At 38.7% G+C, this 66,400-nt stretch overlaps 1 protein-coding gene across 2 annotated transcripts; it reads right to left on the bottom strand.

Annotated features, from left to right (window-relative positions):
- Nucleotides 1-2,358: 2,358 nt before the first annotated feature.
- Nucleotides 2,359-51,578, bottom strand: LOC100066417 (fatty acid desaturase 2-like protein FADS2B). Of its 2 annotated transcripts, XM_070228668.1 has the most exons (6): nt 50,959-51,578; nt 10,975-11,100; nt 9,686-9,807; nt 8,279-8,339; nt 5,223-5,320; nt 2,359-4,461 (listed from the first exon to the last, which is right to left on the bottom strand). In XM_070228668.1, the coding sequence occupies exons 1-6, from the start codon at nt 51,376-51,378 to the stop codon at nt 4,317-4,319; spliced, it is 972 nt and encodes a 323-aa protein (XP_070084769.1). In that variant the 5' UTR covers nt 51,379-51,578; the 3' UTR covers nt 2,359-4,316. The 2 variants fall into 2 exon arrangements, 1 of the variants encoding a protein (XP_070084769.1); XR_011423642.1 differs by lacking the exons at nt 2,359-4,461; nt 5,223-5,320; nt 8,279-8,339; nt 9,686-9,807; nt 10,975-11,100 and adding exons at nt 16,906-17,037; nt 27,127-27,186 and having other exon boundaries at nt 50,959-51,079.
- Nucleotides 51,579-66,400: the final 14,822 nt, after the last annotated feature.

Consider the following 66,400-nt stretch of genomic DNA (forward strand, 5'->3'; position numbering starts at 1 on the left):
TTCTCTAGGGAACTGTGACTGCTTCAGGATGACAATGGGTTTTCAGTTTCCCCAGGTCTCAGCACTCTTGGTTGGTCACCCCTGGGGTTAGGATATAGCTGATCAGTCACCCCTTCCTGATTCGCACACTTATGTCTCATCACACCCTGCAGGCATCTAACTTTGCAACCCTGGACGAGAGGATTTGACCATCCCTTCCACCACTTAAATCTAAAGCAGGTAGAGTTTCAGCAGGGGATACAAAGACAAATAATATGCAGCCCTGATTTTAAGAAGCTTGAAGTTTAGTAGGGCAGCAGGGTATTTTCACCAAGAAGTACCTAGAAGGCAGTAGGTAACAGTAATTATTATTATTATCATTACTGTTGTTGATGTGCTCTGTAGAGTCTCGTGTCTATAGTGGGCATACACAGGTGTTCCTTAATGAATGGCTGTTGGGTGAATGAATTCCAAGTGAAGGAGTATTATGGGGACTGGCAGTGAAGGAAATGAGAACTTTGAGTTGAGAGAGACTATTTTATTACCTGACAATATCTCCAAATGCTTTCAACAAGGGCTTGTTCACATACTGCAGTCCATGCTTGGCACACAGTGACCTCACCAGAGGTGCCACCTTGTGATAATTATGGCACAGCATTGTGGGGAATAGACTAGGGAAAAAGAGATGAGAGATATAAAACTTGGACCTAAAGAGAGACTCGAAGGAGTGGCGTCTTTCCCCTATTATTCAATAAAATTATATCAGCAGTGCAGACCCACCCTTGACCTTGCACAATACTTCTGTTCTGGGATGTTCAAACACTCTTGGCAAAACACTGTCATTTTCTCTCTTAACCCTCTGTGAGCCATGCAGGTGGCAAATGTTTAGGAAGAGGTAAGAGAATAAATATTAGCTCCACTGAAAGTGCATACATTTGGCAAGGTCAAATGGAAGTATATTCTTTATCAACACCTCTTCTGATTTTTTACATTTTTTTATCACTTACCCCCACAACACAACTAGCAATAAACCAGGTTTTCTTTTTCACCAGTTTGAATGACCTGAGAGTTAGAGATAACCACACTCCACCTCCATCTCTGTTTCTCTCCATCCATCTAACTACTGTATCATGAAAATGATCTAGTCATGGTATGTGGGGAGAAGTCCTAAGACAGGAATAAGAATTGAGGAGAGCTGGGATTTTACCCAAGGTTTTCACTAATTGCCAGATGATCTTCAAGGGTTTTAACTAACGGCCAGATGGCCTTCTAGGGTTTTAATCTGTTCCTTAGTAAAATAAGAATAATAACACTTTCTTTCATTGCTGAGATTTTAAAAAACTAACATGAGAGCAAGGATGAGCACATATCATGCATAGACATAAGATCTCTTTCCCTCTCTGACTATCACAGAAATGGCTTAGACGGAGAAGATCTGTAAAATTCCTCCCCTGAATATTCTAGACTGACTGACTCTCAAAGTATTGTCATTTTCTCTTTCTTTGGGGCATGTCTACCTAACTGACCCGTTGGTAAATTATTTCCAGGTACATTTCGGAAATTGCAGGAGGGATTGCATTCTCTCATGGAGTATATTGTGACCTTGACTCTAAAGATATAGATATAGATAGATAATTAAATTGTAATTAAGTTCAATGTAACTTGTTATCCAAGTGATCTAATTTTTCTTGGGTTTTCCAAACAAACCAAATGCAAAGACAATAACCACTAATTCCTAAGTTCATAGAATCAGGAAATTCAGGCACTGGCACTTTTCCAGGATTTCACTCCATTTACTCAAAAGTATTACATATCCTTCTTTTCTTTCTTCCCTTCCTTACCATTGATGTGAATAGAAAGATAGCAGGCTTTAGACAATTCTGGTTCATATTTTCCTTCTGATATCTCTAGCATAGTGCTCTGCTCTGGACTGTAGAGGTGATTTTTTTTTTCTTTTGAATAATATTAGCCCTGAGCTAACTACTGCCAATCCTCCTATTTTTGCTGAGGAAGACTAGCGCTGAGACTACATCCATGCCCATCTTCCTCTCTTTTATACATGGGACGCCTACCACAGCATGGCTTTTTCCAAGTGGTGCCATGGCAGCACCAGGGATCTGAAATGGTGAACCCTGGGCTGCTGAGAAGCGGAACATGCAAACTTAACTGCCATGCCACCCAGCCAGCCCCAGGAGGTGATGTTATAAGTGACAGCCCTGGCCCCTCTGATCACTGCTCTCACTGTTTCTATCACTGGTGCTCGATTTGGAAGTTCAGGTGCCTAGTGAACCAGTCATTGAAAAAGGACTGTTCAACATTACAGGTGGCCAAGACCTGCAAAGAAAAAGCTTACGTTAGATGTAAATGAGCCCAAGGTTCAAACAAAAAAAATTGTATTTATTCTTTTACTCAGTCAACAAGTGCTTATTGAGTACCTATTTTGTGTAAGAAACAATGAGGTATAAAAAATATACACAGTCCTAGGTTTCAAGAAACTTACAATTTAAAAAAGCAACAACACATTTTGCAAGGCAATACATATCAAAACATATGTAGGATGTGAAGGGGCTATGTCCCTATCAGCCCTTGAATACAGAAGTCAGAGGTGTCATGAATGCAGATTTTAGAAGTTGGAAGTGGGATTGTAAGGTCCTAGTAAAGACTGTAGGGGTTAGAATCCATTTCCATTGAGAGGACTCCTAAATGGGAAGTAAGGCATTCAATAGTTCGGTGCATAGGAGTGCAGTCAAATATAAGTGGCTTCCTTTGCAATTTTACTTTGTGAATTTAGAAAACATTATTCTGAAAAGGAGTTCATTGGCTTCTCCAGACTGCCAACATTAAGAACCCTCATGAATGTCATTTGATTCCATGCCTTTTTAAGGTTTAATTCCAGTTGGGGTTGTTGTCATTTCGAATGAAATTTTTCTATTTGTTCTATGTCAATGTTTCTCAAAGTGTACGTCACAAAAACTTGGGGTTCCCTAGGATTCTTTCAGGGGATCTGCAGTTTCAAAACTGTTCCTGTAATTCTTATAAGACATTATTTACCCTTTTCATTCTCATTCTTTCATCCATGAATGGTGGATTTTTCCAGAGTTTACTAAACATGGGATGGCATCATTAATCTGATGTTTATGTACATTGGTTTTATTCTTGCTATTTTAAACTCAATATTTAAACATATCTCCTTTTTATTTTCAAATACCGTAAATATCAATGGATATGACCTATGCAAACAATAGCTCTTTGAGCTTCTCAGTAACTTTCAAAAATGTCAATTTGTTCTGTGACCAAAAGGTTTGAGAACCACTATTCTTTACTTCATGAAAGGTCCCTTGAGTTTGGAAATGAGCTAGGAGAAGCAAGCAGCATATTGGCTGGGTTCTGGAGTTAATCATCCCATGCTACTGGAAGGCTTAGGAAACAGGGGTGTGCCGCCTTGATCACAACTCTGTTAATCATTCCTGGCATGCTTGGAGAGCATGTCATGTATTCTCTCTGGGCCTCTCTCCCTATACAATGAAAGGAGGTGAATTCTAGGGTCTTTCAAGGAGAAAAATTCATTCTGTAATTCTAGGAGTCTCAGATTCACTTGAAAGGCCATGTCATGTGGAAGTTTAAAGCAGGAGTCAGTAAACTTTTTCTACAATGTGCCAGACAGGAAATATTTTAATCCTTTGCCACAGCTACTCAATTCTGCTGTCATAGCATGAAAGCAGTCATAGATAATATGTAAATGAATGAGCATGGCTGTGTTCCAATAAAACAGTACTTATGAAAACAGGCAGTGAGCTGGATTTGCCCTTGGACTGAAATTTATTGACCTTTGCTTGAGTGCAAGAGCTCTGAAATCCAACTGCTAAGGTTTAAGACCTGCTTCTACCACTTATTAACTGTGTTACTTTAGGTAAGTTACTCAACTTCTTCATGCCTCAATTTTCTCATCTATAAAATGATAATGATCATAGCACCTCCCGTATGTAGTTGCATGCAAAGAAGTAGACAGTGCGAGGCCACAGGCAAGCATTTGGTAAGTATGAATTATTATTATTTATTTTTTCAGTGGAGTTGAGGAAGATTGATCCTGAGTTAACATCTGTTACCAATCTGTCTCTCTTACTTTGAGGAATATTCTCCCCGAGCTAACATCTGTGTTAGTCCTCCTCTATATGTTATGTCACAGGCCTTAACATCATGGCTTTATGAGTGCTGTGTAGGTCTGCACACGGCATCTGAACCCAAGAAATCCAGACTGCTAAAGCGGAGCATGCAAACCCAACCACTATGCCGCCTGGCCAGCCTCTTAATTATTATCACTTGAGGTAACCAGACTCTTAATCAGTATGGTCTGAAGTATCTTCTTCCCGGATCTTCATTATTACCTGAGTGCTGAGCCAGTCCCGATTCTCTTCTCTGCTCATTTTCATTGGTACGTGGCTCATCTGGGTGACATATACTATCCAGCGACTCTCAAGAGACCTTTCAGAGAATAAAAGGGGAAGTGGTGACTCCATGGGGTGCTATGGTTCCAATCACCAGCCTGCAAGACCTAGCTAAGAATTGGAGGAAATGGAAAAGACTCAACAATTTTTCAAAACTGGTAATCGTTTGTTGCTATTTTTATCTAGAGATGACACTTTAAACATTTGTTTTCATAACTTGTCATACTGCCTATTGTATGAGAGCAGTGGCCCAATAATTTGCTGTAAACATTGGTGCAGGATCAAAAGATATCTAGGGAAATTAACTGCATATGCAAAAGGATTGACAGCCTGAGATTTTTCATCAGGTAGAGCTGGTTCCAATCTCTGGTTTGGTACTGCCAGTGGCACTTACTGGCTTTAGAAACTTGGGAAAGTGATTCAATCTCTCTGACTTTGGTTTTTGGGAAATCTCTAGTCATAAAGTAACTTTAAAATATTCCTCTCATTCTATTATCTTTGGGAAAGATTATGGATGTCAAACTGGATTGTAATTTTAAATAGTTTGAGATTAGATGGAATACTGCAATTCGGAATGAAGAAAGTGGGGAAAAAAGAGAAGATTGGCTAATGTTTTTCCAAGTAGCTCTTTGTATTAAACCATTTCTACCAGTTTTTTTCACACTTTTTTGATAATGTTGCAGTTATAGAGAAGGGGGCATAGTGTCATAATCTTCTGCCCATCACAAATTGATTAGACAAGGAAGGTAAGAGGATCATCCAGGTTATTGGAATAAGAGGATATTCTTGTTTTCTTACTTGACTAAATAGATAAGCCCTAGGGTTCCAAGGATTCCATAGAAATGGCCAAATATGATGAAATAGCGGATGTAAAAACTGCTGATCCAGGCAAATTCCTGCAGAGACAAATGCTCAAAAGTTAGATGCCCTGAACACAATTTCAATTCCCCTTTTCTAGGCTAGGGTCCCTTCACATACTTGCTAAATCTTATGTCCTGTTACTCAAGGAAGTTACATCTGGAAGGGACAAAGCATTTTCATTTCCCATTTTCAACCTGATCTAGCTTCAGAGAATGATTCAAGTTACACCCCAATACCTTCGGAAGTACCACTGTTGTATGGATTGCACGTTCACATATATCGGCATGAAGAAGGGAAGAGCAATTGAAGAAGTACAAAAGAAAAGATGGTGAATAAATGAGCAGATTGTGATTGCAAGTGAGCAGGAGTCTATCTTTTCCCCATACCACACCTGGAATTTTGAACCTGAGAAAGAATGCAAGGTGGAGATGCATAACCACATCCTAGACTCCACCAGGCTTTTTCAGTCTCTTAGGATGAACCAGGAATTTGGTTCAAACTCCCACAAGGAGACTAGAGAAGCTTTGAAGATTTGAGCCATTCTTGATGGAAGCATCCTGGAAGAGCTTCTTCTGTGAGCTTTCAAGTTTTCTCAAGGTCTATGGAATCCATCAGTCCTTCACATTCTTTAGGATTCATCACTGTCACAGTATGTCAAGGTGGCAGAAATAAAGAAGGTGTACTCATCGCCTGGGTAAAGGGTTATGTACCTGCTTCTCTTCTAAGACTAATGAGGATGCCTGGAGCACAAAGGCATTTATGGAGACCCTTTTGGTTTTGACAGACTCTCTCCTTGACAAAACTTTAGTCAAGTCCTCTGAATCCTCTTCTTCACTAGGCCTCAGCATTGGTCTACAAGCTCTCAAACTGCAAACTCTGAGCAAGAAAGATTTCATCCACCCTCCACAATAAGAGACTGGAACAAACACCAGCATAGCTTCTAACAGGTCAAAGCCACATCTCTGGGATGAGCCCTGCCCCCTTAAAGTCCCTCCAGAGGAAAGTCAAGACTGTCACAGAAGGTACTGCTTGTTTAAGCCAAAACGTGACTATGGGCCTCTGACCTCCCTTTTCATTTCTGCTAGAAAACTTACAACTATAAACCTTTTCTATGTCCCTTTGAGATGTATCTTCTACATGCAGAAATATCTTTCTCAAGGTCCTGGGAGTCATCCTTTGGAAAGATAATCATCAGGAAGGATAGGGCCCTGCATCCATGTCTCTGTGGGAGGGTAGGAGCCTAACACAGATTTCCTAATCACATTGAGGAGCTTCCCCTCCCCTCAACGTCTTTCAGTAATTTCCTTTTCATGTGCCAGGCTTTAAGGTCTCCCACTTCTTGATTCACCAGAGTTGAGCTCCACTTATACTGAATTTTCCATTTCCTACAGCAGTACCTTGAATAAAATCTGTCTTGCCACGTTTAAGAAAAGACTAACTCAGTTTCTCTTTGACAAATTGAGGATGACTCATTTGTACCCATGTTACTAAGTTGTCATTTGAAGGGAAAGGATATAGTGAAATAGCTGCTGAGAGTAGTATAGTTTGTGAGGTGGGCATTCTGCAGTCAATCCACACCCTTTATTCATTCTTCATAAGCTAAGGGCGTATTGCAGCACTACAGACATGGGAGATGAGTTCAGAAATGAAACTTCAACTGCTTTTTTATTACATGAACACACATCTAGTTAGGCTGGGGGTCATATTCTGGTCAAAATGGGGCACCATTGTCCTCATTCCTCTTTTTGATCATGCAAGAAAAGGAGAAGGTGACTACCACAGGAAGGGGCTGCAAAATTCCAGCATGCACAGCAGAGGAAGTTGCCCCCATATCTCAAAATATGAGCTTACATGCCACTCTTTTCAGGCATGTTACCGATGACCACTGGCAACCAACATCTGGGCAAATCAGGCATCCACAACAGAGTTTCCCAGTCTTACCACTGTGAACGTTTTGGGCCAGATAATTCTTTATTGTTAGGCATTGTCCTATGTACTGTAGGATGTTTAACAGCGTCCCTGGCTTTCTACAAACCTGGAAGCTATTACCATATTTTCTTCTCTGTTATGATAACCAAAAATGTCTCCAGACATTGTCAGATGTCCCATTGGCAGCAATGTTACTCCTGGTGAAGAACCACTAATCTACAGGAGATGTTTGGGACATTCCCTGATTTGGGCTTATTTCCTGAATGTTTAGATGAGCATATTTTGAGGTTCCATGAACTTTTACTTGTGAGCTGTTATGTGTTTGATTTTGATTAAGAGCAAAGCATTTTTGCCGCTGATGTTTTTCATTACTGCCAGTGTTAATAGTTACCCTAGTTTCTTTTCAGCCTCGACCACATTCAGACCTAATATATAAATATATATATATATGTGTGTGTGTGTGTGTGTGTATCAATCTTACTCATTGATCAATAGATAGATATAGATACATAGCAGGTACACATGTATATCCAAATTATGTATATATATTATTGTCCACAAAGATATCTTCTACAGTAATGTGTAAGCCCTGGGAACAGCCAACTTTCTTTCACACAGAAGCTCTATAGCTGTCTTTTATTCCCAGAGCTCTACATTTCCTGGCATCATACTGTCCATGCTTTGGCATTCTTTTGCTATCTGTCTTTTCTCCTGATCCAATACCGCTATTCTTTTCTTCTTGACAGGTCTTTAGTCTACCCAGGATGAGAGTCCCAGATGCAAATCCCCTTGATTGACATCCTGCCTTCCATCCTTCTTGGAGCATCTCCTTCCCTGCCTCATACCCAGAGTGATGAGATGACTATTAAAAATTCCTATTTGCTTTTCCATTTTCCTTTCCAGATTTTCACCCCAGGAAGTCTGAAAGAAGACATGCTGCTTTTCTCAGTCACAATAAGACAGTGGCTTGTCTCTGTTGGCGGGTTCCAGTCTGCCTTCTGGCTTGACAACTGCTTGCCTCAAGGAAATGGAATGAGAAGAAATGTGGCTGCAAGGAGACTCACCCGTGTAGAATAACAGGTGCTGCTTCTCACAGTTGATGTATTTGATTTTCTTCTTGCCATACTGCATGGAGAGAGAAGAAAACTTAGATGAAAGACAATACCTCTGGCTACTACAGTGAAGGACATCTGTGTGTATGAATGAAAGGGTCTATGAGTGTCTAGAATATCTATGGAAACAGTGATCTGATCAAAGTTCACTTGTGGTCACATTTGAGGCACTAGAAGAACCAGAAGTGGGATGGGAGGAAATCCTGTGGCATCTTTTTGCTTTAATTAAATGTGGGTAATTCTTGCATGCATGGTGTATTACGTTTGACCATGGGCATTGCGATCATTTTTTCAATCCCATGGAAACCATTTTGAAATTTTTTGTCCTTATGTTGAGTGGAGTGGTGATTCAGAAGAAAATTTCTTATGAGTTTTCCCAAATCTTCTTTAACTGCAGTGTATAGAATTCTGCTGGAAGCTCAGTCTCCATCTATATTTATTCACTCAAGAGATGTTTATTGAATGGTCATGTAGGAAAAATATAGGCATGGCTCCTCCTATCTGTTTCATCATTCCTCCTTTGTGTTCTCATCATGAATGTCATGCTGTGGTTTTTGTTGAGAAGACATGATAATATTATATATAATCCCATGACTGGGAATTTCATTCATTTTCTTGGGGTCTCTCTCAGTTAATTTAGTCTTTCAGTGCACAAAGACAGCAAATACCCTGAGAGAAGACATAGAAGTAATGGTTGTATATCCAGTAACTAGCAGACTCTCAATGTTTAATCTAAGGAATGAATAAATAAATGATAATTCACATTCACTCTGTATTTTTGCTGTATGTTCAATTACTTATCACTCCAGGCAGTGGTTGACTCTTGCTTTCCTCATTCCCTTGATAAGTTCACTCTTACATATAGTTTTCCTCTCTTGTGGATAGTAGAGTTTTTACATCCTTCTCTTATTGTCAAAAATAAGAAGTAAATATCATGGTGATGAAGTAATAATAGCTATTTGCAGTTACTCTCAAACTTCCAAATATTTAAGTAATGGGAAGCATGGAAGAAAGAATAGCTAGAAAATGCTTGGGAGTTAGCGAACCAAGGTGAAGGGGTGATTTTGAAAATGTCTCCACAGGAGGACTCTGAACCTCCCAGGTGCACGGGACCTGGCACATTGAGGATTCAATTAATGACTGCTGAAGGACGGAATATTTGAAGAAAGTGGTAGAAAGATTCACAGTAAAATGAGAAGAAAGGAAAACTTCAAGACTCATCAGAACTATTTTTTGATGCCAAACAACTGAATTTAAAAATGTAAATAATTTTAAGTAATGTCTTCTATGGTAGCTTAGAAGCTATATTGTACAGAAGTTGAGGTTTCAAGTGAGAAGTCCCAAGAGCAGCTGTAAAACCTGCGAGGTGGCGTCCACCATTTGTGAAGAGGCAACACGCATATTGAATATGACTCTAAAGAAGGCACTTCTGGAGAGGGTTGTGCTGCTTCGCGAACTTCAGTGAGACAAATCTTCTTTCCCTGGGGGGATAATTAGAGAAATTTAAAATGTCACAGTTTTCGTGATGAGCATAGGAGTTCACAGACATCACAGTGGCCCAAACTGTTTGCAGAACCATGGTCAAAAGCAAGTGACTTGTGATCAAAGCTAACGATTTTCTTTACAACTCTAGGCAGCATATTTCATTTCCTAATCAGCTGGGGAAGAAGATGAGTTGCCAAAAGCTGGGAAAACCTATTTTCAAAACATTGTACATAATTTTTGTTTTTTGTACCACAGGGCTTGGGCAGTGACTGACAAATCTGTGCTCTTTTATTTTATAAAACTCCTAAATTCTTCTAGAAAGAGACAGCACCCTCTTCCTAAGTACCTGATTCTCACGATTCATCATTTCCCCCTGAGAAGACAGACTTCTGTGGCTGTCCCTAAACCTGATTTGTTGACAGAAGATCACCCCCTAAGAAACTTAGCAATTATTCTTGACTTTATGTCTTTAAGTTGAGGTTTAAAAAATGATCAACATGTGAGAATTTCTGGAATTGATATTTTGCTTTGTTTTCTGTGGTTTATGAAGTCCAAATTAGAGCTGGTGTCTCTAAGTATCTTCAAGACACTTGGGCAGCGGTTCATGTGTAAATGAACCAAAATGAATGTTAGCTGAAAATAACAACATAGTATCTTCTAGATGAGCTGGAATTACTTGAGATAATTAGCTATTTTGTTGTTTGTGATTTAGTGATTATTGAATATACTGACATGCCTTCTCTAAGTGAATATCTCTATATGCTTCTTAAACTTTGAAGAGTCATTGTCAACCTCAGTCATCTAGTTTCATTGTCTAACATTAGCTTGGGTTGTCTCAGAGGTAGTGACAGGTGCTGCGGAGGGATCCCTCTGCCACCAGGATTGCTGAAGCACAGTGTTAGGGGTTATCACATTTCCTACTGCAGGAAGTTGGATTGGATGACCTTTATGGTCATAGAGTCACACACTCCACATCTCCTCCTGTTCTTATAACCCAAGATTCTGTCATTTCAAATTTGTAACCTGGACATAAAAGGAGAGTTGCCCTCAGAATATGCTTGAAGCTGGAACCTTCAGCTTGATTTTTACAAAGCAAACCTGTAGACCTTTCCAAGAACCACTTCCAGTAACATTTCTCTGGTGCCCCTGATTTCTAAATGTACCTCAACAGGTTGAATGTCTCCAAACAGAATAATTGAGCCCAGGTTAATATCTTGGTCTTTGGAACAGATGTTTGGTTTTACATGACGCTGGAAGTGTCCATGATTCCACCAGTTTCTTGATATGCCCTGAGGAGAAGAGAGAGTTGATTAGCTGCAAGATTTCTCTCCTGAAATATCCTTTGCTATCAGAGTTTCCTGCATACATCTCCAAAGTCAAAATAAGATACTTGAGCTTCTCAAACTTGTCCCCACAGCCAGGTCACAGAATAATTCACTGGACAGAGGCTCTCAAAGTCTATGAACAAATAGTTATCTGATTCAGGAACATAATCCTGGATAAAACTACTCTTGATAATGAAAAAATCATAAAAACCTGTTGAAATAGAATGCTTTTCCATCATTATGTTTCATGATTCAGATTGAAGAAAAAGTCTAAAGATAGATGGGGCAGAGAGTATGCTTCCTTGTTGTAAAACAAGTAAAGAAATCTCAGTTCCAAGACTTGAATTAATTCTGTGGAAAAAAATTGGCCCTTCATTTTGAAGAATCCTATTTCAATGAAAATTTCAAAAAAATTATGGATCTGAAATGATCTTGTAAGGGTCTTGACTCAGATCTTTGCATGAACAGGCTTCAATGCTCTGGTATAAAAATAAATGTGAGTAAAAATATTTCAGCTGAAGCCAAGCTTGAATCATGTCTGATGAGGTTGCTTGTGGTTTTATCTCTCTGAAAGAAAGTCTGAATGTGTTAATAAAACAAAGGATTCAGAAACACATCAACCTGATTCATAAACTAAATAAATACTGCTGTGTGGTGTGGACAAATTACTCATCCCCTTTGAGGGTCAATTTCGTCTCCAATAAATAGAGTATAATGACATTTATATCCATGGGACATTTGGGGAGACATGAGATGCTGTACATAAAATGTTGGCACATTGAAATATTTAGTTTCCCCTCGTTTCTCCTATTATGTTAATCATTTATAGAAGAATAAGCAGTAGACGTAGTTTTTCCTCAGTATTTGACATCTATCCATAACTGTCTGATGCATGTTTTAGATTTACACTGTTCAATTACGTAGTCCCTAGTGGCTATTGAGCACTTGAAATGTGACCAAATTAAGATGGGCTGAAAGAGTATAATGCATACTAGATGTTGAAGACTCTGAATGAAAAGGGGATGTATGTATCTTATTAATAACTTTTATGCTGATTACAGGTTGAAATGATAATATTTGAATACATATATTGTGATAAAGTTACCTTCTAAAATGTGACTATCAGAAAATTTAAAATGACATGCATTTTAAATGTGGTTGGTATTATTTTTTTATGTTGGACTACGTTGATTGATTCATCTATAGTAGAGAGAGATGAGTATGTTTGAAAATCTGTAAGTGTTGCCTTTCCAGAGTATTCACTGAGTTTTCTCATAGCCACCCACCCCCTTACCCCAATCCATCAGGAGAGGCATCCTCTTCTCAATTCTAACACTTGCTAATACCCTTACACTGGAATCTCTCTCTCAAGTCTAGATCTCTCTTGAATTTTATGCTTGAATGAGCAGTCACTTTCCAAACATTTCCTTTTGGATGTCTCATGATATTTCAAACTCAATGTGTGCCACTCAATTTCTATTCCCCCTTCTGGTGCCCCACCACACTCCAAGCTTCTCTCAAAGTGCACACTACTCACTCACTCTTAAAATTGTGTATTCACTCATTTATTCACCTATTCATTATTTATTCTGAAGTATGTGCCATATGTCAGATACTGAGCTAGGCATTTGGAATATACAGATAGACAGGATAAAGTGGTGTTCTCACACTTATGAAACATAGAATCTAGTGGGAGCAGTAGACAGTTTAACAAGAACAGTACCATAAGCAATGATACTGTTTTTCAATTAAAACCTCTGAGAACCATCATTCGCCCTCAACCAGTATCTGATTGCATCCTTTTAGCTAATGGCTAACTGTGGAAATTGCTAATGTGAGTGACAGGTTTTGATTCATGATAGATCGGGAGTAGACCTTGACAGCTCAAGATCTGGGAGCTTAGAATACTGGTCAGAGGAATTATTGGTGTGATCAAAAGCTGCTGCCTCCAGCCTGGTCCCTGTGTCTGGAAGCCACTATTACTGGAGACCAGGGTGAGAGTGATCCATAAGGAAGTACCATTACCAGCTTCATGCAAAACAGGCTGTTCCTGAACCAAATTCCATGCAGAAATTGCCCTAAATCATTCTTTATAGCCAAGGTACATCTAGGTGCAGTATAGAGAATCCAGACTCTGGACTGAAACCATCCTGATTTTAAATCCCTGCTACTAGGTGTGTGGCATCATGCAATTTCCTTATCTGTAAAATGGATGAGATTACTGGGAGGATTACAGGAAATAGCATACTTGACCCCCTCCCAAAAAAGTGTTTCAGGATGGAGTCATGGAAAGAGCATGGGCCAGATTTTCAAGGAAGGTCTTAATTTCAAATGTTCTGACTCTTTATCCCTATGATAACACGTGATTCTTGTAGGTTTTGAAATATACATGCTGGGGGTGGGGTTGAAAGATATACTACAAGGAGTCCATTTTGACTTAAGCATTGCACAGAAGTCCATAATGTGTGACATTTCTTCCCCTATTTCAGAAGGGCCCTTTTATTGTGCAAAAACTGCAATCAACAGAACATACATATTTTTGCACAGCTAGTGCTGAATATTCCAAAGAATTAATATAATCTGTGTGTTTTTCAGGGGGAAGGTAAATTGATACAAAATCAAGTTTTAAATTTAAAATTGGGATGCTTATATAAGGCAAAGATGATGTTTATATCTTAATTTTCCATGTTACCTCCCACCAGCTCACTTTTCCTTCCCACAAGTGATTTTCTCACCTCACATAGCTCAAGCCTTTATTCATATTCCTCACAAAGCATTGTTTTTTCTATGAAAAGGAGAGTATACATGATTTGCTTTCAGAGCTATTTCCCATTACTCTGTTCATGAGTCATCAAAGTTGTATTTATTTCAACCAGTACAAAATTATTTCTGGAAATAAAATTTATAGAGAGAGCTGTGTACGAATTTAGGACAATGGGAAAGGTGTGATTTTTTAAAAAGCATCAGCAAGGGTCGGGCTGATGTGTAATATTCTATACAGTGTCACCAAATCCACTGTCAATTACTTCCAGGGCACATGAGTCTCACTTTTCCTCTGACTTTCTCAGAACAAGGGAAGGAGGGTCAAAGGGTGCATTACCTGAATCTCACAATAACATGAGAAACCATCTCTGTTTTATTTCTGTGATAGGGATTTCTGAGTGAATCAAGATATACTTCAACTAACTAACACTGGTGGATAAAGGGCAGAATAGTCTGCCTACAGAAATTCTCTGATAAAATGAAACTTGTCACGTTTAATGACAATATACTATTCACTTTAACCATTTTGAGTGACAGATATATTTCTTATTTGAATACAGATCCAACCCTGTGTTGTTCAATCTACTTAAGCCTCAATTTGCTCAGTTAGAATGTAAGTAGATAAGAAGACGGGGTGCTTCTAAGATTCTTCCAATTTAATGATTCTGTGATTTATGGCCTACTTCTTTATCTTCTTAGTAACATCACGAGTAAACATTTTTCTTAATGATTGTGGGTCCTCATTTTGATTATGGAAAGATTGTTCCTAATTTTACCAACAGCTGACAATTATTGAGCATTTCCCATTAGTCATACTTTGCATTCTGCACAACACATGAGTATCACACATAATCCTAACAACATCCCTGTCAGGTCAAAGCCATCATCTATGTCCATTTTACAATTGAAGAAAGTGAGGTTCATGGACATTAAGTAACTTGTTCAAAGTGGCCCAGCTAACCAGTGGTTGAGTTCCTACAAAGGCGGGTCTGATGTTAGAGCAGCAGTTCTTAAATCTGGCTGCAGGTTAGAATCACCTGGGGAGCTATCAAAACAGTGCTGATGTCCAGACCTCCCCAGAAATGAATTAAATTAGAACTTCTAGAGAGGCAGCAGTGTTTTCTAAAACCTCCTCAGATGACTTAAAATGAGTCAGAATTGAGAAGCGAGAATGAATCTTCTGGAGATTGCATGATTTAATTTTGTATTATGATTTCTCGTACTCATCAGCTTATGGACTTTGGCTTAAATAGTTAATTAACCCTTTGAACATCAGTGTTGGCTTCAAAAAGTGGGTGCCATAATCCCCCAGCTCATGAGCATTATGTGAGACAATTTCCTAAAGGGGATAGTTCTGAACCTTGCCCTTGGTAGGCTCTCATCTAATATGAGTCCCCGTCTGCCTTCCTTGTCACTTGCTGTCAGTAGTTTCTGCTCACTACTCTGCGGGTCTGACTCCAGCATTTCCTTCACTCTCTTATTAGTTGGCCACTTCCAAGTCACTAGAGGCTAGGGAACCAGATAACCAGCAATAGATCTATTTTCTGGTTAAATGAAACTTCTCACATAAAATGGCAATGGATTATTCACTGTAAACATTTAGGGGCTGACATATTTCTAATATGAATCCAGATCCAGATTAGATGATTCTAAAATTCTTCCAATTCAATATAAAACCAGCACGTTAAGGAAAAACAAATAGGTTCTGAATCAGTGCTTATGAGTTTTCCTAAGTTGGTCTGGCTTGAATGCAAGGATTTGGTTTAGTGGAAGGCTCAAAGGCATTCCTTCCCACCCCCTCACCTCAGTTCAGGCCAGAGTATACAGTCACTAAATCCAAGAGTGTCATAGAAAAAGCAGAGATCCAATTTAACTCCTAAGGATAGAGATGAGAACACTGAAGGCCAGATATACCATTTTATTCACTCAAGGTACATAATGAGCATTATCAGAGGAGGGCTAGAAGCCACTCTTGGCCGTTCTCTTCTGTTATGGTTTCTTTCTTTGTTCATTCATTTAGTCATTCAACAAATACTTATTGAAGGTGTACAATGTGCTAGGCATTCTTCCAAGTGCTGCACTGCAGTGTGCATTGCATAGGACAGTGCACCTTGTTTCCTGGAGCTTATTTTAGGGGGATGAGACCAACCACCATCATCACCACCTGTTTTGTCAGTAGTCTACATTTAATAACCCTTGACTCTTGAACAGAGCCATCTGACCTTCCATGACCATTCTTTTTCTTTCTCTTCATGTTTATCTCTTTTCCTGCATTTTTTCCTTTATTTCTTCATAGCCACACTCTCCAGGAACTAATGAGGCTCACTGGATTCCCCTAGTTTCCCTGCAATAAATGTCCAGACCTCTTCTAAGAACATTCCCTCTTATGGTTTTAGAGGCACATGTTCATTTTTAAAGACACTATCCTTCTCCTGTGAGGTAGTTCCTTAATGGGGTGCCAGGGACTGGGCCAAATAGTTTACTGGTGTAATAAAAAAAATTAGAATTACTTAGAGAAAAATAAACTTTTTCCTCATAAAATTCTAACTTCAGCATATATATTACAATATTATATTACATATTAGTGTACATAATTATATAATATGTTTATATTTATAATATATGTTATATATAAATATATAATATCTACATTTTTAGGGGCTGGCCTGGTGGCGCAGCAGTTAAGTGCACATGCTCCCCTTCTCAGCGGTCTGGGGTTCGCTGGTTTGGATCCCAGGTGTGGACATGGCACTGTTTGGCATGCCATGCTGTGGTAGGCATCCCACAGATAAAGTAGAGGAAGATGGGCACAGATGTTAGCTCAGGGCCAGCCTTCCTCAGCAAAAAGAGGAGGACTGTCAGTAGTTAACTCAGGGCTAGTCTTCCTCAAAAAAAATCTACAATTTTGGTACGTTTACATTTATTTGTGTGGTTGTACAAACATTTTTACTGCTGTGAGTGCACCAAGAAATTTGGAAACCAGTGCCTTAGGAAATGACTTTCAAGAATCCCATCATAGTCCCTGAGCATCCTGTCTTTGAGATGACACATCACAAATTTTTGCATCAGGTGGTTCCACTTGGACTTCTTAAATATGGATAGGTGTCCCATGTCATGCTGCAAAAAGCAACTCTGAGCCTAGAAGAGACCAAATTGTTGTTAGAGAAATTGGGATGTCAAGAAGTAATTCATAAATTAGCCTGATAGTAGGTTCAGGAGCCAGTTTGAGAAAAGGAATGGGGATCTCGTTTGATCTCAAGCTAAGCTTACTCTCTATTTCCCACATGTCACATTCTTTCCCCCCTCCATTTGTTTGTGTAGATGGTTCTCCAGCTGAGAAAGATCTCCTTGTGACTGTGAAAATCTTCCATTGTGGAGTGAAAAAAGCATGACCTTTGGAGTCAGGCACATTTGGGTTCTAAACATTCTTCAACATTTATGAGCTGCACAACTCTTGCTAAGTTATCAGTAACTTGAACCTCAGTTCTTCATCTGATAAGCAGACATATGAACACCTTACTCATGGAGCTGTTGTGCAACTTAAATACATGTAAGTTGACTGGCTGTGCTAAGTATTAAATACATGTTTGCTTCCCTTCTTGTTTCCAAAAGTTGCTTTTCAAGGAATAAAACAAGTAAGCTTTTCAAAAAAAATTAAAGTATAAAATTCTGGAATTAACATTGGTGTTAATTCTCCATGAAACCTTCCCCCGTTGTTCCAATCAGAATCATATGCCTCTCTCTGCTCCAACAAGACATACTCATTCCTCTCTTTGGCGTCAATGTCATTCTGTCATACAGTATGTTTAGCAATTTGAATGACAACCTCCTCCAGTGGATGACTCATTTTCCAATTGCAGGGACCAAAAGCACTTGTCTTTATGTCCACAACACAATGTTGTGCTCATAGAAGGCCATGTTCAGAGATTCATACTTGATTCAACAGGGATTCATTGAATGCCCTGCTATGTTCCAGTTGCTGGTTTTCCTTTATGGTAAAATTCACACATTCTTAATCCTAATATAATAAGTTATAATCTCTGCTCTTAAAGAATTCATGGTTCGATGCATTGATAAATCTTGGTTGGTAAGTGAATGAAAGATAAAGATGAGTGTTGCCTGGTTCAGAAAAGAACTTCAGATACTGAAGTTGTAGGGATAAAATTGGGTAAAGAGTAGCAACTGTCATGAATTAAATATTTACCATATGCAAGGTTTATGGTAAATATTTAATTGTTTGGTTAACTTGTTTAGCCCTCAGAATATTTCCATAAGCATATTTGTTATCCTCATTTTACAGACAGCAGAACTCAGGCCCAGCAAGATTTGGTAATTTCCTTGTGAGACACTGATGAGCAGCTTGCCAAGAAGTATCACACAGCAGCTGACACCAATCTAAAGATCGAAGAAAAAGTTTTAAGTCTTCCCCTAAAGCTACCGCCTGTGCTTAGAATGCCTGCTTACCTCAGAAATTGTGAGGAGAAAGGAAATTAATATTGTAATAGGCCAGCCATTCCCAAAATGCCACAGTATTAACCAAGCCGTGGCTTCCAAAATCAAGATCTGGGCAAGGTGAAGGGAAAAGAATCCCAGATTGACATTGAACATATTCATAGCCTCTAATTTCCTCCACAATTCTTGGAAATATTCCACCAACTGGGACCGTGAAATAAATGTTCAAGGAATGAATTAGATTCTTTAAGGGAAAAAGGAACAATAACTAAGAATCTATTATATCAACTTACGAATGCCTTAATTTTGTGAATAGAAAATTATTACTATTAATAAATTTACTTGGGTGGAATCATAAGCAAAATACAATGAACAAACAAAACATTTTAAAAAGTTACAATAACTTTTTTTTCTCCTCTGGAGAAGTGAAAGATGAGTAGTGATTTTTAAATTGTCCTCAAACTGTTATGGAATTCAGTTAGAATAAATTCTTTTTTCTGAGTGGGGGTTGGTCAGTAAAGAGATACAAAATTCCAGTAGTTGTCTTTTACACTATCAGTACTGTTTCAGATGTTGATTGAGCTCTGGTTATGTTTGGAGAACTGGTTATGTTTTGTACATATGGATCTGTGCTCCTCTAGTTAGTGCTACAATTTACAAAGCGTTTTCAATGTCATCACCCATTTATATGTGCAAAGGGCTTTAGCCTATAAAATGATGAACAAAAACCAATATAATTCACTTAGATTAGCTCAAAGGATGACTTTCCCGTGAGCTGCTCAATGGATCTTCAGAAACAAGACACAGGGTCTCCAAGGCCATAAGTGTTTGTCTGCTCTGGAGGGGTCCTGGTCCTGTGGACAAGTAGTATGCATATGTGCATGTGTGTGTAGTATAATGCTAGCATTCGTTTACAAGCTTGCCACATTATACTGGAGAGTCAGTGCAAAGGCTGGAAAGAAGTATCTCTTAGTTTAATGACTAGAATGGGTTTAAAATCAGGATACTTAAGAAAGTGAACAGGGTATAAGAAAGAGATTAGGATTGTTCAGAGGTAAGAAAGGTGAGAAATTTGAAACAAAAAAGAAAGAGTTATGAAAAGAATTCTAGAAAGCAAAAGTTTCATTTCAAAACTCACTGGTGCAACTTTTAAGGGATCTGTTGCCTTGGAAAAGTCCTGATGGGCTTATCTCTCGAGCCTCCATAAACCTTGGAATTCTGATGGCCATCAATAATTTTAATAGGTCATGTCTGTGGTGCCTCCCAGCCTGATCACCTTTTTCAACCCATTTATTGTACAGAGTAGGGGGTTACAAAAGCCCAGATAATTAACAGGTCTGAAATCATCAGGAAGACATTGACAAATGCTGGAGTTAAACCTGTGCTTCCTGACACCCACTTTCATGCTCAACCAGTGATTCTCTCTCTCTCTCTCTCCATATATATATATATATATATGTGTGTGTGTGTGTATGTGTAAATACGTATATATCTATATAGATGTACTAAAGAAAATTTATGGTAGAATTTTACCCTCAAAGACCCATACTCTTTTAGATAATGAATGATTATCTCATAGTTGTCAGATACTACTGGGGTCTTCTTTTCCACGGAGAAAAATTTTTATTTATTTATTTATTTATTTTTTGAGGATGATTAGCTCTGAGCTAACTAATGCCAATCCTTCTCTTTTTGCTGAGGAACTCTGGCCCTGAGCTAACATCCATGCCCATCTTCCTCTACTTTATACGTGGGACTCCTACCACAGCATGGCTTTTTGCCAAGCGGTGCCATGTCCATACCTGGGATCTGAAATGGCAAACCCCAGGCCGCAGATAAGCAGAACGTGTGCATTTAACTGCTGCGCCACCAGGACACCCCCCATGGAGAAAATTTTTAGGAAAAATAATTAAGGTTTGTATCATCTTCCTTTTTTAACCTAGGGCTTCCTGCCCTAAATAATGGGGATATATCTAGAGGTTTGTCAATTACTAGTGCCACCACTGATTCATGCTATAGATAGTATCTAAAATTTGTTTAGCATTTTCTATATTCTAGACCCTGCACTTTTAATGCCTTCAACTCTTTCAATAATCTCCCAATAATATTTATAAGGTTAGCGCTATTGTGGTTGCTATTTTATAGACAGAGAAACTGAAGCACAGAGAGGTTTTGTAACTGGCCTAAACCGACACAACTTGTTGCTGTGCTAGGTTGTGAGTCCAGGCTGTCTACCCTCAGAGCCCTCTATTCTTAATACAGAGCTGTGCTCCCTGACACCCAGCCTTGTGGGATGCACACGATGGATGTCAACCTAAGGCCTGAGCCTGAGTGTTTGTTTCAGGTCTGCAATTAACCAGTTCTGTGACCTGAGATGCCTCCTGCCCCTCTGTGAGTTCGTTTTCTCATTTCTTAATGCTGAAATATAATCCTTATTCTATCTGCCTCACAGTGATATAAAAATCAGCACTTTGTGCAAATTATTTTAAAAGAATTACACAAATGTCAGCTGTTTAAAAAATACATTCCAAAAAAATGAAATGTTCAATGTTAGCTAAAATCTCTTTAATGCTAATGTAAAACCATCCCAGTGAATTTTTAGTCTTCTAGAGACTCTGTCCTTTGAAAGACAGTATTTCAGGGAACCAAAGTGGTAGAGAAAGAAAGAGTAGCGCCCTGTCTTGGGGAAACCTAAGGAACTGGGCCAGACAGAAGTGACTTGGAGACCCAGTTCTTTGACACACTTGCTGCATGACTTTCAGAAAGTAATTTATTCTCCCTGAACTATATTTCCCCAAATGTAAAACAGGCTGTTGTTAATCCAGACTTCTTAGCTCAGCACCCAAGACACTGTCTCCCTCTCCTCCTTTTCTTTTCTGTTCTCCTACCTCTCCCCTCCTCTCATCGTCTTCTCCTCCTTCTCCTCTTCTCATCCTCAGTCCATGACAGTAGGTGAAATTAATTGAGCACACATATTTGCCATTATTGTCCTAAGACAAAGGAAACAGCTAAGCTGGGATGCTCATTTTTGGTTGGCGCTTACTCATGACATGAATCATATCCATACTCTATCTCTGTACACATCCTCTTCTCACTGCCCTAGTCTTGTCTCTGTTGGCTTTGCTCATTTCTAGGCATTTGGGATTCTCTCTTTCAGAGCTGCACACAACTCTACCCTCTTTCACACTGCAGACCTCTAAATAGTTGAAATGGAGTTTGGTGTATTTCCTCTAAGTTTTTCTCATGCCTTCCCTGTTACGTTGACCTCTGACTCTCATGAGAAGGAACTTGAGTTTCTTTGTGTCCCTCCTTGAGTGTGGTGTCCAGTGATAAGGAGTGGACTGACCAGCACACAGAAAAATAAACCTACTTTCTTTGTTCCATACATGCTACTCATGGGCACACATCAAAATACTGCATTTGCTTCTTTCATTTAGCTCAGAACATTCTGTTGCCTTATATGAAACTTGTGGCTAATTTATATATGTGTTCCTTTACCCCTTTTGCCCTCCCCTCAACCCCTTCCTCTCTCGTAAGCACCTATCAGTTGAACATGACGCAGTCTACACAGAAATCAAAATATAATACATGCACCTGAAATTTACACAATGTTATAAGCCAATATTACCTCAATAAAATGACTTAAAGACAAAAGAGATATGCACCCAAATTTCTCTAACAAAAGTGCACTTGTTGTGCATATGTTATTTTATCTTATTACAGAAAAAAAACTTTGATTACAGTGAATTATTTCTGGGAAAAAACAAAGAATATCTTGTAACTATTCATATATATTTCCTGTCATCAAATGCTTTGCAATCCTCATTATAATTATTGCAAAACAGCCCATGATATGGTCCTTGAGGGGTGGAAAAGTGTCATGCTCTCCAGTGAAGGTGAGCAGGACATAAAATCAGAGGGCTTGAGGTCCAATGTTTACTCTACAACTTAGAGGTTTTTACAGGTTGCACCCTGAAAGACTAATATGGATCAAAGTATGGTGTCTGTGTGCCAGCTCTGGACCTATGGCTGCACCTGCCTGGAAGGGGCACCCTTTGGTTATTTACTTAGAAACTATTCTCCAACTCTCCCTCCTCCTCATAATAGGTGAATAATGATACATAAGTAGTCTGTCCCATAGGGTCACTAATTCATTCATTTACTTAGTCATTCTAAAACCCTTTTTAGGATTCCATCCTATTTATTGATTAAGAGTGCAGGCTTGGGAATGAAACATATCTGGTTTGCATCTGGGCCTCACCGCTTACCAGGAATGTCCTGAGGAGTTTGCGGAAGCTCTTGGAGCCTTGGTTTCCTTAACCAGAATATGGGAATAACAATACCTTCATCTCAGTATTGTTGTAAAAATCAGAAGAGCTAAAATAAAGTGCTCCCTTTGGTGCTTGGCACAGATTAAACCCTCCAAAGTATTCAACTCTCATGTTTTATTATTACTTACTTCTCCTGAGATGGGTTGTAATTTTCTCCAAAGAACTTACAGAGGAAAATAAATTCATAAAACAAAATTGGCACATCAAATCTTATTATTGAACATATGAGCCATCTGATTGTTTTCAAACTACATGATTTAAAACTAATTGCACAGTACAAATAACTAGAATCTAGGCTTGGTCTTCCCACCTGGAAGAGACCACACCAGAAAAGCCAGAAACAACCTATAAGTCCGAGAAGAACATTTCAATCTGTCTAGGTTATCCTAGACATCCAATAAATGTTACAAGATTTTTTTTCAGTTAGCCATTTTGATGGAGGAGAGTGATGAGGATAAGCAGTGAAAGAAAGTGGAAATACTAGAACTTAACAAAAATAAAGGTTTTGATTCTGAGCCCAGCTGCTAGGTGACCTTGGACCAGCCTCTTAATGTCTGTGATTTTCATTTCTTTTGTAAAAGTGGTTTGTATAACCTGTATTACTCTGAATGACCTACAGGATCCAAGAAACCTCTGCAAATTCTAAAAGCCTATGTCATCGCAGGTTTTCCTCATTGTTATTAATGACATTTGATGTGTAACAGATGAACTGCTGTCTTTGTTTTAGAATTTCCAATGAAATGGGTCTCAGAAATTTCTACTTGTGGACAGATATATTTGTTTAGGTATTACTCGCCTATTTGTAAATTTCTTCTTATCAAACAGTGACTCCATTTCAACACAAAACAAAACACTGATGACAAAACAAAACCCAGAATACACAAACATAGTATCCATCAACATCTGAGTTCATTTAAAACCCAGTCCAGAGACAGGGCAGAGATTTGATTTCCTTCCCATGGCATCTTCCCCAGCATACTGGTTGAGGATCTGGCAGCTACCTGGATGCCTGTTGGCCCAGCCAGTAACATCGTATACCTTGCAGCTGATCACTACCCACTGGTCAGCCTGCTGATTGTGTTTCTGGATCTCCTGCCAACTGTAACTGCTTAGGATTTGTCTGGGCTTCTCACAACACTTCCTATTTGCCTCCTGCTTCATAGAAACCTTGATTTTCTCATCTTCCTCTGGTTTCAAGTTCCCCTGATGATTCTCACCTAGATAGGGCTGTCTCTTTCCTAACAAGACTCCCACTGCCCTCAGGTTTTTCTTCAAACTTCATCATCAATGAATCCTTGGGATTTCTGGATTGACTCCTGAAATTTCTACTCCTCACCTCGGATTGTATCATTAAAATGTCCTCTTCCTCTCCTTTCATTCCATTGAAGTATGATGCCTACTCAGAAAACTTTTTAGCTTAGTTGTCTCATCACGAACCCAAGAGCGAACTACTTCTTAGCCTCTAACTTTATGTCTGTCCTGATTCTTTTCTTCCCTGATGGAGTCTGAGACAGCTTCCCTCCTGGGAGTTAGGACCTGTCTCTCTTCACTTCTCTCCCATGATGCTCTTCTCTTACTACATCCTCCTTCATCATTAAATATGTCTTAGGATAGAGTTGGGTCCAATGCCAGTTGGGCTGAATGTTGTGGAGTGTCACATGACTCCCCTGCTTTGTTTCATGCTGTATTGGACTCACCAGCCCTCTGACCTGCCAGTGAATGAAGACATTTAAATTTTTTAATTCGACATGTGTGGGTTTACCAAAAGACAACATCAATGATACACTACTTTATCTCTTTTGTTTCCCATTCAAAGCCCACTAAATCTGTCAATATGCCTAAAGTTAATAGTAACTGACATTTGCTAGAACACATGATGATTTACACAGCCCCTGTTGTATGCATTATCTGATTTAATTCTCACATTGATCTTTTCAGGAAAGTGCTATTAGTGTGCCATATTCCAGGTAAGAACACAAAGGCTGAAGAACTCAGGTTCCTGCCTGAGTCATTCTGTCAGTGACAAGCAAACTGGTGCATGAATTCAGATTCTCTGATTCCAAATCCCAACTCTTTCAATTCTGCTCTGCAAACCTAGGGTCTAGACATTTCCCTATGTCTACAACTTTACTGAGTCATTTAGAAGGGAAGCAGAAGGACACATTCCATTCTGGTTAGGGGGAGTAGGGACTGGGTGAAAGGTCCTAATTTTAAGAAAAGAGGCAGCATGACATAATAGAAAGAGCCCATTCTTGTATTCAAGAATCTGTGTCAAGGGATTCAGCAAGTCACTCAGGCCAAGATTTATGTACTAAATGTTTCATTCCAGTGCTATGTATAATTGCGAAAAACCGGAAATGACCTACATGTCTAACAATAAGGAAGAAGGCTGATTTATTATATCTATATATTGAATATGATGTAAATATTAAAAACAAAGCTTTATAGAATTTTTAATGGCATGTACTCATGTTTGCAATATAACAAGTGGAAAATCTGCGATAAAATTCTGTGTACTGTATAAGATGTGATTGAAAGGGAAAACACCAAGATGTCGGCATTAGCTCTCTTTGGATTATAGTATTATTGATGTTTCTTTCTTCGTTATTCTTTATGGTTTGTTCCAAATTTTCTACAAATGAATGAATATTATTTTTCTAAATTGAGAAAAACAAGAGTTCTTTTTTGCAAAATAAAATACAGTACCAAAGAAAGAAAGGAAAAGCATGGATTTTGGATCTAGATGTGTCTGGGATCCAATTTCAGCTCTACCACTTATTAACTGTAGAACATCATGCAAATTACCTACCTTCTTTGGGCTTTAGTTTTCGCATCTATAAAATGAAAGATTAAGCACAATTTTCAGGATTACAGTAAATTAACATAAATTCTATGGTATTTACACAAAAGACCTCAGTAGTTTCCATGATTTCTGTATGAGCATCTCACAAATTCAAGATCTATACATTTGGTACATTTGGTGGGTTAAATACATAAATTCAGGATAGCTCCAGAATTTCAGCATAATTGAATTTTGAGGGCAACAATCTGGTTGGAAGTTTGTTACAGGTTGTAGCCACTCCTGACACGGGAAGGGTTAATAATCACTGGAAAAGGCTTGCCAACAAACTGTGACCCAGAGGTGAGAAGGCCGGTTAGCCAATAACAGATAAGACCTCCAGGGGGAGGCAACCTAGGCCAGGCATGGTCACCTGGGGGCACAGATGGAGAAATGATATCAGGAGCAGGAGGGGCCATTGCCTAGGAGGCCTTGCATGCTCTGATCTAAAAATATATGAGCACAGCAATAACATGATAATATCAAAACAGAGGCCGAGGGAGGGCTCCTTGAGAAATCACTAAGAATTCTTGGCATTCACTAATTACATTGTCCTGAACATCTGTGTATGTTTAACAGTTGTAAGCTATGTATATATTGAAATGCTGGTTATAATAAACTCAGAGTGGCCATCAGCCATCTCTGCATCTATCTTGATGTGTACATTGGATTGCAACACCGACACAGGCATGGAAAACATTTCTTCAGAGGAGTTGGCTGGCACCTTATGTAATCATGAGATAATGTCATTTTGTCATATCACACAATGCTGACCCACTGGTGTGTGTGTGTGTATTGAGGGAGATAGCTGAAGACCTTCACATCCCTCCACTGGCTTTACCATTGACAGCACTTTGTGCATAGCAGGGACTGTGTAATTGTTAGTTTTCTGTCTGTCCCTGCTTGGATACCAAGTAGGCTATAATGATAGCTACCCATTGCTTTAAAACATTTGTACTTGTGTTATTTTGGAGGCAGCAAGACTGTTTACAATACTGTAAACTACATAAACTTTGGAGCAGAAATATCCAAGCTGGGTATTCTTGCACTGGATTCTCATTATCCTTGTACCTCAGCTTTCTTATTCTACAAAAAAAGATGAACAAAACTATACTCATAAGTTTGTAGAGATGAGTACATTATGTTATATATTGCAAGAAGCTAGGCTAGCACCAAATACCCGGAGTTACGCAGAAGAAGTGGCAGCTAATATTATTATTATTGTACATTTTTATAATTTTGCTCAACAAGGTGATTGCCTGGCCCTGTTAGTTATTCTCTCAGCTCCCTGGGCTTCACTTCATTTTGTTTATTTGGTTTTCTTAAAAGTCATTTAAAGGACCATTGTTATCAAGGCCCAGGTACCTTATCATTTCAACAAACATCATTTGAAAAACATCCCAATGAGTTAGTGGTGCTTTGACTTTGAAGCATCTCATGGTTTCATTGCAGACATTCAGGAAGGACTGCTTTAGTCGCAGAGGCTCACAGCACTCAGTTGGTCTCCTGACAGCTGGTGATTGATTGACCCTGGTCTTCCCATGAGCAGGATTTAAGGGGGGCAGCATAGCCTCATATTCTTACAGCCTCCTCAAAATCACTTACTCTTGTGCTTTCAGCTACTGCGTTGTCTCATGCAGAGAGTGAAGAAATGGAGACCTAATCCTAAAGAGGAAAACATGAACACCCAAGATTATTTTCTTTTCAACTTGTCAAGGAATATATGAGAAAGGCTAGAGAATAAAGCAATAAATTATATTATCAGGTTCAGGTGGGTAATAATTTTGCCTGATTGGTTTGTCACTGTACTCATAGAGTCTGGCCTAGGATTAGATTCTCACTAAATATTTATTAAATAACTGAATACATGCATGAATGAATGACCAGAGTTCTGGGACCTAGTTTCAGGTTTGCCAGTGACCTTTAGCTGGTCACTCAGGTACTTCATTTGTAGAAAGAAAGAGTGAGTATTATTGAAAAAAAAACCTAACAAGTATTGCAGAGGCTGTGGAGAAAAGGGGACTCTCATACAATGCTGGTGGGAATGCAAACAGGTACAGCCACTGTAGAAAACAAGATGAAGAAGTCTCAAAAAGTTAAAAATAGGAAAACCATATGATTAAGCTCTTGTACTTCGGGTATTTATACAAAGAACATGAAAACACTAATTCAAAAAGATATATCCACCCTCTCTTCATTGTAGCATTATTCACAAGGGCTATCTTCTGGATTAGGCACTCACGATGACAGATATATTCAGCTAAAATTTATGGAGTTTCTACTCTTGGCTATGTCCTTCACATCTGTTATTTTTTCTTCTTCTTCACAATAGATGCGTAGGTATTTTCACTCTCATCTTAGAGACAAGTAAATTGAAGGTCTATTTGGTACTTAAGATTTTTAACCAGGGCCTGAATTGGAAATTGATCGCTGGTCTGTATGACTCGAAGAGCCTCTGTTAATTGACCATAGGTAATTCAGTATGCATAGTGTTAAATATTCATGCTTAGTTTGTTTGAGAGGCATGGGATTTGTCAATCATTACATTTGGTTGTTGGTTGTAAGAGTCCTTATTTTTTTCCCTTTTTGGCCTTAGTAATTCTAAGCTAGTAAAAGGAGTTCCTCTCAGCAAAGATGGAACAGGTTTTTCAAGAAGACTTTTGGAAAGGCTAAAGGGAGAAATATATAGACATAATGTTCATAGTTTATTAATTCAACAAATATTTGCCAAGGTTCTTTTACAAGCTGGATGTTGAAGATACCGATAAGAACAAGACAAAATCCTAACCCTCAAGTGCCTTGGTTCAATGTGTGAGAGAACCATTTATAGGATGTTATGATATCACAGAAAAGAGAGGGGCCCAAACTGTCTTTGGGAATTCAGGGAAGCCTCGATGGAGGAGTCCTTAGGATGAGTTTTGAAGAACAATAAGACCCACCAAGAGACTTATTGGAAATGGAGATTCCTAAATGAAAGATTTGCCCTGCAAAGCAGATACTGGGACACAATCACTTGCCTAGTAGCCTAATCTATCTTCCAGGGATGGCCCCAGGTCTGGGGGTTCCTTTACACAGACATGAAGGGCAAGTGGAGAATCATTGTCTATAACAGAGTCTATTCTCTTGCTCTGTGTCTGTCTCACAGCTCATACAACATTCTCGGCATTTCCCCAACCATCAATTCTTTCTCCTTTGTCACTAGATAACCACAAGTCCATTAAAAAGTGTTTCATTCTATATCTTCAAGCTACCTTCTGTTCTTTTCCTTCACTCTGGCAACTTCTTGAAAGGACAGTCTTCGAGTACTCCTACCATTTCTAAGAACACTGTTACTTCCATGTAGACTGGCTATTACTCCCATCAACCACAGAAATCTCTCCCCTGGGTTACCATGACTGCTTAGCTGCTCAAACCAGGAGCTCCTGCTTAGTATTCCCCCTCTTAATCTCCATGTAGCATCTGGCCCAGTTAACCAGACAACTCTTTCCTCTTCTGGCTTCTGGATATTGGACTCTCTTGGCACTTTGCCTTCGCCAATCATTCATCAGCTTCTGCTCCCATCACTTGAGCATTTCCTAAGATTCTGCCTCCTTCGCATGTACCTTGTCTCCAGGTGCAAAAGTGTTGACTCTCATTACTTCACCACAAAGGTTTCTTGAGGTGTCTGCCTCTAGTTTTGAACTTTTACTCTGGCTCTAAATCATAGTTGGCAATCTGGTAAAGCCTATGGAATTCTTCTTGGAAAGGTTTTTTAAACACAAAATACATAATATTATAAAAAAGCTCAGGTATGTTAAAAGGATGATTAATGGTCTGAGGATCGATCTGCACTGTCTAATAGAACTTTCTGCCATGATGGCAATGTTCTACGTCTGGGCTTTCCCATACAGTAGGCACCAGTTTCATGTGCCTACTGGGGACTTGAAATGTGGCTAGTATTGAAATGTGGTTGCTGGGAATAACTTTTTAATTTCATTTCATGAATTCAAATTTAAATGTAAATAGCCACATATGGCTAGTAGCTAGAGCATTGGATCAGTATAGATCTAAATATTTATTTCCTCATACCTCCTAGATGGCTGTTAGCAAATTATACTCAATTTGCCTCAAAACTGATTGAACCCCATTCTAAAATAGCTCATTCTCCTGACATCTTTTTTATTATCAATGCATTATTCGTCACCAGGTATCCAAACCTCTCTCATCTTTTATTTCACCCTCTTACGTGCCATTTTTTCCTAAAAATAGAAAATATTTATTAAATATTCACTGTGTCTGAGCATTGTGTTAACTGTTTCGTATATACTATCACATTGCCCAAAAAATTATGACGTGGGAACTATTGTTTTTTACACTTTGCAATAGATTGTGGAGGTCAAATAAATTATCGTGTATGGTAACATACTCATATCATTAATCAGCAGATCTAGGTGTTTCTAGTTTTATTAAAAGTACTAATTTCTCACATAGGCTCAACCAAACTCATTAAGAAGTCAGGATGTGACTATTGAGGACTAACACATGAGACAGTTTCATTGTAGTGATGGAACAGTTTTGTGTCCTAATTTTGGTGGTAGTTACTTGAGGCTATGTGATAAAACTTTATAGAACTGTATACCAAAACAAACAAACAAAGAATAATAGGACAAGCAAATACCGATGAAATCCAAATAATATATGCACCTGAGTTAAGAGTATAGCATCATGGTCAATTTTCTGGTTTGGACTATGGGCTATGGTTATGCAACATGTCAGTACTGGGAGAAGGACAAGCTAGCTTCGGGGTACATGAGAACTCTATGCTACAATTTTTGCATCTCTTGTGAGTCTTAAACTCTTTTAAAATAAGAAGTTGTTAGAAAATCAAACTCATATTCAATTTAACTTCTCCCTCCCTGACTAAAACCTTGGCTGAGTTGGCCTAGTAACTGGAGGGGCTTTCTTCTCTATTCCCTCTGTTATTGGAGTGTGGAGGAGAGAGTAAAAGTAAGAATCTTCTATTCATAGCTGACATTAGTGAGTTCAGCTGATTTTGCTTTCTTGTGATTCCTGTTCCCTTATATCAGAGTTCCTCAACATAAGCACTATTGACATTTTGGGCCAGATAATTCTTTATTGCTGGTGGGTGATGGGACTGTCTTGAGCATTATAGGATGTTCAGCAGCATTCCTGGCCTCTAGCCTCTAGATGTTCATAGCAAACACTCCTTATTTCCCCACAAAGTCATGATATTCAAGCTGGTTCTCTAGATATTTGCCAGTTGTTCACTGGGGGACAAAATCACCCCTAGTAGGGAATCTCTGCCTTACAAGCACGTGCCCACAATGGCAAGGATGGAGGGGATGGATAAGGTTCCTATAGGCCTCATCAAGGAAAGAAGACTAAACTCTAAGGAACTCTTGAGCATTTGGCTACAACTTCTAGCTGACTCATAGCTGATGGCAAAATGCTGTCCCTACACTGTAGTGGTCTGCAGTAACTATGAGGCAGCCAACCTTTTCTCCCTGCCTGTCTTTCTCTGTGGCTTACTGGATTCCTCTGCTCAAATGAAGGGGCTGTAATTGCCCACTTTTACCCCACTATGTCACAACATTGGTTTAAGCAGAAACAAAATCTTTGTAAATATAGTGACTATGGAGGAAAATGATAAATTGTTCAGGCCCATCTTCTCCTAAAAACCTTATTCACCTGATATATCCCTTAGAGATATTCCCCCTTTAACCGACTGCTATCTATAGTTTCCTCTATTCATTCGGCATATAGTCAATGTGTCTTGGATTGCTAATTACACATTGAACTATGTAGAGCATCCTAACTGAAACAAAGATCATAGAATGTCAAATGACCTAAAGCCAATGAACCTGAGAGAGCATAGAGTTCAATGCTTTAACAGGTGAGCTATAGAGCTTGGGACTCACCACAATGTCATATATGGAATAAGTTATCAACCCAGTCTGTACTCAGGTTCAATAACCCAGGGTCAGGGACATTTTAATAAAAGTATTCCCCAAAAGCAACAGTTTTTGATAGGAAATGTAGCATGGGAGTTGAGCATCAACTGTGGAGGTAGATAGATCTGGTTTCAAATTTCAGTTCCACAATTAAACAGGGTATGTGACATTGGGAAAAATTTGTGACTTTTCCAAATGTCATCTATAAAATGGAGATTAAAGTAGAATCTAATTAATAGATAGTGTTGTGGAGTAATTGATATAATGTATTCAAACTTTTTAGCACAGTGCTTGCCCCATAGCAAACACTTCATCATCTACATCCTCATCATCACAGCATGGCGTTTTGAGGTTTAGAAAAGTCTTTCACATACATTTAATCTTCTTTCGAGTTAAGTGTTAGTTACATCTATAGCTGAGCAAACAGTTTCTGAGATACACTTGATTTAATTCACACATCTTGTTGCATGAAAACACAAGCATAAGTCTTCTGATATAATACTCATGCTTCGAGATCTTGTCAAGATGGCAGTGTGAGCAGACGTTGAACTCGCTTTCTCCTACAAATACAACCAAGTTACAATTTTTGGAAAGATTATCCCAGATTTAAAACTGAAAACTGGATAAAAAAGAACCCCCACAAAAAGGGACACTCCTGATGAAGGCAGAAGAGACAGTAATTCCTGCTAGAGAGGAAAAAAAAATCTTTGGGAGCAGCGGAGCTTCACAGCTTTCCAGGTGGGAGCCACCATAAGGTATGCTGCCCTCCCTGGAGGAGTGAGGTCCGGAGCAGGGGAGATACTGCTATAAGCACACTTCAGACTCAGCCAAACTGAGACCGGGGTCTTACTGTCTGGCTTTGCTGGCTATTAACTGCAATGAAGATACCTCCATAAAATCTATTGGCTGAAAGCCAAAAAGACCTGGGTCTTAAAGGGCCCATGCACAAACTCACTCATCACAGCAAACTAAAATCAACAGAGAGACAGCTTATAGTCCTTTGGTGAAACGAGACTCACTTGGTGGGCTTTGGGGACATCTTGGTGAGAGGAGGGACCTCTCCAGAGATTGAGACATTGGTGGGTCCATTGTTCTAAGCTGGTCAGGGCATGCGGAGGCAGACCCCTGTGGGTGCCATTGAGGTTCATCCCTTGGGCTGTTAGCCGAGGGTCTGCCACACCCACTAGAGAACAGACTAAATCCAGTTCAGTCAGGGCAGGCAACCCGCCCTAGGGGCTGACCCACCTAACAGCAATCTCTCAGGTTACATTTCAGCCTGCATTGACTGGATGACTTGATCCTCAACAGGTGGGCAAGGGTGTCTGCCTCTGTGGGGCAGGGCCTGTGGGAGGACCAGGTGAAATGTGGGGGGCATTGTTGGAGAGGTGAGGGCCCCTGCAGTGTGTTATTGGGGTACACTCCAGGGGGTTGAGAAGTGTGCATGGACCAGGACTGTGCTGACAGTGTGTGTGGTCCTGTGGGGGGTGATGTTTATCAGCAGCAGAAGACCTGTGCTTCACAAATAGCCATAAAAAGGATCAGCCCCACCTTCCAAAGCCTGAAACAATTGAGAGCCACAGTGCATAGGGTCAGCCCCACTCAGCTGTACTCCTAAGAGAACTGACAACAGCCTTGTAGGCCTGAGGCCTACCACAACTGTAAGCCCCTGAGCCTAGCAATGAGCTACACTGGGTACCAAACCAATGAAGAGGAAAATTATAATAGGAGTGTGCTGATAGACTTTGTAGCCAACAGTGCTGATGCTCCCCAAACCAGATTTACAAACAGCTGGCCAGGGAAGGAAAGATTAGACTCCCTGGGTACCTGCAGTGGGAGTAAGCCTGCCACAGCAGAAGGACACAAGGAGCTCACAAAGGGGTCACTCCTGGTTCTTATAGACTTGTAATGAGAGGGAAGCACACTGTGGGGCCTCGTAAGGCATTTCATACATAAGACGAATTCTCCAAGATCAGGAGGCATAGCCAACACACGTAATAAATAGAAATCAGCACAGCGAAACAGGCATAATGAGGAGACAAAAGAATACTTTCGAAGCAAGGGAACAGTACAAAACCCCAGAAAAAGGGCTAAATGACACAGAAACTAGTGTCCTGCTTGACAAATAGTTAAAATAAAATATCATGAGGATGCTCAGAGATATGGGGAGAAGAATGGATGAGCACAGTGAGCACATCAGCAAAGAACTGGAAGATATTTAAAAAATCAGAAATGAAGAATACAAGACTGGAAATGAGAAATTCACTAGAGGGACTCAATAGCAGAGTAGAGGAAGCAGAAGAACAGATCAGCAAGCTAGACGAAAGACTAGAGGAAATCACCCAAGCAGAACAGAAAAGAGAAAAAAGAATGAGACAGAATGAGCACAGTCTAAGAGAACTATGGGACAATCTCAAGCATGCTAACATTCAGATTATAGGGGTCCCAGAAGGAGAATAGAGAGAGAAAGGGACAGAAAATTTATTTGTAGAAATAAGATGAAAATTTTCCTAACCTGAGGAAGGAAACAGACATCCAAGTTCAGGAAGCACAAAGAGGCCCACACCAAGACATATTGTAATTAAATTGTCAAAAATTAAAGACAAAGAGAGAATCCTAAAAGCAGCAAGACAAAGGCGACACGTGACATATAAAGGGAAGCCCATAAGACAATCAGAGGACTTCTCAGCCGAGACCCTACAGGTGAGAAGAGAATGGCATGACATATTTAAAGTGCTACAAGGAAAAACCTACAGGCAAGAATAGTCTATCCATCAAGGTTGCCATTCAGAATGGAAGGAGAGATAAAGTGCTTCCCAGACAAGCCAAAATTAAAGGAGTTTATCACCAAGAAACCAGTTCTACAAGAAATGCTGAAGGGACTTTTTTAAGTGGGAAAGCAACGATGACAAATAGAGATAAAAAAATTATCAAGAAAACAAAAAAACAACAGCAACAAAACAGGCAATAAAATTGTTTGTAAGGTAAAAATAGAGTACAGGCAGCAGATCAACTACCTGTACAGATAATACGAAGGTTAAAAAACAAATGTACTAAAATCACCTATTTCAATGATAAGAGTGTAATGGCTAGACACACATTAAACAAGAGACTCTATATGTTTTGAAAAATATATAATGTGGGAGGAGGGGAGTGAAAAAGTAGAGCTTTTAGAAAGAGGACAAACTAAAGAGTCTATCAACTCAATATTGACTGTTATATGCATAGCGCATTAAATAGGATCCTCATGGTAATCACAAATCAGAAACATATAACAAGCAAGAAAAAAAGTAACACAAAAGAAAACAAACAAATTACTAAAGATAGCCATCAAACAACAAGGGAAGAGAGCAGGAGAAAAAGAAAGGAACAGAGATGAACTACTAAAACACCAAGGAAAAAAGTAACAAAATGGCAATAAATACATATTTATCCATAGCTACTTTAAATGTCAATGGACTAAATGCTCCAATCAAAAGGAATGGGGTGGGCAATTGGATAAAAAAAAACAAGACCCATATATATGCTGCATACAAGAGACACACTTCAGACCTAAAGACACTCACAAACCGAAAGTGAAAGGATGGAAAAAGATATTCCATGCAAACGACAAAGAAAAGAAAGCCTAGGTAGCAATACTCATATCAGACAAAATAGGCTTTCAAACAAAAACTGTAACAAGAGACAAAGACGGGCACTACATAATCATAAAGAGAACAATCTAGCAAGAAGATATAACACTTGTAAATATCTATGCAGCCAACATAGGAGCACCTAAATAAATAAAGCAAGTATTAACAGACATAAAAGGAGAAATAGACAGTAACACAATAATAGTAGGGGACATTACACTCCACTTACACCAATGGATACGTCATCCAAACAGAAGATCAATAAGAAAACACTGGCCTTAAATGACACATTAGACCAGATGGACTTAGTAGATATATACAGAACATTCCATCCGAAAACCACAGAATACACATTCTTTTCAAATGCCCATGGAACATTCTCCAGGACTGACCACATGCTGGTGACAAAACAAGTCTCAATAAAGTTAAGAAGATCAAAATAATACCATGCATCTTTTCTGAACCACAAAGATATGAAACTAGAAATCAACTACAGGAAGAAAACCAGAAAAGCCACAAAAATGTGTAGATTAAACAAAATGCTACTGAACAACGATTGAGTCAATGAAGAAATACAAGGGCAAATCAAAAAATTCCTGGAGACAAATGAAAATGAAAACACGACATGCCAAAATCTGTGGGATACAGCAAAAGCAGTTCTAAGAGGGAAGTTGATAGCAATTCAGGCCTACCTCAACAAAGAAGAAGAATCCCAAGTAGATAATCTAAAAGTGTATCTAAAGGTACTGGAAAAAGAGCAACAAACAAAGCCCAAAATCAGCATAAGGAAGCAAATAATACAAATCAGAGCAAAATAACCAAAATAGAGACTAAGAAAAAAAATAGAAAAATTGATGAAACTAAGAGCTGGTTCTTTGAAAAGGTAAACAAAGTTGACAAACCCTTAGGTAGACTCACCAAGAAAAAAAAGAGAGAAGGCTCCAATAAATAAAAAAAGAAATGTAAGAGGAGAGATTATAACAGACATCTCAGAAATACAAAAGATAATAAGAGAGTAGTATGAAAAGCTATATGCCAACAAATTGGATAATCTAGCAGAAATGGATAAATTCTTGGAAACATGCAACCTTTCAAAACTGGACCAAGAAGAAGTAGAGAATTTGAATAGACCAATCACCAGTAAGGAGATTGAAACAGCAATCAAAAACCTCCCGAAAAATAAAAGTCCAGGACCAGATGGCTTCCCTGGTGAATTCTACCAAACATTCAAAGAAGACTTAATACATATCCTTCTCAAAATCTTCCAAAAAATTGAAGAGGAGGGGAGGATTTCTAACTCATTTGATGAAGCCAACATTATCCTGACACCAAAAAAAAGACAAGGACAACACAAAAAAAGAAAGTTACAGGCCAATTTCACTGATGAGCATCGATGCAAAAATCCTCAAAAAAATACTAGCAAATCGAGTACAACAATAGATTAAAAAGATAATACACCATGATCAAGTGGGTTTCATTCCAGGGATGCAGGGATGGTTCAACATCCACAAATCTATCAACGTGATACACCCCAGTAAGAAAATAAAGAATAAAAATCACATGATCATCTCAATAGACGCAGAGAAAGCATTTGACAAGATACAGTATCCATTTATGATGAAAACTCTAAATAAAATGGGTATAGAAGAAAAACATCCCAACATAATACAGACCATATATGACAAACACACAGCTAATATCATTCTCCATGGAGAAAAACTGAAAGCTATCCCTCTAAGTACAAGAACCAGACAAGGATGCCCACTGTCACCACTCTTATTTAACATAGTATTGGAAGTCCTAGCCAGAGCAATCAGACAAGAAAAAGTAAAAGTGATCCACATTGGAAAAGAAGAAGTGAAACTCTCACTCTTTGCAGATGGCATGATTTTATATCTAGAAAACCCTAAAAGTTCTACTAAAAAAACTTTTGGAAACAATAAAGGAATGCAGTAAAGTGGCAGGATACAAAATCAACATACATAAATCCGTTGTGTTTCTATACACTAACGATGTAGTAACAGAAAGAGAAATTAAGAATACAATCCCATTTAACCATTGCAACAAAAAGAATTAAATACCTAGGAATAAACTTAACCAAAGTGGTGAAAGATCTATACACTGAAAACTATAAAACATTGTTGAAAGAAATCAAGGAAGACACAAAGGAATGCAAAGATAGTCCGTGCTCTTGGACTGGAAGAATTAACATTGTTAAAATGCCCATACTTCCTAAAGCAATCTATAGCTTCAACGCAATCAATATCAAAGTTCCAACAACACTTTTCACAAAAATAGAACAAAGAATCCTAAAATTTATATGGAACAACGAAAGACCCTGAATAGCCAAAGGATTCCTGAGAAAAAAGAACAAAGCAGGTGGTATCACATTCCTTATTTACAAATATACTACAAAGCCATAGTCACCAAAACAGCATGGTACTGGCACAAAAACAGATACACAGATCAACAGATCAACTAATACAGCTCAACAACAAAGAATCCAACAATCCAATTAGAAAATGGGCAAAATATCTGAACAGAGATTTCTCCAAAGAAGATATACAGATGGCCAACAGGCATATGAGAAGATGCTCAACATCATTAGCTATCACGAAAATGCAAATCAAAACTACAATGAGGTATCACCTCACTCCAGTCAGAATGGCTATAATTAACAGGACAGGAAACAACAAATTTTGGAGAGGATGTGGAGAGACAGGAACGCTTTTCACTGCTGGTGGAAGTTCAAACTGGTGCAACCACTATGGAAAGCAGTATGGAGTATAATCAGAAAATTAAGAATAGATCTACCATATAATCCAGCTGTCCCACTGCTGGGTATGTATCCAAAGAACTTGAAAACACAAAGGGAGAAAGATACTTGCACCCCTATGTTCATTACAGCATTATACACAATAGCCAAGACATGGAAGCAACCTAGGTGTCCATCAAGTGACTAATGGATAAAGAAGATGTTGTATTCATACATGATGGACTACTACTCAGCCATAAGAAATGACAAAATCCGTCCATTTGTGACAACATGGATGGACCTTGATGGTATTATGCTGAATGAAATAAGTCAGAGGGAGAAAGTCAAATGCCATATGATCTCACTCATAAGTAGAAGATTAAAACAATGACAAACACACACATAGCATTGGAGATTGGATTGGTGGTTACCATAGGGGAAGGGGGGAGGGGGAGGGCAAAAGGGGTGATTAAGCTCACATGTGAGGGGATGGACTATAATTAGTTTTGGGGTGGTGAACATGATGTAATCTACACAGAATTCGAAATATATTATGATGGACATCCTAAAATAAACAAATAAATGAAAAAATATATATAAGGGTGAAGCGTATGGCATCACAATGCTCAGCTGGATAAGGAGAGGTGGAATGAGGAGTGAAGCAAATGAAACAACCCAGCCCTCTGATGAAAAGCAAGATGAAAATCTGGAAAAGCAATTACGTATGCTGAAGGAGCTGTGCCTACTGACAAAATAAAAGAGGATGATTGAAATAGATTAATTAGATTAGAAGATCTACACTGACCCCATTTCTATACCCACCGCAAATAAAATCTTAGCAGTTCAGAAGGAGAAAATTCAGAAATTGAGCATTCTGACTCCCTAAATTTATCCATGGGATACCTTATTCCAACAGGGGATCTCTGTCAAGGAAATGGCCTGAGAAGAATACTTATGCTGTGGGCTGAGTCAAACATCAGCAGAATTTGGAGTGTCCCGAATTCCAGCTTCTCAGAGATGCATCTCACCACTATTTGTCTACCTCCTCAAGTCATATTGCCAGGAAGGTCCCTCTCTTTATGTGCAGAGTTACCCACCTTTCACCTTTAGTGTGAGGTTTCCAAGAGCTTATCTCCCAGGAGGAAAATAAGCATCTTAGTGAGGAGACTTGAATTTTAAAAGAAAGATCATAACTATCAAACTTTGAGAATTCTGAAATCATGGTTATTGTACATGTTTTATTATGTTTGTTAACTGTTTTCTCTCTCCAAAAGGATTAGCAGGGAAACTGCTTTAAAGTGTTATTACATTACTTTTGTAAAGTGAAAAAGCAGTCGACATATAACAAATACTCATTTATATAAAAAAAAAGACTCATGCTTCTCCTCCAAAGTTTCCTACCTTCCAGTTATGATTTTTGTATTTGATGGCTATTTCCTGAGGCTTAACATTTTTACAGTAGGGGTTAAATATATGCTGGGCCAAATGTTCTATTATTTCTTATATGTTGATCCCTCTTCCCCCAAAAAATCCATCTAAATATTCTTAAAAGGCAGGTTCTTATCTCAGATACCTCGATAGGCCACATACATATGGATTGAAGCTGAACTCATAACTTGTTTTCCTCAAATACTCGTTGATGCAGACAATGTTCTAGTATGCAATGGAGATGTGATGTGAGCTCTGATATCTAGACAACCTACTCTGTCTATGCAAAAGTCAGAAGGGGGATCAAATGACAGCATGGGTCATACAGGCGGAGTGGGGCAGGAAAGGATCACCAGACCAGTGCTTATTAAATGCTCTTTGTCACTTTGATTTTGGGCCAAAAAATAAACCAAACCAAAAAACAGTGGAGAAAAGACAAGAATACAAAGGAGAGAAAGTGAAGCCACCTTCAATAATTCAAAATGCCTGTAGGAGAATGTACTTTTAACATAAGATTAATAAAAATGGCATATTTCTTTGGGTTTTTTGGTGCAGCATGAGTAATAATGATAATGCCTATTTAACAACGTTTTGATATAGAGTCGAAATTCACATTTTTTTGGTTATTCTTCAAAGAAAACTTTCTCTGAAGCCTGAGCTACAGTTAAAAAAACAAAAAAAGAAAGCTTGTTGTATTGCTGGCCTGGTGGGGCAGCAGTTGGGTGCACACGTTTCGCTTTGGCTGCTCAGGGTGTGGCGGATCGGATGCCTGTTGCAGACATGGCACCACCTGCTAAGCCATGCTGTGGTAGGTGGTGCACATATAAAGTAGAGGAAAATGGGCACAGATGTTAGCTGCGGGCCGGGCTTCCTCAGTAAAAAGAGGAGGATTGGCAGCAGATGATAGCTCAGGGCTGATCTTCCTCAAAAAGAAAAAAAAAAAAGCTTATTGGAGGAACTGAAAATGAACATCTGTGTGCCTGGAGTTGTTTAATGAGTGGTACAATGGCATGGAAAGAGTTAAAGAGGTAACAGATGCAAGATCTTGCTGGAACCTTGATGAAATTTGCCTTTCATTTGAAGTGCAACTGGTCACCATTAACAGATTTGAGGTAGCTGAGGAACATGATCTGCATTGAGATACTGAAAGATCATTCATTCTGGATACTGTGTACAAAGAGGTTGGGGAAGAATTTAAGTGGAGAGACAATTAGGGAGCTGTTGCATAGTCCAGGTAAGAGGTGATGTTGGATTGGAAAAGAGTGATCATGGAAATGGAGAGATTGTACTACTGAATCATTCTTCACAATTCTTCTCTGATATATTGTCCCTTTTTGTGGAGTTTCTTTTTATCCAGTTTTCAGTTTTCTATCCAGGGTAATTTTTCCAAAAATATTTGTAACCTGGCTGTGTTCGTGGGTGGAGATGAGTTCAGAGTTTGCTTATGCCGCCATCTTGACGAGATCCCTCTGCACTATTACTTGCTGGCTTTGTGATATATGCCTCTTTGAACATTAATTTTCTCATCTGTCACATAGTGATAATATCCATCTTCCTCCTGGTGATGTGTAAGTGAGGTGATGCATTTCAGTGTATCCAGGTTATCCTAGGCATCCAATAAATGTTACAATATTTTTTTAAGTTAGCCATTTTGATGTGGGAGAGTGATGAGGATAAGCAGTGAAGAAAAGTGGAAAAACTAGAGTTTAAGAAAAATAAAGGTTTTGATTCTGAGCTCAGCTGCTAGGTGACCTTGGGCCAGACTTTCTTTTTCTTTTTTTCTTTTCTTTTTTTTTTTTTTTACTGAACTTTACTTTATTGTGCTTCACAGATACTGCATTTTCTTATCATTTTATATTTTTAATATATTTTATTTTATTTTATTATTTTTTTAATCTTTATTTTTTCGGATGTATATCATATTTCAAATTCTGGATACATTACATCATGTTCACCGCGCAAACACTAATTATAGTGCATCCCCTCACATGTGACCCTAATCACCCCTTTTGCCCCCCCTCCCCTCTTCCCCAGTGGTAACCACCAGTCCAATCTCCAATGCTATGTGTGCTATTTTTTGTCGTTTTTATCTTCTACTTATGAGTGAGATCATACGGTGTTTGACTTTCTCCCTCTGACTTATTTCACTCAGCATAATACCCTCAAGGACTGTCCATGTTGTCACAAATGGCCAGATTTCATCATTTATTATGGCAGAGTAGTATTCCATCCTGTATATATAGCACATATTCTTTATCCATTCATCCCTTGATGGGCACCTATGTTACTTCCAAGTCTTGGCTATTGTGACTAATGCCGCAGTGAACATAATGGTGCATGCATCTTTATGCATTTGTGTTTTCAAGTTCTTTGGATAAATATCCAGCACTGGGATAGCTGGATCATATGGTAGATCTATTCTTAATTTTCTGAGGATACTCCAAACTGCTTTCCATAGTGGTTGCACCAGTTTGCACTCCCACCAGCCGTGAACAAGGGTTCCCTTCTTTCCACATCCTCCCCAACCCTTGTTTCCTGTCTTGTTAATTATATCCATTCTGACTGGAGTGAGGTGATACCTCATTGTAGTTTTGATTTGCATTTCCCTGATAGCTAGTGATGTTGAGCATCTTTGCATATGCCTGTTGTCCATCCGTATATTTTCTTTGGAGAAATCTCTGCTCATATATTTTGCCTATTTTTCAATTGGGTTGTCGTTTTTTTTGTTGTTGAGCTGTATTTGTTCTTTGTATATTTTGGATATTAACTTCTGATCTGGTACATGTTTTGCAAATATCTTCTGCCAATTGTTAGGTTGTCTTTTCGTTTGTTGATGGGTTCCTTTGCTGTGCAGATTTTTAGTTTGATGTAATCCCATTTGTTCATTTTTTCTTTGGTTTCCCTTGCCCAGTCAGACATTGTACTTGAAAAGATGCTGCTAAAACCGATTCAAAGAGCGTGCTGCCTATGTTTTCTTCTAGAAGTGTCATGATTTCGGGTCTCGCATTTAAGTCTTTAACCCATTTTGAGTTGATTTTTGTGCATGGTGCAAGGGAATGGTCTACTTTCATTCTCTCCAGTTTTCCCAATATCATTTATTGAAGAGACTCTCCTATCTCCATTCTCAAAAAGCAGCTGTCCATGAATGTGTAGGTTTACTTCTGATCTCTCAATTCTGTTCCATTGATCTGTGTGTCTGTTTTTATGCTAGTACCATGATGTTTTGGTGACTATGGCTTTGTAGTATATTTGGAAATCAGGGAGTGGGATACCTCCAGCTTTGTTCTTTTTTCTCAGGGAACCATTGGCTATTTGCAGTCTTTTTTTGTTCCGTATAAATTTTAGGAATCTTTGTCCTATTTCTGTGAAAAACATTGGAACTTTGATAGGGATTGCATTGAATCTGTGGATTGCTTTAAGAAGTATGGAAATTTTAACAATGTTAATTCTTCAAATCCAAGAGCATGGAATATCTTTCCATTTCTTTGTGTCTTCTTCAGTTTCTCTCAACAATGTTTTATAGTTTTCAGTGTACAGATCTTTCACCTCTCTGGTTAAGTTTATCCCTAGGTAATTTATTCTTTTTGTTTCAATTGTAAATGGGATTGTATTTTCAATTTCTCTTTCTGCTACTTTGTTGTTAGTGTATAGAAATGCAACTGAGTTTTCTATGTTGATTTTGTAAGCTGTGACTTCACTATATTCATTTATAATTTCCAAATGATTTTTAGTGGATTCTTTCTGGTTTTCCATATATAAAATCATGTCATCTGCAAAGAGGACAGTTTCACTTCTTCTTTTCCAATATGGATACCTCTTATTTCTTTTTTGTGCCTGATTGCTCTGGCTAGGACATCCCATAATATGTTAAATAAGAGTGGAGACAGTGGGCATCCTTGTCTGGTTCCTGTTCTTACAGGGATTGCTCTCAGATTTTCTGCATTGAGAATGATGTCTGCTGTGTGTTTGTCATATATGGCCTTTATTATATTGAGGTACTTTCCTTCTTTAAACGTTTTATTTAGAGTTTTTATCATAAATGGATGCCATATCTTGTCAAATGCTTTCCCTGCATCTATTGAGATGATAATGTGATTTTTGTTCTTCGTTTTGTTAATGTGATGTATCCCATTAATAGATTTGCAAATGTTGAACCATCCTTGCATCCCTGGAATGAAACCCACTTGATCATGTGGTATGATCTTTTAAATTTATTGTTGTATTCAAGTTGCTAGTATTTTTTTGAGGATTTTTGCTTCGATCTTCATCAGCAATATTGCCCTGTAATTTTCTTTTTTGGTGTTGTCCTTGCCCCGTTTTGGTATCAGGATAATGTTGGCTTTGTAGAATGAGTTAAGAACCTTCCCCTCCTCTTCAATATTTTGGAAGAATTTTTGAAGGATAGGTATTAAGTCTTCTTTGAATGTTTGGTAGAATTCACCAGGGAAGATATCTGGTCCTGGACTTTTATTTTTGGTGAGGTTTTTGGTTGCTGTTTCAATCTCCTTACTTGTGATTAGCTTTTTCAAATTCTCTATGTGTTCTTTGTCCAGTTTTAGAAGGTTGTATGTTTCTAAGAATTTATCCATTTCTGCTAGATTAACTAATTTGTTGGTGTATAGGTTTTCATAGTATTCTCTTATTATCTTTTGTATTTCGGAGGCATCAGTTGTAATTTCTCCTATGTCATTTCTGATTTTACTTATTTGAGCCTTCTTTTTTCCTGGGTGAGTCTAGCTAAGGGTTTGTGAATTCTGTTTTTCTTTTCAAAGAACCAGCTCTTGGTTTTATTAATTTTTTCTATTATTTTTAGTGTCTTTTTCATTTCTTTCTGCTCTGATTTTTATTATTCCCTTCCTTCTGCTGATTTCAGGCTTTGTTTGTTGTTCTTTTTCCAGTACCCTTAGATGCACTGTTAGATTGTTTATTTGGAATTTTTCTTCTTTGTTGAGGTGGGCCTGAATTGCTATAAACCTCCCTCTTAGAACTACTTTTGCTGTATGCCATAGATTTTGGCATGTTGTATTTTCATTTTCATGTTTCCAGGAATTTTTTGATTTCTCCCTTGATTTCATCGTTGACCCAATCATTGTTCAGTAGCATTTTGTTCAATCTCCACATTTTTGTGGATTTTCTGGTTTTCTTCCTGTAGATGATTTCTAGTTTCATACCTTTGTGGTCAGAAAACATGCATGGTATTATTTTGATCTTCTTAAATTTATTGAGACTTGTTTGGTGGCCGAATATGTGATCAGTCCTGGAGAACGTTCCATGGTTTTTGGATGTAATGTTCTATATATATCCACTAAATCCATGTGGTCAAATTTGTCCTTTATGGTCAGTGTTTCCTTATTGATCTTCTGTTTGGATGATCTATCCATTGGTATAAGTGGAGTGTTGAAGTCCCCTACTATTATTGTGTTATTGTCTATTTCTCCTTTTGTGTCTGTTAATAATTGCTTTATATATTTAGGTGCTCCTATGTTGGGTGCATAGATATTTACAAGTGTTATATTTTCTTGTTAGATTGTTCCCTTTATCATTATGTAGTGCCCATCTTTGTCTCTTGTTACACTTTTTGTTTGAAAGTCTATGTTGTCTGATATAAGTATTGCTCCCCCTGCTTTCTTTTCTTTGCCATTTGCATTGAATATTTTTTTCCATCCTTTCACTTTCAGTTTGTGGGTGTCTTTAGGTCTAAAGTGTGTGCCTTTATGCAGCATATATATGGGTCTTGTTTTTTTTATCCAATTGGCCACACCATGCCTTTTGATTGGAGCATTTAGTCCATTAACCTTTAAAGTAGCTATTGATAAATATGTATTTATTGCCATTTTGTTCCCTTTTTTCTGGCTGTTTTAGTAGTTCTCTGCTCTATTCTTTTTCTCTTGCTCTCTTCCCTTGTGGTTTGATGGCTATCTTTAGTAATATGTTTCATTCCTTTTGTCTTACATTTTTTCTTGATTGTTATAGGTTTCTGATTCATGATTAACATGAGGATCGTATTTAATATTCTATGCATATAACAGTCTATATTCAGTTGATAGAATCTTTAGCTTAACTCTTTTTCTTAAACCTCTATTTTTAACTCCCCTCCTCCCATATTTTATGTTTTTGAAATCATATATAATCTCTTGTTTAGTGTGTGTCTATCCATTAACCTCTTATCCTTGAAATTGGTGATTTTAGTACTTTTGTCTTTTAAACTTCATCTTATTTTCATGAGTGGTTGATCTGGTACCTTTACTATATTTTTACCTTTACCAGTGATTTTGTTCTCTGTTTTTTTGGGGGGTAGGGGGCTTATTTTTTATATAATTTTTATCCCTATTTGTGGTCATTGATTTCACACTTAAATAAGTCACTTCAGCTTTTCTTGTAGAACTGGTTTCTTGGTGATAAACTCCTTCAATTTTTGCTTGTCTGGGAAGCTCTTTCTCTCTCCTTCCATTCTGAATGACAACCCTGATGGATAGGGTATTCCTGGCTGTAGGTTTTTTCCTTTTAGCACTTTAAATAAGTCAGGCCATTCTCTCCTTCCATGTAGGGTTTCAGCTGAGAAGACTGCTGATTACCTTAAGGGCTTTCCTTTGTATGTCACTTGTGGCCTTTCTCTTGCCACTTTTAGGATTCTCTCTTTATCTTTAATTTTGGACATTTTAATTATAAAATGTCTTGATGTGGGCCTCTTTGGGCTTTTCTTGTTTCGAGCTCTCTGTGCTTTCTGTACTTGAATATCTGTTTCCTTCCTTAGATTAGGAAAATTTTCATCTATTATTTTTTCAAATAATTTTTCTGCCCCTTTGTCTCTCTATTCTCCTTCTGGACACCTATAATATGAATGTTAGTGTGCTTGATATTGTCCCAGAGTTCCCTTAGACAGTTCTCATTCTATCTACTTCTTTTTTTCTTTTTGCTGTTCTGCTTGGCTGATTTCCTCTAGTCTTTTGTCTAGCTCGCTGATCCATCCTTCTGCATCCTCTACTCTGCTATTGAGTCCCTTTAGTGAATTTTTTCATTTCCAGTATTGTATTCTTCATTTCTGATTGGTTCTTTTTTATTTTTTTCATTTCTTTTTTGATGAGCACACTGTGATCATCCAGTCTTCTCCTAATATCTGTGAGCATCCTTGTGAGATTTTATTTGAACTCTTTGTCAGAAAGGTCGTTTATTTCTGTTTCATTTAGTCCTTTTTCTGCGGTTTTGTCCTGTTCTCTTGCTCAGAATGTATTCCTTGGTCTCCTCATTATGCCTCTTTCTCTGTGCTTATTTCTATGTATTAGTTGAGTCAGCTATGTCTCCTGTTCTTGGTGAAGTGGCCTTATGTAAGAGATTCCTTTTGAGTCCCAGCAGTGTGCTTTCCTCTCATTACCAGTCCAAAAGATCCAGGAGGGAGCCCTTGGTGGGCTACTTGTGTCCCTCTGCTGTGGCAGGGTTGCTCTTAATGAAGGTACCCAGGGAGTCTAATCTTTCCTTCCCTGCACAGATGTTAGCACCACTGGCTAGATGTCTACCAGCAAACTCCTGTTACAGTTCTCCTGTTAATTGGGTTGGTAGCAAGTGTAGCTGTTTGCTAGGCTCCTGGGCTTAAAGTTACTATATGCCTCAGGTTTAGAAGGCTGTTGTCAGTTCTCTTAGGAGGGCAGATGAGTGAGGCTGGCCCTAGACATGGGAACATTCAATTGTTTCAGGCTTTGGAAGGTGGGGCTGATCCTTTTTCTGGCTATTAGTGAAGCACAGGTCTTCTGCCACTGATAAACCTCACCCCTCACAGGATCACACACACCGTCAACACAGTCCTTGTCCATGCGCACTTCCCAACCACCTGGAGCATAACTTGATGCCACACTTCAGATGTCCCTACCTCTCCAACAGTTTGCTCCACAGTTCACCTGGTCCTCATGCAGATCCTGCCCCACAGAAGGTGACATATTCGCCTGCCTGTAGAGGAGCAAGGTACCCAGTCAGTGGATGCTGACAGGTAGCCTGAGGGCTTGCTGTTGGGCGGGGTGGGTCCCTTGGGTTGTATGCCTGCCCTGGTTGAGCTGGATTAAATCTGAGCACTAGTGGATGTGGCAGCCTCCTGGGCTAACAGGCCGTGAGAAGAACTTCAATGGCATGTGCCAGGGTGTGTGTCAGCACACCTGGACCAGGTCAGAACAATGGCCCCCAGAAATATCTCTGTCTCTGGAGAAATCCCTCCTGTCATTGAGATGCCTCCAGAGCCCACCAGGAGAGCCTCTTTTCACCAAATGACTGTCAGCCTTCTCTATGGTGATTTTAGGTTGCTGAGATGGGTGAGTTTGTGCGTGGGCCCTTTAAGACCTGGGTCTTTTCAGCTTTCATCCAATAGCTTTTCTGAGGGTATTCCCTGATGCAGTTAACAGCCAGCGGAGCCAGATAGTAAGACCTTCCTCTCAGTTGTGCTGAGTCTGAAGGATTCTTATAGCAGTATTGGCCCCTGCTCCAGACCTCACTCCTCCAGGGAAGGCTTCATTCTTAGAGTGGCTCCCACCTGGCTGGCTGAGAACTCCACTGCTCGCAAAGGTGACTTTTTTCTCTCCAGAATGAATTTCTGCCCCTTCCGCCTTAGTCAGGACTGTCCCTTTATTGTGGAGTTTCTTTTTATCCAGTTTTCAGTTTTCTATCCAGGGTAATTTTTCCAAAAATATTTGTAACCTGGCTGTGTTCATGGGTGGAGATGAGTTCAGAGTTTGCTTATGCCACCATCTTGACAAGATCCCTCTGCACTATTACTTGCTGGCTTTGCGATATATTACATGCCTCTTTGAACGTTAATTTTCTCATCTGTCATATGGTGATAATATCTACCTTCCTCCTGGTGATGTGTAAGTGAGGTGATGCATTTCAGTGTATCCAGGTTATCCTAGGCATCCAATAAATGTTACAATATTTTTTTAAGTTAGCCATTTTGATGTGGGAGAGTGATGAGGATAAGCAGTGAAGAAAAGTGGAAAAACTAGAGTTTAAGAAAAATAAAGGTTTTGATTCTGAGCTCAGCTGCTAGGTGACCTTGGGCCAGACTTTCTTCTTTTTCTTTTTTACTGCACTTTACTTTATTGTGTTTCACAGACACTGCAGTTTTATCATTTTATATTTTAAATTTATTTTATTTATTTTTTAATTGCAGTATTATTGGATTATAACATTATATAGCTTTTGGATGTACATCATAATATATTTTGAATTCTGTGTAGATTACACATGTTCACCACACAAAAACCAACTATAGTCCAACCACTCACATGTGAACCTAGTCACCCCGTTTGCCCTCCCCCTTACCCCCATGGTAACCACCAATCCATTCTCTGTTGCTATGTGTTTGTTTGTTGTTTTAACTTCTACATATGAGTGAGATCATATGGTAATTGCCTTTCTCCCTCTGACTTATTTCACTCAGCATAATACCCTCAAGGACCATCCATGTTGTCACAAATGGCCAGATTTCATCATTTATTATGGCTGAATAGTATTCCATCATTTATGTATAGCACATCTTCTTTATCCGTTTGTCCCGTGATGGGCACCTATGTTGCTTCCAAGACTTGGCTATTGTGTATAGTGCTGCAGTGAACATAGGGGTGCATGTAACTATATGCCTTTGTGTTTTAAGTTATTTGGATAAATACCCAGCATTGGGATACCTTGCTCATATGGTAGATCTATTCTCAGTTTTCTGAGGACACTTCATCCTGCTTACCATAGTGGCTGCACCAGCTTGCACTCCCACCAGTAGTGTACAAGTGTCCCTTCTCTCCGCATTCTTTCCAACACTTGTCATTTCCTGTCTTGTTAATTCTATCCATTCTGACTGGAGTGAGTTGATACCTCATTGTAGTTTTGATTTGCATTTCCCTGATAGCTAATGATGTTGATCATCTTTTCATATACCTGTTTGCCATCTGTATATCTTCTTTGGAGAAATCTCTGTTCTGATCTTTTGCCCATTTTTTAATTGGGTTGTTGGGTTTTTTGTTGCTGAGCTGTATGAGTTCTTTTTATATTTTGGATATTAACCCCTTATCTGATATATGGTTTGCAAATATCTTCTCCCAATTATTAGGTTGTCTTTTTGCTTTGTTGATTGTTTCCTTTGCTGTGCCATATATGACAAACTCACAGCAAATATCATTCTCCATGGAGAAAAACTGAAAGCTATCCCTTTAAGAACAGGAACCAGACAAGGATGCTGACTGTCACCACTCTTTTTAACATAGTATTGGAAGTCCTAGCCAGAGCAATCAGGGAAGAAAAAGAAATAAAAGGGATCCAGATTGGAAAAGAAGAAGTGAAACAGTCACTCTTTGCAGATGACATGATTTTCTACCTAGAAAACCCTAAAGAATCCACTAAGAAATTTTTAGGAAGGATAAAGGAATACAGTCAAGTCACGGGATACAAAATCAAGTTACAAAATTAGGGTATATTTCTATACATTAACAACAAAGTAGAAGAATGAGAAATTAAATATGCAATCCCATTTATAATTGCAACAAAAAGAATAAAATACCAAGGAATAAACTTAGCCAAAGAGGTGAAAGGTCTGTACACCAAAAACTATAAAACATTGTTGAAAGAAATTGAAGAAGACGCAAAGGAATGGAAAGATACTCCATGCTCTTGGATTTGAAGAATTAACATCGTTAAAATGTCCATACTTCCTAAAGCAATACACAGATTCAATGCAATCCCTATCAACGTTTCAATGTTTTTCACAGAAATAGAACAAATATTCCTAAAATTTATATGGAACAACAAAACATCCCAAATAGCCAAAGGATTCCTGAGAAAAAACAACAAAGCTGGAGATATCCCACTCCCTGATTTCAAATTATACTCCAAAGCCATAGTAACCAAAACAGCATGGTACTGGCACAAAAACAGACACGGATCAATGGAACAAAATCTAGAGCCCAGAAATAAACCCACACATTTATGGACAGCTAATATTCAATAAGGGAGCCAAGAGCATATGATGGAGAAAGAAGAATCTCTTCAATAAGTGGTGTTGGAAAAACTGGACAGCCACGTGCAAAAGAATGAAAGTAGACCATTCCCTTACACCATGCACAAAAATCAACTCAAAATGGATAAAAGACTTGCAGGTAAGACCCAAAACCATGAAACTTCTAGAAGAAAACACAGGCAGTTTGCTCTTTGACATCGGTCTTAGCGTATTTTCAAGTACCATGTCTGACCAGGCAAGTTAAACAAAAGAAAAAATAAACAAATGGGCCAGTTTTTTAATGTCTCTGATTTTCCTTTCTTCTGTAAAAGTGGGGTGTATTGCGTGTATTACACTGAATGACCTACAGGACACAAGAAAGCTCTGCAAATTCTAAAAGCCTATGTCATTGTAGGTTTTCCTCATTGTTATTAATGACATTTGATACCTAACAGACGAACTGCTGTCTTTGTTTTAGAATTTCCAATGAAATGGGTCTGAGAAATTTCTACTTGTGGAGAGACATATTTGTCTGGATATTATTCACCTATTTGTAAATTTCTTCTAACAAAACAGTGACTCTACTGGAAAACAAAACGAAACATCAACAACAAAACAAAACCCAGAATACACAAACATAGTAGCCATCAACGTCTGAGTTCATCCAAAACCCAGTCCAGAGACAGGGCAGAGATTTGATTTCCTTACCGTAGCATCTTCCCCAGCACAGTAATTGAGGACGCGGTGGCCACCTGGATGCCTGTTGGCCCAGCCAGTAACATCGTAGACCTTGCGACAGATCACTATCCACTGTTCAGCCTTCTGATTGTGTTTCTGTATCTCCTGCCAGCTGTACCTGTTGAGGATTTGTCTGAGCTTCTCACAACAGTCCCCATTTGCCTCTTGCTTCATAGAAGCCTCGGCTTTCTCATTTGCCTCTGGTTTCAAGTTCCCCTGATGCTTCTCACCTAGATAGGGCTGTCTCTTTCCTACAAGACTCCCACTGCCCTCATGTTTTTCTTCAAACTTCATCATCATTGAACCCTTGGGATTTCTGGGTTGACTCTCAAAACTTCTACTCCTAACCTCTGATTGTATCATTAAAATGACCTTTTTCTCTCCTTTCATTCAATTGAAGTATGATACCTACTCAGAAAATGTTTTAGCTTAGTTGTCTCCTGATGCACCCAAGAGTGAACAACTTCCTAGCCTGTAACTTTCTGTCTCTCCTGAGTCTATTCTTCCCTGATGGAGTCTGAACCATCTTCCCTCCTGGGAGGTAGGACTTGTCTCTCTTCACTTCTCTCCCTTGGTGCTCCTCTCTTACTAACATGCTCCTGCATCATTAAATATCTCTTAGGATAGAGTTGGGGCCAATGGCAGTTGGACTGAATGTTGTGGAGTGTCACATGACTCCCCTGCTCTGTTTCATGCTGGGTTGGACTCACCACTCTCTGACCTGCCAGTGAATGAAGACATTCAGATTTGTTAATTCAACATGTGTGGGTTTACCAAAAGACAACATCAACAATACACTACTTTATCTAATTTGTTTCCCTTTCAAAGCCCACTAAATTGTCAGTATGCCTAAAGTTAATAGCAACTGACATTTTCTAGAACACATGATGATTTACTCAGCCCCTGTGGCATGCTTTATCTGATTTAATTCTCACATTGATCTTTTCAGGAAAGTGCTACTAGTGCGCCATATTCCAGGTGAGAAAACTAAGGCCTAAGATCTAAGGTAACTGTCAGAGTCACTCGGTCAATGACAAGAACACTGGTGCATGAATTCACATTTTCTGATTCCAAATCCCAACTCTTTAAACTCTGTTCAGGAAACCTGAGCTCTAGAGATTTCCCTATGTCTAGAACTTGACTGAGTCATTTACAAAGGAGACAGAAGGAGACATTCCATGGTGGTTGGGGATGGGGTAGGGATGGAGGGAAAGGTCTTAATTTTAAGGAAAGAAGCAGCATGAAATAATAGAAAAAGTCCATTCTAGTATTTGGGAATCAGTGCCAAGGGTTTCAGCAAGTAACTCAGGCCAAGATTTATGTACTAAGGGTTTTATTCCAGTGCTATGTATGATTGCTAAAAATCAGAAACTACCTACATGTCTAACAATAAGGAAGAAGGCTGATTTATTTTAGATAGATAGATTGATAGACAGATTATTATATAGATATCAAAAATAAAGCTTTATAGAATTTATAATGGCATGGAATCATGTTTGCAATATAACATGTGAAAAAATCTGCTGGTAATCTTCTATGTAAAGTGTATGATTGGAAGGGAAAACACCAAAGTGTCAGCATTAATTCTCTTTGGATTATAGTATTATTGGAGTTTTTTCTTCATTATTCTTCATGATATGTCCCAAATTTTCTCCAAGTAAACATATATTATTTTTATAATTTGAGAAAATCAAGTTTTCTTTTTGGAAAAATAAAGTACAGTACCAAAGAAAGAAAGGAAAAGCATGGATTTTGGATCTAGATCTGTCTGGGTTCCTATTTCAGTTCTACTGCTTATTAACTGTAGAACATCATGCAAATTGCCTTTCTTCTTTGGGCTTTAGTTTTCCCATCTATAAAATGAAAGATCAAGCACAATTTTCAGGATTACAGTAAATTAACATAAGTGGTTGGTATTTACACAAAAACCCTCAGTAGTTTCCAGGATTTTTGTATGGGAGTCTCACAAATCCAAGATATATACATTTGGTACATTTGGTGGTTTAAATGCATAAATTCAGGATAGAACCAGAATTTCAGTGTAAGTGAAGTTTGAGGACAACAATCTGGTTTGAATTTTGTTGTGGGCATGTAAAATGTTTATCCATAGGAGTTGGCTGGCACCTTATGTAATCATGAGATAATGTCATTTTGTCATATCACACAATGCTGATTCACTGGTGTGTGCATGTGTTGAGGGAGATAGCTGAAGACCTACACATGCCTCCACTGGCGTTACCATTGGCAGCACTTGGTGCGTAGCAGGGGCTGGGTAATTACTGTTTTTCTGTCTGTGCCTGCCTGGACACCAAGTAGACAATAATGATAGCTACCCATTCCTTTAAAACATCCTTACTTTTGTTATTTTGGAGGCAGGGAGGCTGTTTACAATGCTGGAAACAACATAAACTTTGGAGCCAGAAATATCCAAGCTGGGTATTCTTGCATTGGATTCTCATTATCCTTGCACCTCAGCTTTCTTATTATATAAAAAAAGATGAATAAAAACTATACTCATAAGTTTGTAGAGATGATTAAATAATGTTATATATGGTGAGAATCTAGGCTAGGCCCAAATACCCAGAGGTACTCAGTAGATGTGGCAGCTGCTGTTATTATTATTTTATATGTTTCCATTTTTGCTCAAGAAGATGGGTGCCTTGCCCTGTTAGTTATTCTCTCAGCTCCCTGGGCTTCACTTCATTTTGTTTGTTTTTTTGTAAACGTCATTTAAAAGACTGTTGTTATCAAGGCCCAGGTGCCTTATCATTTCAACAAAGTTTATTTGAAATACATCCCAATGAGTTAGTGGTTCTTTGACTTTGAAGCATCTCATGGTTTCATTGCAGACATTCAGGAAGGACTGCTTTAGTAACAGAGGCTCGAGGCACTCAGTTGGTCTCCTGACAGCTGGTGATTGACTGACCTGGCCTTCCCATGAGCAGGATTTAAGGGGGGCAGCATAGCCTTATTCTTACAGCCTCCTCAAAATCACTTACTCTTGTGCTTTCAGCTACTGTGTTGTCTCATGAAGAGAATGGAGAAATGGAGACCTAATCCTGAAAAAGAAAACCTGAATACCCAAGATTATTTTCTGTTCAACTTGTCAAGGAAGATAGGAGAATGGTTAGAGGATAGAGCAATAAATTAAATTATCAGGTCCTGGAGGGTCACAATTTTGCCTGATTGGTTTGTCACTGTATTTGTAGAGTCTGGCCTAGGATTAGATTCTCAGTAAATATTTATTGAATAACTGAATACATGCATGAATGAGTGGCCAAAGTTCTGGGACTGAGTTTCAGGTTTGCCAGTGACCTTTAGCTGGTTGCTCAGGTATTTCATTTGTAGCAAGAAAGAGTGGCTGTTATTGAAAACAAACTATCAAGTATTGGAGAGGCTGTGGACAAAAGGGGACCCTCATACAACGCTGGTGGAAATGCAAACAGGTGCAGCCACTGTGGAAAACAGCATGGAGATTTCTCAAAAAACTGAACATAGGAAACCCATATGGTCCAGTTCTTCTACTTCTGGGTATTTATTCTAAGAACATGAGAACACTAATTCAAACAGATATATGCACCATCTATTCATTGGAGCATTATTCACAAACAGTATCTCCTGGATTAGACACTCAGGATGACAGATATATTCAGCTAAAATTTATGGAGTTTCTACTCTTGGCTATGTCTTTCACATCTGTTATTTTCTTTTCTTCTTCACAATATACAGATAGGTATTTTCATTCTCATCTTAGAGATGAGTAAATTGAAGGTCTATTTGGTACTTAAGGTCATTCTGGATCTTATATTTAGCAAGGGCCTGAATTGGAAATTGATCCCTTGTCTGTAGGATTCCTTGATCCTCTGTTAATTGACCATAGGTAATTCAGTATGGCTAGTGTTAAATATTCATGCTTAGTTTGTTTGAGTGACATGGGATTTGTCAATCATTACATTTGGTTGTTGGTTGTAAATGTCATTAGTTTTCCCCTTCTTGGCCTTAGTAATTCCAAGCTGGTAAAGGGAATTCCCCTCAGCAAAGAGGGAACAGGTTTTTCAAGAAGGCTTTTGAAAAGGCTAAAGGGAGAAATATATAGACATAATGTTCGTTAGTTTATTAAGTCAACAAATATTTGCCAAGGTTCCTTTACAAGCTAGATTTGAGGGTACCAATAAGAACAGGACAAAACACTAACCCCTCAAGTGTCTTGATTCAAGGTGAGAGAGAAGAATTTATAGGATATTATGATATCACAGAAAAGAGAGGGCACAAACTGTCTTTGGGAATTCAGGGAAGCTTCGATGGAGGAGTCCTTAGGCTGAGTTTTGAAGAAGGAAAACGCCCTGGAACAGAAGTATTGGAAATGGAGATTCCCAAATGAAAGATTTTCCCCGCAAAGCTGATACTGATACACAATCACTGCCTTGTAGCCTAATCTATCTTCCAGGGATGGCTCCAGATTGGGGGTTCCTTGACATAGACATGAAGGGCAAGTGGAGAATCATTGCCTATAACAGAGTCTATTCTCGTGCCTTCTGTCTCACAGCTAATATAACATTCTTGGCATTTCCCCAACTATCAGCTCTTTCTCCTTTGTCTCTAGATAACCACAGGGCCATTAAAAAATGTTTCATTCTATATCTTCAAGCTACCTTCTGATCTTTTCCTTCACTCTGCAACTTCCTGACAAAAACAGTCTTCAAGTACTCCTACCATTCCTAAGAACTCAGTTACATCCATGTAAAATGGCTACTATTCCCATTAACCACAGAAACTTCTCCCCTGATTTACCATGACTGCTTAGATGCTCAAACCAGGAGTTCCTGCTTAGTATTCCCCCTCTTAATCTCCATGTAGCATCTGGCCCAGTTAACCAGACAACTCTTTCCTCTTCTGGCTTCTGGATCCTGAACTCTCTTGGTGCTTTGCCTTATTCAGCCATTCATCAGCTTCTCCTCCCATCACTTGAGCATTTCCTAAGATTCTGCCTCCTTCGCATGTACCTTCTCTCCTGGTGCAACAGTGTTGCCTCTCATTACTTCACCACAAGGGTTTCTCAAGGTGCATGCCTCTAGTTCAGATCTTTCACTGTGGCTCTAAATCATATTTGGCAATCTGGTAAAGCCTATGGACTTCTCCTTGGAAAGGCTTTTAAAACACACAAGACAAAATATGTAATATTATAAAAAAGTTCAAGTATGTTAAAAGGATGATTGAAGGTCTGAGGATCTATCTGCATGGTATAAAAGAACTTCCTGCCATGATGGCAATGTTCTACATCTGGGCTGTCCAGTAAAATAGGCACTAGTCTCATGTGCCTATTGAGGACATGAAATGTGGCTAGTGTTGAAATGTGGTTACTGGGAATGAATTTTTAATTTCATTTCATGAATTCAAATTTAAATGTAAATAGCCACATATGGCTAGTGGTTAGTGCATTGGATCAGTACAGATCTAAATATTTATTTCCTCATACCTGCTAGATGACAGTTAGCAAATTATACTCAATTTGCCTCAAAACTGATTGAAACTTATTCTAAAATAGCTCATTCTCCTGACATCTTTTTTATTATCAATGCATTATTTGTCACTAGGTATCCAAACCTCACTTATCTTTTATTTCATTCTCTACTTGCCATTTTCTCCTAAAAATAGAAAAGATTAATTAAATAGTCACTGTGTCTGAGCATTGTATTAACTGTTTTGTATATACTAGCAATTCCCCAAAAAAGTGTGAAGTGGGAACTATTGTTTGTTACAGTTTGTAACAGATTGCAGAGGTCAAATAAATTACCTTGTATGATTTCATATTCACATCATTAATCGGCAGATCCAGATGTTTCTAGTTTTATTAAAAGTACTAATTTTTCACATAGGGTCAACCAAACTGATTAAGAAGTCAGGATGTGACTACTGAGTAGCAACTCATGAGAGAGTTTTATTGTACTGATGGAACAGTTCCGTGTCCTCATTATGGTGGTAGTTTCTTGAGGCTATGTCATCAAATGTTATAGAACTGTATACCAAAACAAACAAAGAAAAAGAGGGCATGTAAATACTGATGAAATCAAAATAATGTCTGCAGCTGAGTTAAGAGTATAACATCATGGTCGATTTTCTGGTTTCGACTATGGACTATGGTTATGTAACATGTCAGTACTGGGAGAAGGAGAAGCTAGTTTCAGGGTACATGAGAACTCTATACTATAATTTTTGCATCTCTTGTGAGTCTTATCCTCTGAAAATAAGAAGTTATTAGAAAATCAATCTCATACTCAGTTTAACTTTTCCCTTCCTGAAAAAAACCTTGGCTGAGTTGACCTAGTAAGTGGAGGTGCTTTCTTCTCTGTTCCTTTTGTTATTGGAGTGCAAGAAAAAGTAGAAATATGAATATTTTATTCATAGCTGACATTAGTGAGTTTAGCTGATTTTGCTTTCTTGTGATTCCTCTTCCCTTATATCAGAGTTCCTCAACTTTAGCACTACTGGCATTTTGGGTCAGATAATTCCTTATTGCTGATGGGTGAGGGGGCTGTCTTGAGCATTGTAGGATGTTCAGCAGTGTTCCTGACCTCTACCCTCTAGATGTACATAGAAAACTCTCCTTATTTCCCCACAAAGTCATGATATTCAATCTGGTTCCCTAAATATTTGTCAGTTGTTAACTTGAGGATACAATCACCGCTGGTGGAGAATCTCTGCCTTACATGCACATGTCCACAATAGTAAGGATGGAGTGAATGGATAAGGTCCCCATAGGCCTCATCAAGGAAAGAAGACTAAACTCCGAGAAACTCTTGAGCATTTGGCTACAACTTCTAGCTGACTCATTGATGATGGCAAAATGCTGTCCCTACATTGTGGTGGTCTACAGTAAACATGAGGCCACTGACTTTTCTCCCTGTCTGCCTTTCTCTGTGGCTTACTGACTTCCTCTTCTCAAATGAAGGGCCTGTAATTGCCAACTTTTACTCCACCATGCCACCACATTACCTTAAGCAAAAACAAAATCTTTGTAAATATAGTGACTATGGAGGAAAATAATAAATAGTTCAGGCCCACCTTCTCCAACAAACCTTCTTTACCTGCTGTATCCCTTAGAGATCTTTCCCCTTTAACCCACTTCTATCTGTAGTTTCCTCTATTTATTTGGCATACAGTCAATGTGACTTGGATTGCTAATTACATTGTGAACTATTTCAAGCAAACTAACTGAAACAAAGATTGTAGAATGTCAAATGACCTAGAAGGGATGAACCTGAGAAAGCATAGAGTTCAACCCTTTAACAGGTGAGGTACAGAGCTATTACGACCCACCCCAATGTCACACATGGGATAAGTTATTGACTTAGTCTGTACTCAGATTCAATAAGCCAGGGTCAGCAACATTTTAATAAAAGTATTTCCAAAAAGCAACAGCTTTTGATAGGAAATATAGCATGGGAGTTGAGCATTAACTATGGAGGTAGATAGATTTTGTTTCAAATTTCAGTTCCCCAATTAAACAGGGTATGTGACATTGAGAAAAATTTGTAACTTCTCCGAATGTCTTCTATAAAATGGAGATTGTAGTAGAATCTAGTTAATAGATAGTTTGGTGAGAATTAATTGATATAACATATTTAAAATGTTTAGCCCAGTGCTTGCCCCATAGCAAACACTTCATCATCTACATCCTCATCATCACAGCAAGGTGTTTCGGAGTTTAGAAAACTCTTTCACATATGTTTAATCTTCTTTGGGGGTAGGTTTGGGGCTAGGTTATAGCTGAGTAAACAGGTTCAGAGAGACACTTCATTAAATTTACACAGCCTATTACATGAAAACACACGCATAAGTCTTCTGATACAAGACTCATGCTTCTCCTCCAAAGTTTCCTACCTTCCAGTTAAGATTTTTGTATTTGATAGCTATTTCCTGAGGCTTTGCATTTTTACAGTAGATGTTAAATATTTTCTGGGCCAAATGTTCTATTGTTTCTTATGTGTTGATCCCTGTGCCCAAGAAACATCCAGCTAAAAATTCTTACAAGGCAGGTTCTTATCTCAGATACTCTTGATAGGCCACATACATATGGTTTGAACCTGAACTCATAACTTTTTTTTCTCAAATACTCATTGCTGCAGATGATGTTGTAGCATGCAAGGCAGATGTGATGTGAGCTCTGAAATCTAGACAACCTACTCTATCTATGCACAGGTCAGAGGAAGATAGAATGACAGCAGGGATCATATGGGTGGCATGGGGCAGGAAAGGATCAGCACACCAGGACTTATTAAATGCCATTTGTCAGATTGACTCTGGGCCAAAAAATAAACCAAACCAGAAAACAGTAGAGCAAAGACAAAATCACAAAGGAGAGAAGGTGAAGCCACCTCCAAAATACTCAAATCACCTGAAGGAGAAGATGCTTTTAACATAAGATTAATAAAAATGGCATATTTCTTTGCTTTTTGTTGGTACTGCATGAGTAATAATGATGACAGCTATTTAATAAGATTTTGATATAGAGTTGAAATTAATATAATTCTTTTGCTGTGTTCGAAGAAAATTTTCTCTGAAGCCTGAGTTACCGTTAAAAAAATAAGCTTGTTCTTGTGGGGCTGGCTGGCCGGCCTAGCAGCTCAGCACTTGGGTGTGCACATTTCACTTCAGTGGCCCGGGGTTCACAGGTTCGGATCCCGGGTGTGGACATGGCACCACTTACCAAGCCATGCTGTGGTAGGCACCCCGCATATAAAGCAGAGGAAGATGGGCATGGATGTTACCTCAGGACCAGTCTTCCTCAGGAAAAGGAGGAGGATTGGCAAGAGATGTTAGCTCAGGGCTTATCTTCCTCAAAACAAGAAAAAAATCTTGTTGGAGGAAGTGAAAATGAGCGTCTCTGTGCTTGGAGTTGTTTAATGAGTGGTACAATGGCAGGAAAAGAGTTAAAGAGCTAACAGATGGAAGATCTTGCTGGTATCTTGATGGGGTTTGCATTTTCTTTGAAGTACAACTGGTCACCATTAACAGATTTGAAGTAGCTGAGGAACATGATCTGCTCTGAGATACTGAAAGGTCATTCAATCTGGATTGTGTAGAAAGAGGTTGGAGAAGAATAGAAATGGAGAGACAATTTAGGGAGCTTTTGCATAGTCCAGGTAAGAGGATGTTGGATTGGAAAAGAGTGACCATGGAAATGGAGAGATTGTACTATTGAATCATTCTTCACCATTCTTCTCTGATGTATTGCTTTACTAATCAGGAAAAAAATAAAACTGAATTTTAAAGAAGCAGCTTCTTGGTCCATGTACTCATACGACTGTACTCTCAAAATACCCAATGCTTAATGTTATCGGAAACTATATTAGGTTGAATGATATATAATTGCTGTTTTTTGAATGTCAAACTAGTGAAATACAATTAGTTTTGTGTGGTTCAGTGTAGCAAGTAAAGGTCTATCAGTTGAAAACTTGTTGAGCATCTATTTTTGCCAGCTTTGTGCTGGTTCGTACTACATTGACTGTGTCTATCTTTAATCATCTGGCTGTGCTATCAGACAGGGACCGTCCACTTAGGGACAGAGACTACAACTTTCATATCTGCCTTCCCACCCACCTGTACAGTGACTGGCTGATGTTAGCAGGGAGAACATTATTTGTGTGGAAGAAGCAAGTCTGAAAAAGTAGGAATGCTGGGCCAAGCCTGAGGAAAGTATGAATAGAATCAGCAAAGAATATGGCTTGTGATGGATATTCTGATTCTTAATGTTACCGTCCTCATTGGTGGTGATTGATTGAAGTGATAAAGAAAGGAGAAGAAGGAATAGGAAGAATCCTGTAATTTCTTACAAAACCTAAGGGGGCATTGATCTCATCTCTTGAGCCTAAGTCATAAGAAAATGTAGGGAATTGTTCTAAAGTTGGAATGTAGCTCTCCATGTGGTGTGCTGTGATTTTCAAGATTGGTTCATGTCTTCAAATACTTCTCTGGACGAATGTAATTGGATTCTGGTTTATAGTCTTACGCTGGGGATTGGGCAGAATGACATGTGTAGCTAGTGAGTCTTTTACTAATCAAAGCAGAATTGAATCTTCATGATCAAAGTCTGCAATGAGGCAAAAGCAGCATGTGCCTTTGTGGGAGTTACGTTACATCGTAATTTCCTCCACTTGTCCCATGAGATCTACCATGACCTTGTCAGCAACATGATGCCTGTGATCTTTGAATTTACTTCTTTGTACCCTGGGCCAAGTCTAAATCACCATCTCTGTGCAATGATGATTAAAAAAACAAAGGGTTCTCCTCTCATAAGTAAAACAAACACACCCAGGAGTAGCACATCCATTTGACAGGATGATGATGATGATAACAATAACACTAATAATAATAAATCATTTGTTAAGCACTCAAGATGTGCCTAAACCCTTTACATGTATTAGAAAAGTTAATCCTCACAATAATCCTATAAGTACATAAAATTTTAGTAAGTTGACCAGTTTTACACAGTTTTTAAGTGGCAGTGCTGGGAAGTTAATTATGTAGTGACTAATCTAGTTAGAGTTACTACTTTAACTCTCAACCCTGAAACTTCCTTCTAGTACACAGACCTTAACTTTGTTTTTATAATATGCTTTGTTTTGGAGCCCCCTCAACCTACTTAACCTCGAAAACTCCTTTGGATATTTTAAGACCCATTTAAGGAAATCTGTGAAGAATTCCCTAACTCTCTTGTGTTTCCTTGGTACTTGGTGCATGCCTCTATCCCACTTAATTATCATTATGTGTCTATATCTTTGTCTCTCTCATGAAACTGTGAGCTCCAAGAGGAACAGCGCTATGTTTCTTCTTCTTATCCTCAGGACCTGGACAAGATCAACGCCTAATAAATGTTTTATGAGTGAATAATGAAAGAATGACAACAATAACTCAATTATATGAACAGAGCTAAAATTCAGACAATAAGTAGAATAACAGTTTGTGCAGTCCAAATGAATGGCACAGCATTCATGCTCTGATGTGCACGAATTACTCTCAGAAAAGTGTGGTGAAATGTATTGAAATGTGTGTCTCTCATGCCTTTCTAATGGAATGACCCAACTATTCTTTGATGATATGGTTACATTAGAGCAACTGTGACCCTGTTTTGTGACCTCTCTCATCCAGGCCATAGTGGCTGGTCCAGGATAGCTACCCAACCCAAAATGTACTAGTGATATTCTTCTGGAATTGGCTATTATTTGGAATGGAGGAGATGTAAATTTAAGAGCTGTTGGATGTGGTTACTTTCCAACACTTGGGCCAGGAACTCAAAAATACTTGTCTGTAGCAAGTGTGAAAAGTAAAGAGATTCAATGAAAAAAAAAAATCAGCTTTAAATGCAGGAAAGAATCCTGGGTAAATCTCCTGTGGTTCTTCAGTGACTGAGATCTACAAGGCCCATGATCAAATGGAAATTTATATTGTGTTCACTCTTATATCCCCAGGTCTAGCATGGCAGTCATTTAGTAATTTGTTCAATGGATGAATAAGTAGAGTCCAAACCAGAAGAAATAGTTGGAGGAAGAAAAGAGACAGCCGGTCTCACTTACGTTGATGCTAGGAGGTGTTATATGTCATGGAGGATTATAACTGACTGCCACAGCTGATTCCATCATTTAACTTAGAATCTTTTGCTTTGAAAACTACGGCAAGAGCTCACTTGGGTTGATTAGATAATCATCAGAGTTACCTGGAGAGTTTTTGTAAATGTTGAATTCTCAGCATCAGCTGTGGAAATTCTGATTCAATTAGTCTGGTGTGGAGTTGAAGAGTTTCCCTTTATCAAATTCTTCCCAGGAGATTCTTCAGAATAGCCAGGTTCTAGAGTTACATGGATCCCCACAGCTTGTGGTTCATCTACCTCCCACTTCTAAATTAGACTATTTATTACATTAAATGGGTGTTTTTGGTAACATTAATGTGTCATCCATTAAGTGATTATTAAGTGTCCAATACATATAAAGCAAAGCACAAATTGATCACTTGTTCTGCGTTAAAAAATTTCCTAATAGGAAACCTGTTACTCCCTTTCTTCAATTAAACAAATAAGCAATACTTACTTTAGGATCAGAAGTTTCATGGCGCCACCTGTGGGTATGAGCTTCTCAGGGAGCTTCCAGGGTGTAACTTAAAATGGGAACCTTATGTCAAGGGCAGGGAGACACTGAAAAAAGAGGCAGCCCACTCCAGATTTGGTAGTGGACATGCTTAAGAAACAAAGGAACTTGCTCACAAGGTTTCTGTTGGGCAGCTGCAAGATGAGGAGATTTCTGCACATGCCTGCCAAATGCTAAAGTGTATATAGGGGTCTTGACTGGGTTCAGTCATATATACAGGGGGCCTTGCCTGGGTTCAGTTATACACACATTCCAGATACTTTCATTACCACATTGCTATCTCAAGGTTGTATCCTTGGGGTAGCTTCTGGGAGTGGAGAGAGCATGCAGAGCACACATCCCAATGTCATGGGAGGAGTGCAGGGCCTCCAATTATTTGAGTCCAGCTCATGGGTCAACTGGTAGTCACATCTTGATGAGCTCCTCCAACACCTTCTCATTGGAATGTAAAAAGTACCTCCCTCCTCTATGTGTGGAGTCACAAATTCTGTGATATGAGAAGGTCAGAGAGTATGGAGTCTTGAAAAGCTATTTTTATTACCCTAAGCTGTAGTCATTTATCCCTGTCCTATATGCTTGTTTCTCAGAGAGATAGGGTACAGACCTGATCCAAGACAAACTGGAAGCTGAAACTCTGATCACAAAGCTAAATTGCACCCCTGTGAATTATGAAGTTATCTGTACTTAAAGATCCTGAAAGTCATGGGTCTCATGACTGCCCATTCAAAGGAGGGAGTAGTTGAACAGTGAAAAAGCAAACATTGATCCGGGCATCTGGGGTTGTAGTGCCCATTATTGATGAGCTGGATACATTATAACACCATATCCTCTTTCTGGATCTCCATAGCCTCATCTTTCATTGAAGGATGGCATCAGATATACTTGTTCTTAGACTCGAGTACTTGGAGAGCCTAAAGGGTACTCACTTAGAAGCCAAAAGCTATCATTTTGTTTAATCATTTGGTACCAAGACGTTCAAAACTGCAAACACAAAACTTGAGTAATAAGATTGCCTGGCAGAACTTGATAATACAGTGTTCATTATGAAATAGACATTATTTTTACAATTTGAGTGAAGACAAAATTTTTCTTTCAGCCGTTCAGGGTTCCAAGATAAGAAAACTACTTTAGATAATATCTGAAGTTCCTTCCAGCTCTTAGATAAATGGAAGCCATGTCTGATTTCCCTGCTGAGATAAGTTATTCAGTCCTATTCTATGACCATAGCAAAGTGTAATTTTGACTCTGTTTTATCACATAAGGAGATTAGATCCACACAGAACATGAGATTTAATAATAAACACTAATCTCCTGGGAAGAAACGTGCAGAGCATTGTACTAAATGTTCTCATACTCAAGAGAGGGCTGTGTTCCATGTCTGCCCACCAGTGTTTACCATCTGATGCCATTTTCCAACTTCCGCAATCCTACACTAGACAATACATGGAGTCACAAGGAGGACACTGTCCCTTGCCCATGCACATTACCCTACCTTTCTAGGGGACTCCTACTCATTCTTCAAAACTCAGTTTAAGTAGTACTTTTATTTTTTCAAGCTCAACCTTGACAGAGCTGGAACTACTCTTTGGGTTCTCATTTTCTCTCAGGCATACTGTGATTGTAGCTCTTGTCATATCTTGTGTGTACTGTCATCACTATTGTCTTTTTCCTCCACTAGACTGAAATGTTTGATGGCAGAGATCATGCATTTTTAACCCTGTATTTCCCACATCAGGCACTAATGAGGGCCCAGTCAGTACTTGATGAGTACAGAATGAATGAATTGATCAAAGGCCAGCTAAGACCCAGAGATGTTCACATTCTACTCTGTCTTATATTCTCTGTGATGGAGGGGGCAGGGTGGATGGGTGCAAGTCTCAGTTAAACCCCAAGCTCCCTTCTAATCTTAGCAGTCTCAGACCTTGTGCCTCATTTCAGGGTCATCCCTATCCCTGTTTGTCCTCTTCCACCCTAATTAGAAGTGTCCTTAGGTATTTAGTTCTAGGTGAGCTTTTTTTTGGAAGGGATATGCTGATAACACTCTCATGTCATTTGCCTCTTTAGATCTGATCATAATTACAAAGCTTGCAAAACAAATTCTCATGGTGGGAGAAAGGTGCCTTCTGAAGGCCTAGAAAACTCTTCAGCTGACAAAATAAAGACTCCACCTTTGATTCTGAGAGTTGTTTACTGCTGCAAGTGTCAATTTCTTGTCTCTGTGGACTGATGGTGTGTAATGAATGGTCAGCTCTGCAGTGATCTTCTGATTCTTGTAGTTGTGGTTTTACTTTTTACTGCCTAACTACTATGTTGCACAATGTTAAATGAAATTTCTCAAGCAGTCTTTACAGAAGAACCTTAGCCTCATTTGGCAGACGAGAGTCAGAATAGACAAGAAGAATCTTGCTCAATGTCACACAGCTGGAAAGTGACTGGCCAGGAAATAGGACATGATTGCAACTGGCTTCATGGCTAAAGTTCATGCTATTTTCATGGGGTCATTCAGTACTAATTTTAGTTGATCTCAATTTATTGTCTGGTTGCATCCTAAAGATCCTCCACCATTCCCTCTCTGCTTGGGAAGATTCTTCAGACATGTCATAAAGAATTCTCTCTTCAATTTCTGATCTATTCTCTATGGGCTGATTCTAAACTAGAAGGAAGTATACTAAGGATCCCTCGGTCCTGTCCTTTCATCAAATATAGTACAAAACACTCACTGTACCACAGATATTGCATTAGTACTTTAGTGTTAAAAATATCAATAGATTAGTTCTTCCCACAGAGAGCTGATAATCTATAATGGTAACAAGATAACTTCAAAAATAACTATGAAACAAGTCAACATCTTAAAACTGTTGTGAAAGTGGTATAAGCAATACAATGCATTGAGTCAAAGTTGGAAGAATAGTAGTTTGCTTGATATGATCACTGAGACCTCATAAGAAGATGACATGGTATTAGACCATGAAAGATAGAGTGCAGTTCCAATGGCAGTGATAAGCAGTGAACAGATGGGCAGAGGTAATAAGAGGAGCAAAGATTTTGTAAAAATATATTGTATAGTGAGAATGAGGAAAACTAAAAAATTCCAGGTCACTGAATGAATGAAAGCAGGAATTTGGAGTTAAAATGAGAATTGCAGTGTTAGTGATGGATTGTGACAGGCTTTCAATGCCAATTTGAGAAAATTTGATCTTAATATTCTATGTAATACACAAAAGAAGCTTACTTGAAATAGTTGCTCGTACCCTTCTTTATTGTCCTTTTAA

Source organism: Equus caballus, chromosome 12 (assembly GCF_041296265.1).
Source record: "Equus caballus isolate H_3958 breed thoroughbred chromosome 12, TB-T2T, whole genome shotgun sequence".
Taxonomy (NCBI): domain Eukaryota; kingdom Metazoa; phylum Chordata; class Mammalia; order Perissodactyla; family Equidae; genus Equus; species Equus caballus.

What these genes read in the sequence shown, in the direction of transcription:
- LOC100066417 (XM_070228668.1), bottom strand. Translation starts at nt 51,378, where the DNA reads ATGAAAGGAGAGAAAAAGGTCATTTTAATGATACAATCAGAGGTTAGG. An exon ending in GAGACATTCAACCTGTTGAG is followed by an intron (nt 9,808 to 10,974) that starts GTACATTTAGAA and finishes TTATCCCCCCAG; the next exon opens with GGAAAGAAGATTTGTCTCAC. An exon ending in GCACCTGTTATTCTACACGG is followed by an intron (nt 5,321 to 8,278) that starts GTGAGTCTCCTT and finishes TTGTCTCTGCAG; the next exon opens with GAATTTGCCTGGATCAGCAG.